At 42.5% G+C, this 72,089-nt stretch overlaps 1 protein-coding gene across 3 annotated transcripts; it reads left to right on the plus strand.

Moving 5' to 3' along the window:
* The first annotated feature begins 23,840 nt into the window (after window positions 1–23,840).
* Window positions 23,841–49,051, plus strand: C12H21orf91 (chromosome 12 C21orf91 homolog). Of its 3 annotated transcripts, none has more exons than XM_028882133.2 (5): window positions 23,841–23,934; window positions 25,022–25,155; window positions 44,863–45,378; window positions 46,409–46,471; window positions 47,856–49,051. In XM_028882133.2, exons 2-5 carry the CDS (start codon window positions 25,029–25,031, stop codon window positions 48,020–48,022), a joined length of 873 nt encoding a protein of 290 aa, XP_028737966.1. In that variant the 5' UTR covers window positions 23,841–23,934; window positions 25,022–25,028; the 3' UTR covers window positions 48,023–49,051. The 3 variants fall into 3 exon arrangements, with proteins under 3 accessions (XP_028737966.1, XP_028737964.1, XP_028737965.1); XM_028882131.2 differs by lacking the exon at window positions 23,841–23,934 and adding an exon at window positions 24,368–24,444; XM_028882132.2 differs by lacking the exon at window positions 23,841–23,934 and adding an exon at window positions 24,473–24,661.
* The last annotated feature ends 23,038 nt before the right edge of the window (window positions 49,052–72,089 follow it).

Here is a 72,089-nt window from a genome sequence, read left to right on the forward strand (position 1 = left end):
AAAGGGACCCTGAGAACACAGTGAGGAATCACCATCTATAATCACAAAGGAACCCTCACAAGACACTTCATCTGCCGAGATTTAACCTCGGACTTCCCAGCCTCTAACACTGGAAGAAGTCTCTGTTGGATAGGCCACCCAGATTCAGTACATTGTTACAACAGCCTGGTTCAAAAAGGTATATCATGTCAACAGCAGTGGTTTCGCCACTTAGGAGGCCCACCATTGATTCCATTTCCATCCTGAGGCAGACAATTTAATGTCTATGCACACTGGCAAAACTTCAAAGTTTTTCTGACTTCCAATGCATTCAAAAGATGTAATATCTCTCTTCTTTTGAGGGACAGTGCTGAGGCCTATTCTGTGTAGTCCCCTGAGGACACCAGTTGAAATTACACACCAATCATGCATAGAAATAACTGCTCAATAATGCATCCATAATCGGCTTCCTGGAACCATCTCTCACATAAATGACCTTCATTCAGATCTTTGTCCACGAGTGAAAAACAATCAAAGATGTTACATAAAATGTTTTTCCTAGTGCCCAGAACAAAAATCCATGATAGTTCCCTGCTCTGCATCTCTTTGGACAATGCTGTCCACTTTACTGATGAATCAGTGTCCAGTTCTTAACAATGACTCATACTGGGCAAAATGCCATCCTACATCGAGTAGGCACATGGGTCTACTGAAGACTTGAAACATATTATTCCAAATTAAAAGTGGATGGTAGTATAAGCTGCCAAACATATTTAGAAATCAGAATAAAAATTTTAAGGTAACTCATGAATAATTATTTGTGCCGATTAGATAAGATAACACATTGATATACTGGATAGTTGTCTTTGATGTTTGTGGTACTGGTACTAGAAGACAAGAACTCATGCCCACTTACCATACATGGTATATTAGTAAAATAAAATGTATTAACAGTAGCCCTACTGACTTCTTAATTTTTATAATGTGGCTCTCCCCCAAATATTAAATTAATTATTGTTTGTTTTATTCTTGTAGTGGACTACGCTAAACTAAATACTATGAGAAGGACTCAGTTTATGAACAAAATGGAGAGAATGAGAGAGAGAGAAAACAATATAAATGTGTGTGCACACACACAGAAAATAGAGAATATTAAATAAAGTGTTTAATACTGAATAATGTCGCATAAAATTTAGACTAAAGTACAGAAGAAAGATTTTGTGTGTGTTTGTATGTGTATATGTAGGTTCATGTGTGTACATGTGGAGGATATGTGTTCTGCATGCATGTGTAGGACACAGTTTGATATTGGATTCCTGCTTCAATTGCTCTATGCTTCATTTTTGAGACAGAGTTTCTCATTAGCCCTGAAGGTCATTGATTTCAGCTAGACAGGATAATCAACAAGCATCAGGAATCCTCCTGTTTCTGCTTCTCTGGTGATAGAATTGTAGGTGTGCCAGATTTTTATGTGGGTTCTGGGGATCCAAATTCAGGTCCCCATTCTTGTTCAGGAAGCACTTTATCAACTGAGTCATCTTCCCAACCCCCAAAGAAAATTGTATTAACAATTAAATGATGCTCCAAAACCTAGTCTGAAAAATCAAGCTTATAGGCTACACAGGTAAGTAAACGGTCTTTGCTAGTTTGAAAATGGTTCCCATCATTCCCTTGCTATCTCCACTTCCTTTGGAAACCTGGCCTTGAAGCGCCTCCCATCAAGTGTAAGGGCAAAAAGTCAGTTGCCTCCATTCTGAACAGAAGCTTCAGAAGCCTGATCTTAGAAACTTGCTGAGCTACCTACCATGTGAAGAAGCCGAGCTAGCATGCTGGTTAATACTAGTCCTACTGGTCCCACGAACTTCTTCCTTCTGATAATGCGGCTCCCCACCCCCTAAATATTACAGTATTTTAATTACCTGTGCTACTCTTGTGATAGACTGCACTGTCTTAGGCACCATGGGAAATCATCAATGTGACAGTTACTCGAACCACAGAAACACGGCTTCCTTACAGACCAGCAGCTAGAGCTCCTCAGATAAACCCAGTTACTACAGCTGTTTCCACAGAGTTATAACCAATCAAGCTACAAAGTTCTGCAGTTGCATGGGTCAAAGCTAAATCTGAAGGGTAGCCCTAAGGGCTGGGAAGACTACGGCTAAGTGGGGAAAGTGTTCACAGTCACAAGGACCTGCGTTTGAATCCCCAGAGACCCACAAGTCTGTAATTCCAGTCCTCTTGCAGTGAGGTGGAAAATGAGACAGGACTATCCCTGGGATCTCTTGATCAGCTCTCCTGACCCATGAAATGGCAAACCAAAAAGAGATCCCGTCTCAAACAAGGGGGAAGATGAGGACCGACACCACGGTGTATTCTCTGATCTCCATGTTATCACACACACACACACACACACACACACACACACACACACACACACACACACATCTAGTACACATCACACACATTTACATATCACATACAAGTGCACATACACACATCACACAGAGAGAGAAGAGAGAAAGACACACACAAAATGATTTCAAAAAAAAATTTTAAGCAGCAAAGAGGATTTGCAAATTTGACAGCAGCCTGGACTCCATAGTGAGATCTTTCTGTTCAAATAAATAGCTAAGTGGTAGGCTTTATTCAGTAATAACCGTTTCAAAAAGGGAAAGGTTCCAGCATGAATTAAACTCAATAATTTGTGTGAGATGACCAGGTCTTTTAAAAGGATAGCTGTGGGGGAGGAGAGAGCAGAAACCCGAGTCCCACTGAGCTTGCTAATTAAAGCTTCACTGGAGGGAGGAAGTGAGCTAGGAAGGAGAACTGGAGTTAGTTCCTTAAGACTTGTGCTTCAGAGATGGTTCTGGGGGCCTCGAGAAGACAGTTCCAGGTTAGGAGGTGTGGTGATATTTTTGTTTTACTCGTTAACAAATAAAATTTGCCTGAAGATCAGAGGACAAAGCCAGTCACTAGATTAAACATAGAGGCCAGGCAGTGGTGGCACACACCTTTAATCCTAACACTTGGGAGGCAGAGGCAAAAATCCCTCTGGATCTCTGTAAATTCAAGGCCACCCTAGACTACATGAGATTAATCCAGTCTAAAAGAAACACAGCCAGGCAGTGGAGGCACACATGTTTAATCCCAGCACTTGAGATCTCATGCCTTTGCTACCAGTCTTTGGGAAGCACACAGGCCATGAATCCCTTCCTAGGGAACGGAGACAGGAAGGTTGAGACAGGAAGTGATATGGCTAGGCAGAGAAAGGCATATAAGGCATGAGGAGAGAGGAACTCAAAAAACTTTTGACTGAGGACTCAGGGGCATTCGGTCAGAGGATTCGGGAAACAAGATCTTCTCTTTTCGGCTGAGGAGTTGGAGGGGTGAGAAGTGGCTGTAGCCTGTTTCCTCTGATCTTTCATCATTTACCCCAATATCTGGCTCCGGGTTTTTATTATAAGACCATTTAGGATTCGTGCAACAAGTGAGAAAGAAAACAAGAGCAAGTGTCCCAGTGTCCCAGCACCAAGAGGTACCTGCCTATTGCCAGTTTATAAGAGATTATTGCAAAACTTTGCTCATTCCCAGCCAGGCACTTTAAGGTATCTAGGTATTAATTGCACCAGGAGAGAATAAGACCACCACCACAATTTTTGAGCCAAATTTGAAGCAAGCTTTCTTAAACATTGGCCATGATGATAGGCATTGGCCAGGTCCATGCCCAGAATTCCCTGAGAATGGCAGCAAATTATGACAGTCCAGTGCTTATAAAGGCACCACCCACAAGGCTACGTACTTCTCACCCTCATCCATTCTGAGACAAGCATACGTCCTGACATGTTTCCATCCTGCATACTTCTCACCTATGTATGATCAAACACATCCTATACAGTTGGGGCAACCAACCTTGTTTACAGAAGTGAAAACATGTGGCATGTCATCTCATATAAAGAACCGCCAATACTCCAGGTAGTTATCTGTCCTGGGGCAAGGGGGGCTTATGGGGTAGAGGTATTTTTGTTTTATAGATCTCTTAAGTACAGTCGTTTAAACTTAGAACATAACTTTAACCCCCCATACAGTTATTCTCCTCCAAGGGTAGCCTTGACCTGCTAGAACCCATGATATTTTTATTCAAGTATTCAGCGTTGTAGTGGGATTGGAGTGTGGACAAAATCATTTGCCTGGATAATGTATAGTTTTTGTATCCCTGCTTTTAGGTATGGACGAAAGGGGGGATAGGTTAGCTCCAAGAAGCCTACCTAAAGTTTCATCAACTAGAAAAATCACTGTCACTTGGCACTTTATTTTGGGAGACTTAATATACAGCAAAACTTATATAATATACTTAAATCAAGCCATCAAACTGTCCCTGTGGAAATTACACCATGCTTCCTTCAAGACCCCAGAACTGGTGTGTGTGTGTGTGTGTGTGTGTGTGTGTGTGTGTGTGTGTGTGTGTGGCTATCCCACTGAGGGTGGACCTGACATTGCCAACTGTTATTGCTCCTGGGCGCTATGTAATTCACATCAGCACTGAGAGGCCCCTCCAGAAAAGACCCTTGGTGATCTCTGCTTTTGAACACTGCTATTCTCAGTTCAATGTCCGACTGATATAGCATGAGTGACATTCCCATGACCTGGCTTTTTGTTGCCAGCTCTAGATTCTGTAGTACCATACTTATTCTGCTTAACCAAACAGAGGTCTGCAACTGTGGCAAGGACAGTCTGACACTAAGGATGCCATCAAACCTGAAAAGAAAAGGCTATCTAGGCTCCAGAGGCAGAGCTCTACAAGTTCCAGACCAGCCAGAGAGACAATGAGACCCTGTCTCAAAATAACAGCAAAAGCTATCGAGGTGCCATAATGTTGCATCTCGGCATTTTTAGTGATGTAGAGAACTGCCCTTGGAACACAGTCCTACCCTCTCCTGTGAGGCTTCCTTTTCCTCTGCTTCCATAAACTGGTTCTGACTCTCCCCTTTCCCCTTCTTGGCCAAATTAATCCAATATACAGACATGGAACTTAGCAAGGTCATTAGCATTTCCACTGTCTCTTTAGTTCCTCAGTGGTCAGACTTCTTAACATCAACAGGCATTCAGTCAGAGGTGTTTAATATCTTTCATTTTTCTCGGGGTCTGGTATGGGGCCTCCCTCACACAAAAAAAGCCTTAGAAAAAGCAAGTCTGTGTTCATATGTCAGGTGATTAAAAGAAAAGGTGAAGTATGGATTTTTTTTAATGTGATAATGATCACTCTCTTATTAAACTAAAACCCTTTCATCATCCTGTTCTTTATGAGAGGTTTTCTCAGAAAAAGAAACATTAGGATAAAGGGATTTCATACTCTGCATATTTCTTGAAAAAAAAAAAGTCCTAAGACAATAAAGACTTCAGAAGAATACTTGCAGAAATAAGTTAAACTCTTTTTCTTCATGCAAACTCTGACACCAAGTGAGTAAGAGTGTTTTGAGGGTTTATTTGGAGCTTCTAGCCGTGGGTTTCTAGCTATACCTTTGAATGAAAATGTCCTCCCTTTCTTGGGTTATATTCTTCAACAGGGTGCACAGGGTTCAGAGTGGGATGATGTACACAAGCAGTGAGTGGGAAAGGGGAGTCTGATGGACAGAGCCTTGGGGGAGGGGGAATGCACAAGGAACAGTGAGGGAGAAAAGGAATACCAGCTCAGGCAGAGAGATGAGCTTAATCAACTCTGATGAGGGCCAAAGAGATGACAGATGTTCTAACCAGATCTGCCTCACACCCAAGGGTGTCTTGAGTAAGTCGTGTCGGAACAGCAGGAAGGGTAAAGGCACACACAAAGATGACCGGCCTCTGACCCTTTCCCCAGGAAGTACCTAGGGAGAGACAGCAGTGGAGAAGACACCCCTACTTGGTAGGCCGGCATTACAGCAGAAATGGTAGTGTGGGTTGGGTCTCCACAAACGCCTTTTGCCAATGGAAGTCAAGAAATAAATTCTCCTTGCATCTAAGCGGCTCTCAGAAGTTACTTGAAAAAGACCTCTGGAGACCAAAGAGGCTTGAATGTTTAACTCAAATTTAACTATGAGTCAGTCAAAAAGAGTTGTAGGGACTTATTTCAGAAGGTAGGTGGACTTGGGATGACTGACAAATCTCATAACAACCGAAGAAGAGAGATCCCCTTCCTGGGGCCACTCTGCAGATCCACCTGGTCAAAACCACACAAAAGAACAATGCAGTAGTACTTTATCGGTGGGATGGCCAGCCAGCAAATAATGATATGGAGACTTACTATTAATTATGAAAGTTTGTCCCTTAGCATAGGCTTGTCCCCAGCTAGCTCTTATAACTCAAATTACCTGCTTCTATTAATCTACATTTTGTTGCATGGCTCCATTACCTCTGCTCTGTACTGCATATGTCTGACTTCTTCAGAGTCTCATTGGCATCTCCCTCGAGCCCCTAGATTCATTCCAGAGTTCGCTCTCACCCTGGAAATCCCGCCTATTCTCTCCTGCATAGCTCTAGTGGCCATTCAGCTTTTTATTAAACCAATCACAGTGACACATCTTCACCAAGTGTAAACTAATTTTCCACAACAAACAACAATAGTATCATGAAAGGGAAAGAAAGATAGAATCCAGATCTTATAGATTTTAAACCTGAAGTGACTGAAAAGGCATTTGAAAGGCTACATTCACCTAGAAATAACTAGAGTTCATTTTATACCATCATAGGAAATAGGGCATGTTGTACAGAGCAAGCTTAATTAGAAATGTTACCTCTTGCCGGACGATGGTGGCGCACGCCTTTAATCCCAGCATTCAGGAAAGGCACAAAGCTACACAGAGAAACCCTGTCTAGAAAAATCAGAAGAAAAAAAAAAGAAAAAGTAAGAAAGAAATGTTACCTCTTTTATATGTATGAAACCTATCTTTACCATGGCTATAAAGGAATTTACTGTATTCTTAAAAGCACTATGTTTTCTCTCAGCCACAATATACACTCTTTTAAAAAGAGAAAACCATCATCATTGACTTGACTAAACCAAATGGTGAATTACTATTTTCCTTATGCCTATCTTTCCCTTGAAAGCAACCTCTGCTCATAACTAAATGCTGAGTTTGGACCATCGGGGTGATTCTAGCCAATACTCTTACTATGAGACAGTCCAAAGATTTCCCGTTGAGGCTTAGTTAACTGAAGTCTTGAGCAGTCAGAAAAGATAGATTAGTTCTTGAAGTTGGTCTGTCACTGGGATACAGTCACAGAGAGTAGAGTCATTCTCTGAGAGTGGGAGGATTGTTAACTTCCCATGGGACACTTAGCAAGGGCTAGGGAAATCTGAGGTGATGTACTGGGACTTTCTGGGTAGAAGCTAAAATAAAAATTTCTAAACATTCCCCCAAAACACAGGCAGCCCCTATAACAAAAAATGTACCTTGTCCCAAATGTAAACAATCCCAAGGTTAAGCAATCTCAGGAGGTAAGTTAGAAGCCTAGTCACTTTTAGAATCTCAAAGCTTCTGAAAGTTGATCTATTCCTTTGAATTGTTAATATGTGAAGTTTCATGAACATGAGATCCATCATTTTGTGAAGGACCTAGATAGACAAGCCTCTAGAATTGCTGGGATGAAGTGGCATCCCATTGGAGAGCTCTTGGTTACAGCATCATTGTTGAACTTCGTTTTTGTTTCAGTTAAGAACAAATAGCATACTGATAACAATCAGCTCCCCGTTTGAATTTGAATCCTATGCTATGAGAATTGAGAAAGCCAGAGGAAAATCAGCACAGAGGAAAGGAAGGAGTCTGACGAGAAACAGGTTCAACTTTTTAACTATGTCACATGAAGAAATAGATGACTAAGTGAAAAAATACAAGACTTAAATTATAAAATGGTCACCAAATTTGTCTTAAGAAATATTGTAATTTCTAAATGAAGGAAAGACACAAGTTATTTAAGAATTGCTTTATTTAAATGAAAGATTCAATTAATCAACCAGTAGTCACAGCCTTTTGTGTGTGTGTTGTGTGTGTGTGTGTGTGTGTGTGTGTGTGTGTGTGTGTGTGTTGGAGCTTTGTCCATGCTATGACAAGTACACTACTAAGAAGCTATATCCCAACACTTTTTGAACTTTTTATTCTGAGAGTCTCATTAAGTTCACAAAGCTGGCCTTGAATTCATTCTGTAACCCAGGCAGGTCCATGAATTTATAATCTTCCTGCCCAGCCTCTTGAGTAGTTGAGTAATAGCCTGTGGTCCATGTCCCTGGTCAGTCATCAACTCTCTTACTAACAAGGCACCTAATTGCTATAATTTATAGTGCAGTACATGTCAAGCCCAAACCCAGAGCCAATTTGCTCAAACATATCTGAAACTCAACAAGACACTTATAAATAATGAAGTATTATGTTGGGATGTGCAATGTGGAAACCAGTGCTTCCTAATATCCAACAAATTACTAGACTTGATAATCAGTAGTTTGGTGTATAACAAAATGCTGAACCCTCTTTCTGAAGGCTAATTGGCTTCCAACATACCAATATGGGACCAATGCTGTAGTAGAAATAATATTAAAAACTGTCCCATACATGCTTCATTGAAATACTTTCAGTTTTCATTTGACTGATAACTAATGATCCTGAACAATTCTATACGTGCTTTTTGAACACTTGTGCATAAGCCTTTGTTCAATGTCTACTGAAATATTTGACCAGTTGTTGTTTTTTTTTAATTCATATACTTTTAGTACTGAGAAAAAAGCAATTTACAGATTATGGGTACAAATGCTTTATCACTTTTTTGTCTTATAAAGTGCTAGAACTCCACATTTGTTTGTTTGCTTTTGTTTTGTTGTTTTTTTATGGTGCTAAGGATGGGATCAAATGCATTGTGCATGCTAGACAAGGGCTCTACCACCAAGAGACATCTGCAGATCGCTTCTCATTTGATTGACTATGCCTTGAAGCGAGTAGACACGTTTAACTGACTGATTCAGTTCTTTCCATGACTAGTGATTTTTATATTTTATTTAAGAGCTCTTTCCCTACGTTAATGTCTGAAAGATATTTTAATATTTCTGTCTTCTCAAAGTTTCACATACACTAGAAAGTTAAGGCTGACAGCACAGCACTGATGAGGATATAGAGGGAAAGGAACATGTATCTGCTAAATAAATTGTTAGGTGCAAAATGTACAAGCACTTCGGTAGGCTGTTATTATGTGCTGTCACACATACACCCAGTCTATGACCCAGCAATTCTACAACTGGTATTTACCAAAGAGAACTGAATAAATGCCCCTCCCCACAAAAGTATACAAAAATATTTATAGTGGTGGTTCTGTTGGTTAAAATCCTTACCTTGTGAGAATAGAGATCTTGATCCCCAGAACGCAAATTAAAAAAAAATCTGGGAAAGATGGTAAGTGCTGGATTGTGAAGGCTGAGATAGGGAGATGCCTTGGAGCTCACTGGGAAACTAAAGGCTACGAGAAGCCTCCATCTCAAAAAAAACAAAGTGGGGACAAGTAAGATGGCTTAGGGCAAAGAGGCATTTGTGCATCGTGGGCCTGATTACCTGAGTCCTATGTCCAGATCCCACAATGTGGCAGGAGAAGAATGAATCTCAGGAGTTGTCTCCCAAACTCCACACATGGCATAGCACATACATGCCTCCACTCAAACACACGTACATGCGTATACACACATACACACAAGTTAATTAATTAAAAAATAAGGTTGATGTTACCTGAAGAACGTTAGCCAAGGTTGTCCTCTGGCCTACACACACACACACACACACACACACACACACACACACACACACGATATTTATAGTAGTTATATTTACAACAGCTTAACCTAGAAACTATACCCCTGCCCCTAAACAGGTAGCACATAATCAAATGCTAGTTTAAGCACATAACCATATCGTGATATCTACAATAGCATTCGTGAACCACAAAAACGTTAAGCTGAGCCAAAGATAACAGATACAAAAGAGTTCGGCTACTGTAACAGGAAGCTGAGTCAATCAGCGTAAAAGGAGGAAAAGGTGTGTTTGGCTCCCAGGTTCAGCAGTTTTAATCTATAGCCAGTTGACCATGTGGCTTTGGGTCCGTGAGGAGGTGAAAACGTGAGTGGGTTTTCCACACAGCAGGGGAAGCTGCTCACTCTGTTCCAGGGAAGAAGTGAAAGTGAGGAAGAGGTCAAGGTCCCAGTGTCTGCTTCAAGAGCACACCTTCAGTGTTCGCTCTCCTAACGCATTCCATTTCCACTACCTTCCAAAAGAGCCATGGACTGAAAACCCTTAAACATGGGGGTCCTCGGGAGACACGTACCAATAAACAAGTACATAATATACAACTTCAGTTACGTGGCATTCAAAACAGATAAAACTGATTGATATTGGTAGAAATTTTAAAAGTCGTTGTCACTGAGTGTGGCCCTGTAGGAACAAAGGAGAGTTTACCAAGGTGAGGGGAATGCTTTACATCTTCACAACAGTGTGTCTCACCTTGTTATTGACAATGGTGTGACTCACACTTATTGCTAATAGTGTGTTAATTTGTTGTATTGTGTACTTAGAATCTGTATATTTCATCACACGTAAATATAGCTCAAATAGTAGGCAATCTACCCAGTTTTGGGTATATATATTTGCCCTAAATGTCACATCAGCTGAGAGACATGTACACTTTCTAAAGTTCAATTTTGTTTTGTTTTGTTTTTCGAGACAGGATTTCTCTGTGTAGCTTTGCACCCTTCCTGGAACTCACTCTGTAGCCCAGGCTGGCCTCAAAATCACAGAGATCCACCTGGCTCTGCCTCCCCAGTGCTGGGATTAAAGGTGTGCGCCACCACCGCCCGGCCCCTAGCGTTCAATTTTTAAGCCACATTGTAGCTCAATGGTTCTCAACCTTCCTAATTCTGTGACCCTTTAATACAGTTCCTCATGTTGTGGTCACCCCCAACCATAAAATTATTTTCATTGCTACTTAATAACTGTAATTTTGCTACTGTTATGAATTGAGATGTAAATATCTGATATGCGACACAGGTTGAAACCACTGTTGTAGCTGGACGTGGTGGCTCATGCCTGGAATCCCAGCACTGTGGAGGTTAAGGAAGGAGGTTTGCCACAAGGCCAAGGCAAGCCTGGGCTGCATAGTGAGCTCCAAACAGTGTGAGATCGAGCCTTGAAGACAAAACAAACCCCGAGAGTCACATCTCTTTCTAAGACTTGGAAGTGGCTAGGGGAGGGAGAGACATGATCTTCAGTGGTGGATCCGGTAATAAGGGGAACATGTACCTACTACAACAAATTTCTACCCACAATCCCTATAAAGAACCCTAATGAAATTCCTGGGACATACACACACACACACACGCAGACACACACACATAGCACACATACACACCACACTACACCCCCTGAAAACCAATAAACTACACACACACACACACACACACACACACACACACACACCATGTAAGCACAAATGGGGATCCTTAAATAGAGGAAGGGAACTAGGCGGGAATGAGATGGGCACACAAGGGTATAAATGGGGCAGTGGTGAACATGATGGAAATACGTTATGTAAATGTATGTAAATTTCCTATGAAACTCGTAGTTAAATATAAAACATATGTTAACAAAAACCAAAAGAAGGATGCAAGCTATGCGCAAGCCGTCATCTCTTCCTGCTTCCTGACTGCATATGCAATGTGGCCACACTCTTCTGCTACCACACCCGCTCCGGCCTCTCATGACAGACCATAGCCTTTAGAACTAGAAACCAAAAGAAGAAGAAAAAAAAAAAGGCTCAACTGAGTGACTTCTGTAAGGCTAAAAGGATCCGGCCTCACCTGCAGCCTTTCAGGTCTAAGTGCCTGCAGGATGTTGCTGGGGAAGCTCTCATTGTGCTGTGGACAATGCTTTAACTCAGTAGGAACCGTTTAAGTGATGCTGTATTTTCTGCTATGTTTGATCTATGCCAATGTGCAAGTGCTAAGAATTCATTCTTTCCCTACCTGTAGTTGTAAACATAAAATACAATGTAAGAGGATTTTGTTTATAAGATAAAGCGATTGGAAAATGTTCTTGTTAGCTATAAAATTAAATGTCAACCCACTCTATTTTTATCAAGGACCAGAGTTCTGCTAAGCCTCAGATGTAGCCTTAAATTTATAAAAGAAGCTAAATACCTGCAAGTCAAACATGGACAAACCAAACCTTTTGCTTTTATGAACAAACCTGGCCTTACTTTTTTTTCTAGCACTGCTTCCTAGGCTCAGAAGGTTTGGATGGGAGGGGTGTCACTGAGAGAATTCTTTTTTTTTTTTTTTCCGAGACAGGGTTTCTCTGTGTAGCTTTTGTGCCTTTCCTGGAGCTCACTTGAACCCAAGCTTGACTTCGAACTCACAAGATCCAGCCTTACTTCTAGACTGCTCCGGAAGCTAGAAGGTTTGGATGGAAGGGGTGTCACTGAATTTTTAATGATTAAAAAAAAAAAACAAAAGCAACAACAACAAATTGCATCTGGCAGGAGAAAAGCTATAAATTAATAGAACCTAGTGGAAAAACCATAATTTGGGGGTGTCTGAGCATGATTCTCAGAGATAGGCTCAGAGCAGAGACTCTGAAAACAATGCCTCAAACATTGTAATAAGAGATGGATGTTCCCATTGGAGACAGGAGCCTTTAAGCCACAATGGACCACTTGAATATGTCTCATCTCTGTGGTGATACTTTATTTGTGCTGAAATGTGATTATTTTATTTGTATGTTAATAAAGTTGCGTGGAGATCAGAGGTCAAATAGCCATAAACAGAAGTCAGGCCATGGTAGCCCATGCCCTTAATCTGATCACATGGCAGGCAGAATCTCTGTGTGTTCAAGGACACAGCCAAGTGTGGTGACACAAGCCTTTAATCCCAGTACCAACCATGGAGACCTGGAGGTCTGTATAGACAGGCAGAGATGACAAAGTCATGTGGCTGGGCTTAGAGCCAATGAGAAGGCAGAACAGGAAAGCCGTAAAAGCACAGGTCAGTCAGGAAGAAACTCTTCTGTGAAAGCCACTGCTAGTTGGTAAGCTAAGGCTAGTCGTGGCTATTGCTCTGATCTCTTGGGCTATTACTTCTGGATTTGGCTCTGTGTTTCTTATTTTATTTAGAAATTCATCTACACGTCTCCATGTGCCTGAACTGTACACCTGGCAACCTCAAAAGTTTGCCTCCTGGTTAGTGCAAAGATAGCTGCAAAAAAATATAAGTGGAGAGGCATGCCCGATGCAGCCCTCTAAAAAGGGGCATTTCCTGCCTTACATTCTTCTGTTTTGTTCTCTTGTATTGTGTGTGTGTGTGTGTGTGTGTGTGTGTGTGTGTTGCACATTTTTGTGTGCATTTGGATATCAGAGACCGACCTTAGGAACCATCCACCTTATTATTTTTTTAAACATTTATCTTATCTGTGTGTGTGTGTGTGTGTGTGTGTGTGTGAGAGAGAGAGAGAGAGAGAGAGAGAGAGAGAGAGAGAGAGAGAGAGAGAGAGAGAGAGAGTGTTCTGGGCATGGAACTTGGGTCCTCATACTTGACAGCATGTAATGTACCCCCTGAGCCATCTCCTCATCCCCTCCATCCATCTAATGGTCCCTGTGGAGGTCTAGTGAACCTGTATTTCTAGAAACTCTCCTGATGGGCACTGCAATGACTCAGTACCCGACAGAGAACATCTGACAGAGTGGTACCAAATAAATATGCCTTTCATGATTGATGGCACAGTCACCGCTCTTGAGATCATGTTCATAGCTGTCATTCTAAGTCATTCTTCAGTGTCACAAACATGAACTGTAGATGGCATATGACCCTGGGTAACAGTGGGACTACCAAGAGCATAAGGAAATGCTTGTGACCACTTTAGAAGAAATGTCCTAGAAAATCCAAAATATCATTTGGTCTAGGCAGAGAGGCTGGCTTTATTAATATCTCCTCTTTTTAAAAACTAATCTTTGATTTTTGTTTTCCTCATAAATACACACAAAATGGTTACTAAAACAGTAAGTTTGTATGTGTTTAAATGAAAATTCTCTTGTCTCTTCTATATTTAGTCAACCACACCTACTGATCATACACTACAAATTCAAAGCAGCTGTCACATGCTGTGAGAGAACTTGGTGATCATAAGTAGATTTCATCATTCTTAAACAACAGTTGGGGGAAAAAAGTGGGGGAGATACTTGGGCATAAATGTGCTTGAGATGATCAGCCCATCTACTAATCTGTCAGAGGTCAGCATACCGCTCAGTATTACTGGTTTTATATTTGCAGGCTGGCCTTGAACTACCTATAAGGATGACCCTAAACTCTTGGTCCTCCTATCTCTATTCCCAAGTGCTAGACTATAGATGAGCGTCACCATGCTCATTTTAAGTTGATCCTGGGGATTAAACCCAGGGATTCAAGGGCTCTCAGTCACTACTCCACTAACAGAGATAAATCCCTAAAACTTGTCACTGCTTTGTCTTGAGTTTTCTAGACAAACTTTTAATTAAGTCTAATACAGTAAATACAATAAGTAAGCCTCATGGCAAATGCATGCTTTTCCAAGTGTAAGACTCATCCCGAGTGTGTATGTACTTATCATTTAAACTCAAGCTATCATGAGAGTTGACCATATTCAACTTCTCTCCCAGTTCTAGGCATAAGCTGACATGCTTATCTGACACACATGTGTGACGACCTGGATTAAATACCCAGATCCCATGGTGGAAGGAGAGAACCAACTCCTGAAGGTTCCCTTTCCTCTGACCTCCACATGCCACCATGATACAAGTGTACTTGCACAAAGAGGGTGGGGAGGAATGGAAGGAGGAAGGGAGAAAGATTTATAATAAAATAAAACTGTAGTATTCTTTCTCACGTGTCCTCAAAGCTATCGTCTCTCAGCCACAAACTTTTCTGAATCACAATGAAATCTTAAATTTTATATCTAATACAATGCATGTATCAGCAGTGGAGTCTAATATACTGGATTTCAATTTCTGGCTTGAGTATTCCACACTCAGATGTTTGATATTTATATCATGGGCTATAAAAGTAAGCCTCTGATAAAGTGTAATAAAACAGAACCTCCTCTAACTTCAGACATCAAACATAAACTTTCCTTTTATCACTTTGATTTTAATGGTGAGAATTGTGTACATTACTAATGACTGTATTTGGTCTACTGTGGGGAAAAAAAATCAATATCTTGGTAGTTAACGCCCAGTCTTCTTCCAGAAATGTCCACACAGAGTTTATCCACAGGCTAGAAAGGTGCTTGATGTGTTCTTAACAGGACAGTGGGTCAGCACCCAGCTTACCCATAACGTCAGCATTAGTCAGCAAATTCCTCTAATGCTAATATTTCTAACCCAAACTTTTGAAGGGATGCTTGCCTGTTACAAAAAGCCATAATTTTAAGAGTGATATTTTCTTTAGCATTAGGAGTTCCAACTGAGCAGCACTTGAAAAGGAGTAGGCACTTAGAAAATGGATGAACAAAACTGAAATAAAACCATCATAAGTCAATCTGACTGGAAATGAAAAAGAATCTTAAAACTAATAGTTATCAATTTCCTGTTTATTAGAAAAGGAAAGAAGTTTAAATACATACTTCAATCTCAAACACATTCTTTCAGCTGGTCCTGGGTCTAAGATTGGAGATGTGGTCTTTAGTCTTTATTAGACAATTTTAATGTGTAATGTGCAATGCATTCATACCTACCTCCAGTCAAAAACTTTTTGAGCACTGGATAAGCCTGTTCATCCTCTTCTAGGAGCTGTGACTTTTCAGCTGGACACATGACATCTGGAAGAAGGACATGGTTCTCAAGTCTCCTTTTGGCACAGCTTTAGGGTAGCAAGAAAATCTACACAGCAGCTTCCAGGTTATACACTAAATATATACATATATATATATAATTCTTATGTAAATATAAGAATATATAGCTGCTATATATTCTTTACATTGTCTTCCAACCCTCCTACTCATTGTTATTTGCAATGCCCACAAAATGAGCCCTGAATCTGAGAGAGAAAATTAAAGACAGCATTCACCTGCGGACTTTATGGGCCAGGCCCCCTACATCTAGACAATGTAGGAAAAAAATTAAAATCCCATCTTTCTGAGCCAAATGTTATTTGGCATTTTATATTAAATGTGGTGAAGCCTAATCCCAATGGTACAAGAGCAACTAAGGGATTAAATAAGTACTAAAGTAAATACAAATTAGAAAAGTAATTCTTAGAGACAATCTGTTTGAAACCGAGAAACGTAAAGAATTCCAACATAGTTTTCTTTACCACTTAGTTTTTTTGGTTTTGTTTTGTTTTGTTGTTTGGTGTGTGTGTGTGTGTGTGTGTGTGTGTGTGTGTGTGTGTGTGTGTGTGTAAAACAGTTTGTGTGGTATATGCATTTGTTAATGTGGATGCATGTGCATGAGGTTACACATGTTTGCATATGCTGTCTTCCTTAGCTGATCTCCATCTTTATTTGGGGGATAGGGTCTCTCACTGAACCTGAAGTTCATTGATTCACCTAGGCTAGCTGGCCATTGAGCTTCAGGGATCCACCTATCTCTGCCTATCACAGCCCTGGGGTAGCAAGTGTGAACCTCCATCCCAGCTTTTTACATTAGGTCTGGAGGTCTGAACTCAGGTAGTCATGCTTGTCCAGCACACACTGTCATCAACTGAGTCATCTCCCTAGCCCACAACATATCCCTTCCTCTGTTAACAGCCACCACTTTCCTCTGGGAAAATTCTTCTCCTATGTCAAGAGATCAAATTTTACCCCATTTCTGAGCCTAGACAATTAAGTAGTAACCCTTAGAACTGATCCAGGGGCCAGCTCATAAATTCAGGATCGGTTGTAATCAGTGTCACTCCAACACGTTGCATAATAAAACACAGTTCAGTGCTTCTGCAGCAAACATCTGCCATGCTTCTGTCATTCAGCTGGTCCCACCTAGCTTTACAATGAGGCTGGACATCTGACTGCTCTGAATCTCTTATCTACTTTGCACCAGAGAATAACCAAGTATCTCTCGAGATGTTTCAGCACAGAAGAACTCCAGCTAACCCACAGAATGACATTCACAATGTGTCCATTAGAATCTCACTGGGGTAAAATGATACATTCAAACCACTGTAATGGAGTGTAAGGTTGAAGGGACTAGAGGGGATGAAGAGGTACAAATAAGATGCAATTTATGTTCAGACATTGTGAGTTTCCTCGGTTTTTAGAGGCAGGTTACCAGAAGACTCTAAGTCTGGGGCTGCAGGTGTCAGGCCTCCTATAAGAGAGAATGCAATGGTCTATGAGACAAGTGTCTTGTCAGGGTTACTACTGCCGTGATGAAACACCATGACCAAAGGCAAGTTGTCCAAGAAAGGGTTTGTTTGGTTTACACTTTCACATCACTGTTCACCATCGAAGGAAGTCAGGACAGGAAGTCAAAGGGGACAAGAGCCCGGAAGCAGGAGCTGTTGCAGAGGTCATGGAGGGGCGCTGCTTACTGGCTTGTTCGGCCTGCTTTCTTATAGAACCCAAGACCATCAGCCTAGGGGTGGTACCACCCATCAATCCCTAATTAAGAAAGTGCTCTTATTAACAGGCTTGCTAATAACCTGATCTTAATTAAGGTTCCCTCCTCTTAGGAGACTATAGTTTGTGTTGACATAAAACTAGCCATTTATGGATAAACATGTTGAATATATTAAGTTCTTTACTTTAAAAGTGAGACCCTGAGCCGGGTGGTGGTGGTGCACATCTTTAATCTCAGCACTCGGGAGGCAGAGGCAGGTGGATCTCTGTGAGTTTAAGGCCAGCCTGGGCTACAGAGTGAGTTCCAGGAAAAGTGCAAAGCCACACAGAGAAACCATGTCTCTAAAAACCAAAAAAAAAAAAAAAAAAAAAAAAAAAAAAAAAAAAAAAAAAAGTGAGACCTTGTTAGAAAAAAATATCACAAACAATTATGCATTAGTGAAGCTGTGGGGATTATGAAAGCAAGAACATGAAGGAAAATATCAGCATGTTAGTAGCAGGAATTCATGTGGGTTGAACTTCACTAATGGGTGGGAATGATTTTTTTACTAGCACACATATATAAGAAATTTTCAGGAAAGAAAGTTAAGTTCTCTCCAATCGCATTGTTGGCTGATTTACATATCTCTTTCTCTTGCTTTTTGTCATGGAAGCCAGAAAAAAATTAGAACAAAAAAGACCTATTTTTCTCAAACCTGTTTTTCAGTAGATTATATGTAACAAAGATCTGCTATGGTCTCTTAGGAAATCTCTTGCTTCCTGACCAAATGGCTTACCCTCAGACCTGTCCCACATCTTTCGTTCCTATTTTCTTTCCTGGAGGAAAATACAGTGCCTAACTAGAGATGAAAGCAAAGCCCAGAGTCTTGACAAGGACAGCTGTGAGGTGGTTGGCTCTGTTGATCTTGTTCAGACACACCCATAAGCCCCTGCTTGATTCAGATACTGTTAATCTGGGTTTTTGTTCCTTTTTATCAAATGATCCGTAGCTACTCTAAACCCAAATTCAGGGTAATGTCTATTTTAGATCAAGCCTAATTATAGAGATAATCTTTGTTTATAATATAGTTTCACACACTTTAGAGTCAGTAATTTGAGGGGCTTATTATCTGTGTGTGTGTGTGTGTGTGTGTGTGTGTGTGTGTGTGTGTATATGTGTATGTGTGTGCACGCACGCGCGCGCTCATGCAAGAGTGTGTGCCACAGCGTACCTTGGGGGTCAAATGACAGCTTTGGCCCTTGCTGTCCACCCTGTTTGAGGAAGTCTCCTGTTCACTCTCACAGCATCCAGCAGAAGGGCTGATTCAGGAGCTTCCAGGAATTCTCCGGTGTCTTCCTCCCATCTTGCCACGGAATGATAGCAGACATGTGTTACCTAGCCTGGCTCTTATGCCGGTTTCAAGAATTCAAACCCACTTGGGCAGCAGGATCTTCACCCACGGAGCCGTCTTCCCAGCCCAGATTACTAGTTTTAAAAGGAATACATGTAAAGATAACCACTCAAGTCTCTCTGTGCCTGCCTCTTGGATTAAGGAGAACTGAAGAGCAACCCTTTTGGAAGGATGGCTTTCCTCATCTCTGTATTAGCAGGGCTGGACTGGGAATGTGGTTTCTCAATGGTTTCCTCCAGTGTCACCCCATCCCCAGAATGGGAGCAGATAAACCACCATCCTGGCTATTCTTAACACATTTTTATTACTTAAAAGAGAAGATACCTATTTATATAAATAAATGAGATTTTCTCAATAGCATAGCAATAAACTGGAAATCCACTTGTAACTGTCTCCATGCTAAATAGATGAAAATACTCCTTCCTCTTAGGAGAAAGGCACAAAGCCATCCTGAGTGTCTAGAGGACGATGCCATCTGCATTTGTCTCAGTAAACTCTCTGAAGAATACACTGAGAAACCAGATGAAAGGTCTGCAGGCAGAATAGCCAAGGATTCCAGCCAGGATGAAATAAGGGATACCAGAATAGCTCGTAAAAGAAAGCTGGCCACAGTATACAAAACACCTATTTTTAAATGCCGGAGCATGGATTATACAGCATGAAGCTTTTAATAGAAAGGAAGACAAGTGGGATGCGACCCACAATGCCCACAGTTCTATGCCTAGAGGTATTTTCAGACTGTGTGAGGAAGGGCCAAGCCACAGTGAGGAGAAAGAGATCACATTTGGAGACGATGATGTGACTGGAATTTGTAATAGACAGTGTTAGCAAGGGTTTCAAATTTATTTTTCTGTAAGTCTTTGGCTGAAGATGAGGCTGAGCATGTGTTGGGTGAGACCCCAAGAAGCTGGGGGTGGGGGAACATCCAACAGAGAAAGGACAACCACTGGGAACTACAAGTCGAGCATCCACTGGAACTCACAGGAATGAGAGTCATCTGAATTTTACTCAAGTAAGATACAGAATCTTTCTTGAACATCTGTGACGCACAACAGAGAGCCCAGAAGGCCATTTTTCAAGGGTGGGACAACTAAAGGCATTTACAAACTGAGCTCAAAAACAAGTTTGGAGCGAATTGAGCTGAATACCACTAAAGAAACCTCTCAAAACAAAGTCCAAACTCCTCTAAAACTGTATACATTCAGTGTATCAATTTCATAATACTGCCATAACAAACTAAGGCACATTTGTGGCTTAAGACCATATCCACTGTTATTTCATGGATGGATAGGTGTGGTGGTTTGAATATGAGTGGCCTCCATAGGCTCAGAGATTTGAATACTTGGTTACCGAGGAGTGGCACTATTTGAAAGGATTAGGAGGTGTGGCCAGGTTGGAGGAACTGTCACTGGAGGTGGGCTTTGAGGTTTTCAAAAGCCCAAGCCAGGTCCAGTGGCTCTCTCTTCCTGCTGCCTGAGGATGGAGATGTAGAACTTTCACCTCCTGCTCCTGGGCCTGCCTGCATACCACCACACTACACTCCCTGCACTGTCGATAATGGACTGAACCTCGGAAACTGTAACAAGCCCCAGTAAGATGCTTTCTTTTATAAGAGTAGTTGAGGCCATTGTGTCTCTTCACAGCGATAGAACATTGACACAAACAGTAGAGTAGGTAAGAGATCTAGTAAAGTGTGGTTCAGTTGAATGCTCTGTTTAGAGACTCCTAAGGCTGAAATTAGGAAGTCAGTGGGATGCTGGAATGAGTTTCCCAAGTTTCTCAGGATGTTGGCTGAACGTAGTTGCTCACAGATTAGAGCTGAGATCCCTTCCTTGCTGCTTCCTGGTGATGGCGATGGATTCTCCCAGTTGTTTTGCCTAATCTTCTGATGCATCTCTGGCATTAGTTAAAGATTTCTGCTTTTAAGGGTTCATATGATTAGATTCACTGACTATCATGCTTTACTGTACCTAAGACTCCAAATACAGTATTTTTTCATTAGTACCTTTCAAATAAACTTAAAAGTCAAATGAAACTTCTGTACATGTCCTTACACATTACTAATTCTTGTTTTCTGTTTTGTTTTGTTTGCTTTTAAGGAAATAAAGATGGTTTATTATGAGTGGCCACAGCCTGGAGTCACAAACTTAAATTGCCCCAAATTCCATGGAAGCTGTTTCATGAAATTCTTACAGTAACTGAATAAAGCAAGTTAGAAATCAAGCCATTTTAAAAAACACATTGGTGGAATTATCAGAGAAGCAGGTTACAGCCAGATGGTGAAATCTCAGCTATGGGCTTCAGAGGCTATCTGAAAGCATTCTAAGTTAGCACTTAATGGTCCAGAAGAGAGTTTTATTAGGTTAATACAATCTAAAATTTTTTATCCATTTATCAGAATGCTCCCAGAGGCAAGCAAGAAATAGCTCTTTAGGGGTTAAAGATAGCCCAAAATATATAATAACTTGGCTCCAGACTTAACATTCCAACCTCTCTCCACAGCCATGGAAATTTTAATCAGTCAATTAGCTTCTTTCCAGGAATTCTTGTTCACAATATAATTCAATCTGCATAAATGCTATTGGCTATATCATTTTTTTTTTAAAACTACACTTTCTCTCTTCTGAACTATAATTGCAGAATATTTGACTTGGTTTTGACTCTCTATGTTAAAACATTAATAATTCTTCTGATCTTCACTCCTTTGAAAATATTTAGATTGACCGGACATCATTTCCCTTAGCCCGAGGAACTTCCTTTGCCATTTCTTGTGGTGTTGGGAGCAATTTATTTTGGCTTCTCTTTGTCTGAAGACGTCTTTATTTCACTGTGTAAATATAGAATTTTAGGAGTCCCGCACTGTCTCCACCTCTGAAAGCCTTTATTACATGTGGTTTTTCGTTTGTTTTGTTTTTTTTTTTTGTGTGTGTGGGGGGGTTCTAATGAGAAACCAGTAGCAGTTCTCACCTCCTCCTCCTTAATATGGCTCTTCTCATTCTGCTTGATGACTTTGTATCTTTTCTTGTGCATTTGAGTATCCATTGTTTGGCGTTCTTTTGTCTAGTTCCAGGTTTGCTGAGCTTCTTGGATATGATTGACACTTTTCCCCAATTTTAATAGTTCCTTTGCCTCCAGGACTGCAGTCACACATATTAGGTAGTTCGGATGCTGCCATGCTTGAAATCACTAAGACTCTGGTTTGTTCCCCCATGTTTTCTCTCTGCACTTCTTCCCTTTCTGGGCACAGATCTTTTCTTCTGCAGTATCTAATCTCCTCTTAAACCTGCCCAGTGACGATTTCCTTTCAGAGATATTCTTTGCAACGACAGGAAACACTCCCCCACTTCATTTCCAAACAAAAAGGGTTGTATCTGTTATTTCTGTAGCACTGTAACAAAAGCACCTCACAGAAACAGCTTAGGGCAGCGAAGGTCTCGCTACTTCAGAAGTATTTCAGTTCATCCCACAGCAGGGAAGGCATGGTGAGGTGGCTGCAGTTCTTGGCAGCTGGTGTAAGCTAAGTGGCAGTGGGTGTTTACACACCAGTGGATCAGGAATCAGAGTGCAGCCAGCACGAGAGAGCAGGCTAAGAATTTTCAAAGGTATACTCCCAGTAATCCATTTCTACTAGCTGGGTTCAACCTACAGACGTTTTCACAGTCTCTAAAACAGCACACAGAGAAGGAATACATGAGCCTTCAGATCATGAACATAATGGGGAGCACATCTTAGACTTAAGCCATAACAGGTATCAATTCATTGAAGGTATATATACAATTCTCAGTGTATAAAGTGGCGTAAGCCCTTAAGAAAGCTGCTTGGTGATTTCTTTTTAAAAATGAAATACAAAGGATGATGCAGCTTACTGGCATAGTGCTTATGTAACTCACCTGGATTTGATTCCCATATCCACACATACCCTGACACAAAATAAGCATACGTTTACCATTTCATCCATCAATTCCATCCTAGTTATTTACCCAAGTGAATGGATGAGATAGATCTACTGTTCTTGAGAACTATTGAGCCAAGGTGACACTCGATGTAACACATCAATGCCACAAAAAGGTAACCGGTGTCCATGTTATTGAAGTGAAGTAGAGGAATCTTTTATTGAATAGATGAGTAGAATCCAGATGTGAGATATTTTAGCAATTAGCACACCTCAAATTTTAATGTGCATAGAGATCTGGGACTTTTAAAAAAATTACTACTACTACTGTTATTATTATTATTATTATTATTATTATTATTATTATTGGACCTGTGTCACGGTGAGCGAATGTGGGCTCACAGGACAGCTCTGTGGAGACAGTTCTCTCCTTCCACCAGGAATGGAACTCAGGTTGCCCGGCTTGCCATAACAAACACTGTAACAACAGCTGAGGCCCCTCAAGTCCACGGAGCTGGGGGGGTCTTGTTCAGCGGAAGGTACTGATTTAGGGGATTTAGGGTAGGACCAGAGATTCTGTATTAGTAACAATGTCACATGAAGTCCGTGTCCCTGGTTGATCTACTACACTTCAGTAGCATAGTCAAGGGTGAGCTTTCTGAGATGTGGATTAGTGGCTTTACCCCAGCAGCCTTGAGTTAAAGCTCCAGTTTTTGTTTCTAAGTAACTGCGATAAGGGGTTAGTCACCACTAAGCTGCAAAGAAGAGAGCTGAGTTTCCGGTTTCTCTTCTGTGGGCTGGTGAGAAAGACTACTATAGAAAACGTAACTGAAAGTGTTACGCAGACTTTTGGCCCAGGAACGGCTTATGATGAAAGTAAATTTACATGCTAATGAGAGAAGAAAAAAGTTTAAGAAGGGTGGGCAATAAAAACAAAAGGCGGGGCCTCGGGAATGTCCTCCGTGGATGCGCATGGGATGTACCATATTGTGGGGAGGGGCGCCTCATCAAGACAATCTGAAGGAAAAGCGGCTCTGTTTCCAGGATTATCCCTAAACCGAGATACCTGAATTATCAACTTTTATCTCATTCTGTAAGTCAACCAACATAGGACTGGAGTTCAGGGAGAGGACGCGGTTCAGGCTCCTGATTTCGAGGCAGTCCACTCCCCACGCGTGTGTGCCTCTGCTCCCCCACCCCAAACCCTCCTCGCTCCCCGTGGGTCGGCTCCCGCAAGCCGCCGGCTGCTGGAGTTTGCAGGGGCTGGAGGGAGGCGGGCCGGACGGATCCATGTGCGCCACGCGGAGGGGCGCGAGATGCGCGCTGCGGAGCCGGGGACGGGGTGCGCGCGGGGTCGGGGGTGCCGTGCGGGCGCGGGCGGCAGGGGACGGCTGCAACTCCTCGCGGCGGGGCGGCCACGTGGGGCCCCGGGACCGTGCGCCGGCCCGCCGCTCTCCCCGTGGGCGGCTCGGGGTTGGCGCAGGCGGCCGGGGCGGGGCGGAGCTGAGCGCGGTGGCCGTCTGCGCTGCGGCGGCGGCGGCGGCGGCGGCGGAAACAATAGTGCGGATCGGGGCGCGCGGACGGCGGCCCGCGGAGCCGGACGGTAAAGCTCCTTCTCCCAGCCGCTTGGGCGCGCAGGGCCGGTGCCGGGACGGACGGACGGGCGGACAGACCGAGAGGATCGTGTGCGGCGGGGACCCGGGTCCCACCCCGCGCCGGCTACCCACGACCCTCGAGTGGCGCCCCCGGGACCCTCCGGACCGTGGTGGCTGCCGGGTCTCCGACGTGTGCCGTCCCTTCCCGGGTGTCCGCGTCCCCACGTGCGTCTTCCCGCGGCGGAGCCGGGGAGCGGGGTAACCGAGTTAGCGGGACGCCTCCAGGCGCCCGCCGAGAAGTTGTCTGGCCGCCCAGACCGAGCTGAAGTTGGTTGACAAGACCTAGTTTCTGTGCGGCAGCGACTCGGGCGGGCGGCGGGGGTCACCCAGGGGCAGGAGCCCCTTTTCTGCCCCTGGGCTTTTCACAGTAGAGCCGGGATCCTGAGCTGGTCCGAGCATGGCGATGCTCGCCCGGGGAGGCTGTTGCAAAAACGCCGCCTTTTTCGTTTTTCTGTGGGTGCTTACCGCAGGCCTTTTCAGCAAGTTCTTGCCGTTGTGTAACTTGGCTTTTCTCTTTCTTCACAGGGGCACTATGAACGAAGAGGAGCAGTTTGTCAACATTGACTTGAACGATGACAACATCTGCAGTGTTTGTAAACTGGGAACAGACCAAGAGACGCTCTCCTTCTGCCACATCTGCTTTGAGCTGAATCTCGAGGGTAAGGACGCGCTGTGGTTTTTTAACTGCACGCCATGAACTTTGTACAACTTAGGCTGAAATGTTTGAAGGTAAAACTGAAAGGGCTGAAATGCCCTAGAGATGGTGCTAAGATGTCCTGCTAACGTTTTTCTGGAAATGAAGCCGGAGTTAACACAGTTGTGAACTGAGGGCAGTGTTTGCCTCTAGAACACTTAACATGGTTCACCTCGTTTTTCACTAAGGTGAAATGAAGTGCCGGTATTGTCTGGTAAACATGAGATTTTTTTTTTTTTTTTTTTTTTAAACACACGTGTCTCTCAGAGTCAACATGACCGTTTACACGGGTAGATGTGATTTTATTCCTTTTGGCCCAATAGCTCTTTTAGTCACTATTTTCCCATCGTGTGAAAAGCTTTTAAAATTTTAAATAACATCCTTTACTTTTAGTCATTTTTAAAAACCATAAGGACTTTTTATATTTTCTTGATGGTAGTATTACTGTGAGAATCTGAAAAAGAAACTCTTGAGGAACTAAAATAAACGTTTTGCTGAAGGTTGGTACACAGTTAACTGGACCCTCGACACCAGTAGCTTGTTTCCAGGAAACATGGGATGTAACCTTACTCCTCACATGGTCATAGTGAAACCCTGAATCTTTTTAGGTATATATGAATCACGCTGAAAGGAAATCCGAAAATTCCCGAAAAAATAAAATTGGCTTTTTGAATTTTGAGGTTGTACTAGGTCAATGGAGAAAACCTTGCTAGATACTAGATATTTTAGGTTTTAGTTTGAAAGCATTATTTTATTTTGTCTTGGCCTATGTATTTAAAGATTTTCATGATTATTTATTTATTTTCTGTTAAGAGGTGCAAAATGTCTTTATTGCTACACACCACACACACACACACACACACACACACACATACACACACACACACGATGTGATCATAGACTTTGATGTTCCTGTTAGGACTTGTTACTCAGACATGTTGTAGCTTCTGAATAGTGTGTCATGGAGCATCATGGAATTTCTGTGGATTAAGTAGAATGCCTGTTACTTTGGCTTTAGTAAATGTGGTGATTACAGCTAGTTTTAAAAGGATGACTTAAGAAGGATGATCCCGGAGTGGAGTTTATTTGACCACGCTCTCCTTGCCACAGTGAAAGGGGTGCACGTATGCTCCTTGGAAACTCGGTTTCCCCTGTGTATTCTGACACCTTGCAGAAGTTTACATTTTGGAAGGGCAGAGACGTCAGGGATGATCAAGAGCAGCCTCTTGTGTTTTCGGTGGGAGGAACTGAGGTCTGGCTGGTGGGCTGTGCCAGGCTGCTGGAAGGCTGTGGCAAGCTGTTGTTGTACGCCAGGCCAGTGTTTGCTGGGGACACATCTGTGCCAAGCATTGTACTGAGCTTCTTACTGGATTATCTTCATTCAAAATAGCTCTGGGAGGCCGGCTATTATTACTCATTTTGCATGTGATGGAATGGAACCTTGGAGACCTAAGCAATGCACTTTGAAGTCTCATAGCTAGTGATTGATAGTCCTGGGCTCTGAAGCTTGGCCATCTGGTTCTCGAGTGTGTGACCTTAATTCCATTGATCTACTGTCAATAGGTAGATAATTGTAGGATGGATGCTAGACATCTCTCCTCCTGAATCCTAATTGGTTTTGGTTCAGCCAGCTTTCCCTAACCAGTGCTTCCTGATAAGTCAATCACTGTGCCATAATAAAATTTTATTGCAGAGATTCAGTTTTCATAATTGCTTTTCTAGCCCTAATGAATATACCTTTTAAGTAACTGTTTAGCTCTTGATATGTAAGCATGGCACTACCTTTTTTGAAATAATCATTGTCTTATCAGTCCAAAAGACAAAAACAGTTTTCAGTTGGATTAGAACTATTTCATCTTCTCTGAATGTTAGAGTTAAAATTCTTCTCAGTTTATCTATAGTGTTAGTTCCTTGTTCACAAATGCATTTGCATTTTTGCTGAGGTGTTATTTGTTATAAACATGTGTTTAGTGTCTAGTATTGTTATTGTTGTAGGAAAATGGGGAAAGATTCGCACAAACATCAATTTTTATGTCAGTACCCAGGTTTTAAAAAAAATTAATAGATGGCTTAATGCAATAAAAGCACTTGCTGCCAAGCCTGAGGACCTGAGTTCAAATCCTGGATCCCACATGATGGAAGGAAAGAACCATTTCCCTCAAATTGTCCTCTGGCTTCCGTGTGAGTTGTGGCATGCACAACACACACACACACACACACACACACACACACACACACACACAAAATGTTTTTAAAAATAAGTGGAAAAAGTGATATAATTGCGTATCACAAAAGGTGGAGGGTAGAGTCTTCATCTTGTTAGTGTCTCGAATTATCATTACAGTGTTTTAGTCCACAATGGGAATGTAAGAGGAGCACTTCATAAGACATTTACCTCTACTCATTCAGTATAGGTTTCTCTGTAGTGTGCTAATGTTGCTGTTGCTTAGTTTCTTAACAACAACAACACAAATCTTGAAATTTCCTCTCGAGCATTTCACTTTTTTTCTTTTTTCCCCTGCAAAGAGCCCTAGTGAAATGAAAGTGTCTTGAGGATCATGGCAGTTGGGCTAGTTCTTAGTTCACACATTCATAAGTAAAAACAGCATCTTCTATACTTTGGATTGTTGTTGACATCCAGTGAACACTGGTCGGATAATGGGCCTCTTGTTTCAAAGCTGTGTGCATGCATGTGTTTCCACAACAGAGACAAAGGAAGAGAGAGAATTGACAACAGACAGTCTGATCTTGTTGCAGGGACTTCGTATTCTAGGCATGGCTCCGAGTTGTCTTTTTCCTGTGGTTTCACAGTAGTTAAAAGAAGAGAATGCCAAGTAACTTTTGTGTTTCCAAGGCATGGTCCTAGTCTTCACAAACCTAAAAATGTATTCCAGGGGCTTCAGTCATTAACTATTCATACCCAGAACTCACCGGTAGGGTGGTTTGTGCATTGTAAGATAAGGAGTCAGATACACAAACAGACAAACAGAAGGCTATGGCCCAACTTTGGCCTCAGGCGCTCTAAGATTTTGCATGGACATCTAGTTTACGGTGGTAAATTCTCTAAACCTACTTAATATCCAGATCACCACCGTGCCCTAAACTGGTGAAGCCAGGATGTAAGGAGCCTGGAATGGGAACAACTGTAATGTATCAAAGGCAGTAACGGTCCTGGGAGAGGATCCAGGGAGGCAGGAGTCACTCTGCACTCTAGGCTCCCCAGTTAGGTAACAGAAGCTTTCTTTCCTGTGGGGAACCACTTTTAGATAAAACTAAACCAGTTCCTGGTACACCGACAGTTTGAGTGATGTGAAAAGCCACCAGGTCCTCCAGAACTGGGGTTTGCTAACTGATGAGTGAGCAAGTGTATGGCCTCTCTGTAGTCTCTCGTCTGGCTTCCCGAATTTCTTGTTCTTTCATGGGAACGGGGGTAAATCGAGCTCCTGAACCTTTTCAGCAAGGAAAAAAAAAAATCAGTATTTTGCCTTAGTAAAGCATAGGTAAGCCCAGTGCCTACTTGTAGTGTTCCTCCATCCTGTATTTTTGACCATAACTTTTTTGTTCCTCACTAGTTGGTGTTAAATCCTTGCTTCCGGTCGAGAGCCGGAAGTGGTTATTTGTTGTTTAAGGTCTTCTATTCTTCCTCCATGCTCTAAACGCTAGCACCTTTCCACTCACGCAACTGACCACTGCTTGAGGCCAGGAAGCAGAGAACTCGGGCTATCTAACATCAGCCCATTTCTCTCGTTTCCCATCCCGTGGTGGTAACACCACATATTAAGGATAACTAAAAACGGTCGGGAGAGATGGGTTAAGAGTACTTGCTGCTTTTATAGAGGGCCCAGTTTTGATTCCCAACACCCACCAGGTGGCTCACAATCATCTGTTAACTCCACTTCTGCAGGACCGATGCCATCTTCTGTGGGCACCAGACATACCCACAGTACACAGACATACTTGCAGGCAAAAATCCACACACATCAAATAAATAAATCTTTAAAAGATGAAGCGATACAAATGCTATTTTTAGTTACCCTAAATGCGAAGCCTAATGTGGTTTCTGTACTTGTGTAGCGATCTCGCCTCTTAACTGCTCTTGTTATCACTGAAAATGACTGGGTGCTTGGTAAATGGTTTTGTTGTAGCCCCTCAGACATAAGAGATAGGATGTGGAAAGTAGATTTTACTACTCAGGTGATGAGCTGAAATTATAGAATGTTTCCAAAGAAAAGTAGCTGAAACTAGACTGGCACCTGGTAAAGGCTTGTCTTAACTCCATGTAGGAGGAGCTAGGTTCAAAGTCTTACCCCTGACCTAGTTACAGTAGCCTATTTTCATTACTTAAACTTTTCTCCTTGACCTACTAGTCTCAGTAACTTAAAAGTCTGGGTTGAGTTTCAACATTTGGGCCACCCACAAATGTTGGTCATGAAGGCTTATTTGTTGGGATTTGGTTTGGTTATATACAACAGGAAGTTGAAATATAATGGAGTGGGTTGGATAATTACATTTGTCATATTAAAAGCAGTGGAGGCCAGGGATGGCTCAGTCAGTAAAATGCTTGTGGTATAAGCATGAGAAATGCATGAACCCTATCGTTCAAGTGAAAGCTAGGCTTGGCAGCATCCTCCTTGGTCCTGGTGCTGGAGAAGCAGAGCCATGAGAACCCCGGGTTTCACTGACCAGCCAGCCCAGCTAGTCGATGAGTTCCACATTCAGTGAAAGACCCCATCTCTAAAAATAAGGTGGAGAGTGACTGAGCAAAGCCCCTGGCCTTGACCCCTAGCTTGCACCTGTACACGTGTGTACCCTATCATGGACATACACATACCCCAAAAGAAGTTGAGTTAAGAACTCCAGAGTTGGTATCTCCACTCCATGAGCAGAAAGACCCAAGCTTGGTTTATGGTCTGTTTCACTTTCCGTCAAACATAGTTTCTATCTTCAGGCTGTGTCACAAGCCAGGGGAGGCTGAGGTTACTCCTGCCATTATTGACTTATTCCCGGATAGAAAGGACTGTGTCAACATTGCCTCCTGTGTGGAAACGGAGCTTTCCCTTAGTTCCACCAACCAATTTCCTGCCCTTATGTTCCTTCATTATGTTCAAGAGTTGCTGCTCCAGATAAAATTGATGTTTTACAAAGAAAGGTATAATGTGTACTGAGTAGTCAACTAATAAAATGGGCCGGCCATACAAATACTTTTTTTTACCCCAGTACTAAAGATTTCACTATATTGAAGGCAAACTATTTCCATTGGTTGAGACCAGTTAGTGCTCAGATCAATCTTCTAGCCTTGGGACTGAACTGGATGAGTGCTCACTGGATGATGGGTTGCACTGTGAAGACCACGGATACGCAGCCATACTTAAAGTGGTCTTGTCAGAAGCTGTAAGAATTTTCCTTTTTTTTTTTTTTTTTTAACCTATCTCAGTCCATAAAATGTCATAACTAATCCAACTGCCCAGAGAGAGTGCCCCAGGTATTTATTATTAGATTAAAAGGAATGAAATGAAACCTCAGTCATTTCGTGTATTTTAAGCTGGGACTCCTCCCAGGCTTCTCTCAGCCTCTGTTCAGAAGAGACTGATAATGGAGTAGCTCCCCTTTCCCTGGGGATCTGTGGGCAGCTGAGACCAACCGCCATCACTCCACCGCTGCTCTGGAAAGGAGCGCCTGGGCCCGCTCTTCCATTTTAGCCTTGCCACTTTCTAGTTGGGTTTCCTTCCCAAGATACCAAAACCACCAACCACTGCTGTCTTGATTGCTTCCTTGTTTTCCTTCTTAGTCTTGACATGTTATGCCAGGGTATATGTTGAAAAGCTCAGCTGTCATTACTGTCCCTTGTCCAGAAGTGCCTGGCCTTGGAGCCCAGATCTCTTTCTTTGACTTGATGTCTAGAACGGAGCTCCACAGTGACGGTACTGAGCTGGGTGACAAGGAGCACGGGTTCCTACTTTGTACCTTTAGGTCTTCAAACTCCACACAGTGATACGGACTCCAGAACCAGACCAGCAGATGGGAATCCCCGCTACTACTGTGAGACCTAGCAGGTTCCTCATCTGCAATGTTGAGTTTGTCTAGAAGTTCACGCTCATCTACATATGCAACAGGAAGTGACTAATACTTCCTCTCATCTAGTGATAATCCGTAGCTAAAAAACATCATAGACATGAGTGGGGAAAAAAAACCTTATGGGATAAGACATGCACATACCTGTGGGCCAGAGAAACCCGGAATTGAACTCCTTAATATGAGCATCTCTTTTTTTAAGTATTGTCTAGCAGTTGTTGTAGCAGACATATAGATTTCTCCCATCTTGAAGGCCGACTACAAATAACTTTATCCTCATTGGTGTGTGACATAATAAAAGCACTCAAGTAATGTTACCCTCAGTCACGTAGGTTGTCAAAGGCACAAAAGGACTCTGTCCAGGTCTCTGATGCCAGAGATGTTATACCTACAGCCCTTGGGTAAAGAATGCTTCTTGGACTTTCTTACGTTTACATTGGTTTAACTGTAGATCAGACAGTCTGATCTGATCTTTCTGATAGCGAAACCTTCTCTATGGTAGAGACAGCATCTCAGTAGTAGTAGCACCTTCCCTATGATGGAGATGCAGGATACATCATCGAGAGCTATGATAGTGGCACCATCTATGCGATAGTGGTACCCTGCCTGTGATGGAGATGCAGGATACATCATCGAGAGCTATGATAGTGGTACCCTGCCTATGATGGTTCCGCTCCCTCTGACGGTGTTGCTCCGTTTGGGGTTTTCCCATTCTCTCTGACTGCTCCTACAGGCTGTTTTGCAGTGTGTTGTACTTGTTCTATTCCATGAAACAATATTGGTGTTTTGCCCAAGCCCTTCTAGTCTCACCCCTGGTCTTTGTGACCTTGAACATGAAGGTACCTAGCAGATCGCCTTCTGTTTCTCTCCCTCCCCTCAAAATGTCTATATCTGCAGCTAATTTTAGACAGCTCCACTTATATAACCCACCAACACCTGAGACTGCCTGTCTAAAGGTAAATTATTCTACCCCATATGTCATATTTGAATGAATGGATAAAGTAACTGAAATCCTCCTCCTTGTGTCTGCCACCCAAAGTATTGCTTGGAGATGAAGTATGGAGGTGGTGGAGACTTACACACCTTGCTGAATTATGCAGGAGGGCATCTCCCCATACTGACTGTGCCTGTGAAAATCCCTTAAGAAGTTAAATTCCTCAGCCGGCACAGAGGCTCACGTGAGTCATTTCAGAAGGCAGGAGTCTGAGGCAGGGAGATTGGTGCATTGGAGGGGTCAGCTTAAGATACAGATTCAGAGCCTGCCTCACACAAACACGAAAATTCCTTCCAATGAGCAGCCTGCTCGCCCTGCCCGCCCACCACTACCTCCCTTTAGTTATTCTTTCCTCTTGTATTGGGGCAGGATTTTGCTGTGGAGCATCGTCAGACTGGAACTCACTAGGCAGACCAGTCTTGTCTCCAATACAGAGATCCGACTGCCTTTGCTCCCCACCGTGGGCGACTAAAGATGCCCCCATCTCCTCCCTTGCCCCGTATTGTTCTCTTGATTGCACCCTCCTCTCGGTGGTCTTGTGTCCACTTTACTGCTGTAGGAACTTGCGTTTATCTCCCACACCCTTTTCATTTCCCTGTGCGATTCCATAAAGACCACTCTGGAGTCTCTTTGACTGGCCAGCAAGTGTCCAGCCATTACAGAAGGACGAGCAGAACAGTGGATTTCATATGAGAATTTACCTGGAAGAACGTCAGAGAATTAATTGCCTTTAAGATTCTTTTCCAGCCAGGTAGTGGTGGCGCACACCTTTAATCCCAGCACTCGGCAGGCAGAGGCAGGAGGATCTCTGTGAGTTCGAGGCCAGCCTGGTCTACAGAGTGAGTTTCAAGATAGGTTCTAAAGCTTCACAGAGAAACCCTGTCTTGAGAAACAAACATACAAACAAAAAAAAAGATTCTTCTTGTAAACTGACCCAAGAGGAAACTTTGGTCTGTGTACCAAATTACATGAGACCCTTCTGGGATCTACTCACAAACTGCAAGTCTTACTAATATAACAGAAGAGCCTTATCTTCCCTTCAGAATAACCGTACAGTACAGCTAGTTATCCTAGTAAACTGGACATATAAAAACAGTGCCTTGCCCCAAACACAGAGCAGGCTGTCTTGGACTGCTTCTCTGGGTTCCTCTGACACAGGCAAACGCCACCTCTGGATGCAGCGGCAGCGGCGTGGGCACTCACCGTGCGGTGTCCTGCACGCTTTTAGATCCGTGCTGAGAACAAGCATGTGGACGATGCAACCCAGAGTACTCTGTTAGTAATAATATCCTACTCATCAATAACGTAAATGCATACAAATGACTTTCTAGCTCAAAACCATGGACGAGTCATCTCACTAGCCGGACGTGAGATGAGACATGTGAAAACAAGAAACGTCATTGAACATCTTCAGTGCTTAGGACAGAATCCTTTCCAGCAGCAGATATAATATAGGTGTCGTGGTGGAAATCATGGAGACCTTCTCCCAGAGAGTTGATAGAAGTCAAGCACCCAGGCTTCCAAGGTGATTTCTGTATTACATTCACATAGTCATGGCCTGTGAAAAAAACAAAGTCAGGCCTCGTCTCCGTTGGAAATGGTGCGTTGGGGCTGAGACATGGAGCGGGGCACTGTTTTCTCTGCGGGGCTTCCCTGCAGAGGGCGGCGCTCTCAATTGCAAAGGCAAGTCAGCTGTGGGCCAGAAGCAGTCTGGTCACACCCACGTCCCCTGCCCTTGCTGCTCCTCTGGCCAGAGCATTAGTCCCTCACTGGCTTTGTCGCAGAAACCACTTACTTCCTCCCTCTCCCTCGCCGCCACACCCGCTCTGAGGCCTCTCCCTCAATACCACTGAGAAGGGTCTTTAAAATACAGGTCTGATCATGCATTTGTTTCTTTACAGCTCATCCATGAGTCCTCCATTTCCTTCAGGTTGAGCTCTTAGCTCCCAGATGTAGCACGCCAGACATAACATGATTAGCTACTTTTGAAAATATATATTGTTATTCCAAGAACTTCATAGAGTGTATTTTGACCATACCCCATGCCTCCTCCTGTTGTTTTAAGTGTTGGAACTAAATCCAGGACCTGAGGTGTGCCAGGCAAGAGCTCCACCACGGACCTATATCCCACTCCTTGTTTTTTAGTTTTTTTTATTTTCAGGCGAGGTCTCACTAGTGTTCCAGGCAGGCCTTGAACTTGCCGCAACCCAAGCTGACTTTGAACTTGCTGTCCTCCTGAGGGAACCTCCTAAATAGCTGAGGTTACAGCCTGTAAAGCCAGGCTCAGCATGCTAAGAGCCCCTTTCTTCTTCTTCTTCTTCTTCTTCTTCTTCTTCTTCTTCTTCTTCTTCTTCTTCTTCTTCTTCTTCTTCTTCTTCTTCTTCTTTTGTATTTTATAATTTAATTTAATTTTACATATCAGCCATGGATTCCTTGTTCTCCCCCCACCTTCCCCCCAGCCCATCCCCCATTCCCATCTCCTCCAGGGCAAAGATTTCCCTGAAGATTGAGTTCAACCTGGTAGATTCAGTCCAGGCAGGTCCAGTCCCTTCCTCCCAGGCTGAGCCAAGCGGCCCTGCATAAGCCCCAGGTTTCAAACAGCCAACTCATGCAATGAGCACAGAACCTGGTACCACTGCCTGCATGCCTCCCAAACAGTTCAAGCTCATCAACTGCCTCACTTATTCAGAGGGCCTGATCCAGTTGGGGACCCCTCAGCCTCTGGTTCATAGTTCATGTGTTTCCATTCATTTGGTTATTTATCCCTGTGCTTTATCCAACCTTGGTCTCAACAATTCTCGCTCATCTAAACCCTCCTCTTTCTCACCAATTGGACTCCCGGAGCTCCACCTGGGGCCTAGCCATGGATCTTTGCATCCAGATCCCTCAGTCATTGGATGGGGCTTCTAGCACGACAATGAGGGTGTTTGGCCATCCCATCACCAGAGTAGGTCAGTTCGGGCTTTCTCTCGACCATTGCCAGTAGTCTGTTGTGGAGGCATCTTTGTGGATTTCTGTGGGCCTCTCTAGCACTTTGCTTCTTCCTATTAAAGGCGTGCGCCACCACCACTGCCCGGCTAAGATCCCTTTTCAACTGCTCACCTTGGCTCTCATTCCCCCTCCAAAGTAACTCTGGACACCATTCCCTTCTTCCTGTCTGAGTTTTACGCCTTTGTTTACCTCAGACCTTGGGTCCTAGACGCCGTTTATTTCTCCTTCTCGGGTGTAATCACTGAGCCCTTGGAATATATGCTAAATGAGGAAGAACGATGAATAAGATCCTTAGGTGAGAGGGCCGCTATGGGGCCGAGAAGAAAGGATGGCTGTAGAGACGTCAGTAAATACAGGACCGTGTAGTGTGCGATGCAGATGCTGGTGTTAGGGGTTGGGTTGAAGGAGCCCGCCTTCTCCTCGGCTGGCTGCCTGTGACTGGGTGTTCTGGAGCCTCTCCTCCATGGACATGGTGGCTTCGCGTTCTGTGGACGATGAGGTCTGGGCCTTCCTATGGGCTTCCCACCTCTGTGCCCATGCCCCTCCTCGGCGGCAGCAAGTGCTCCTGCTGGGGTGCGGGATGGTTGGCCCCGAATGCAGACGGTGTGCACTCTGCTCACTCACCCGCCTCCCCTGGTGCCCCTTTCCTTCTCCACCAAATGTTGACAGGTAAATAAAGCTCCGCTGAGGTTCTGGTTTGACTGCCTGAGGGGATGGCGTGGCCTCCATTCATGTGCGGGTTACATATTCTGGTCGAGGCATTTAGCAGAGAAAGGATCGTCTCGAAAGTTTCAACATTCATGTTCGAAGAATGTGTCTATCACCGCCAGTGTCCTAGTCTTTTTTGTTTGCTTGGTTGACTGGAACATGGCACAGTACTTAAGCCTCGTTTGTCTTGAACTGAGGGACACTAGTGTTCATTTTCAGACTCAACTCTGCTTCTTCTCAAGACTATCTGGGACATTTTTTAATGTTCCCTACTTACGTAAATGACGTTGTTCTTCCCAAACAAAACAGTCCCAGTACAGGAAGCAAAAAGAGTAGGGGCTTCCTGATCCCACGTGTTTACTGTCCTCAGTGATTCTCTGACCACACGTTCTGGGGTGAGGGCACGTGGGGAGGGCACAGGTCGTGCATACATCATTACTGTCCTTCACATCCACCTAGTACACGAGGAGCATCCCTTTCTGTCCGTAGGTAGCTCTTCACACATCAGCTCTGCACAGTCCCAGCATCCCATGGAGGACTCTTTGGCTGGTGTCCAGTTTTCCAGTGCTGAAACACTGTGACACAGCTCTTTCCCTTGCCTGGTTAAATTCCCGCTGTGATGTAACTTCAGTTCCCAGGAGAAGATTTAGTCATTGAAGGTAGACTTACCATTAGTTTTAATGTCTTCCCACACTATTAAATCGATACCGGGTACTCTGTCATTTAAAAATCATTTTTGTTTCATTATGCAAAAAATTGGTTTCCCGTAGTCTTCTAACCTGTTTGGTTAGCTCAAAGTTATTTTGACCCTAGAATTATGCAAATGTAGTTATGACAAATAGCCCCACTACTTAAAGATATTCATCTCTCCTAAGATAAAACGGATGTCACTATTTGCTGCTCCAACATTATATTAGTAGGTTCCTGCCTTCATCTCCATTGAGAAATGTTATTAAAAAAAATATTTACAGCACTGTGGTCAAAGTAAGGAGAAACTAAATTGTCTGCTGCTAAAATGTCACATTTACGTGGCTCGTATTGGTCTGAAATACAAGTTAAAATTTGAGCTTTTGACAGCATAATTAAAGGGTGTTATAAAACACATAAAAAGTACTTCCCTGGAGCTTGAGGGTCACTGGTCCAATCATAGGCTGTTCTGTCCGTAGTCTTCATCTCTCTTACCTGTAAGAAAATCAGCTTCTCGATCCAAACCTTAACTGGGGAGATGGCGATTGAGGAGACAGAAGCCGGTTGCTGCGGCTCTGGTTCCAGACCTGCTACCGCGTCTGGCTGGCTTGGCCCCGTTCACGTGGTTGCTGCCGTGAAAGCATTTTTTCAGGCTGTCTTCAAATAACACTCATCTTTTTAACTTTACCATTGAGACACTGTCGCTCTTCCTGGAAGTCAGTGTCCCTGTAGGCCACATGTAAGTGGATGTTTAAACTGGTGAGTCTGTTGTATCATAGTTATGCTGTATTGTGTCATCACTTAACTTAGTTTTATATGATAACATCACATTCAAAAAAATAGAATAAATGTTAGGACAGCGAATTAAACTTATTTAGTGGAACACTTGAACATGTAGGATTATTTGAGAAAACTGGATTGTTGGCTTAAAACCTTGTATGGTACCTGGGCGGTGGTGGCGCACACCTTTAAACCCAGCACTTGGGAGGCAGAGGCAGGCGGATCTCTGTGAGTTTGAGGCCAGCCTGGGCTACAGAGCAAGTTCCAGGAAAGGCACAAAGCTACACAGAGAAACCCTGTCTCGAAACCACCCCCCTCCAAAAAAAAAGGAAAAGAAAAAAAAAAAACCTTGTGTGGTGTAATTTTATTTAATTGTGCCACTTTCAATAACCTGATTTGGGGTGTTTTAATGTACTTGGGAAACAGACCTAGTCTTTTTTTCATTCTGTGTGGTTACAAACTTAAGTGTCCTCCATTACGGTGAGGCTTCCGAAAAGACGGTAGGGCTTCCAGCCTTGTCGTCCTTCATTCTAATCCCCTTAATCAGTTGTCTGTAGACAGCCACCCCGTCCTAGTCAGTGGTCTGACCGGTGTGGTTAAATTTCAGTGGCTAAAATGAAACCAAATTCCCAGTTGAGTTCCTGGGTCACACTAACCTCTTTTCTGATATTAAGTATCTATGTGGCAGGGGTTTGCAGTATTTAATAGCTTAGATAGAGCACACACATCATCACAGACAGCTCCCTGGTTAAAAAAGCAGGTATACAAATTAGAGAGGAGAGTCGAGTGTGGGTTTTTGTACTCTCTTAGTAATAAACAGTTGTTATGTAGGTGTGTTTTCCCAACTTTCCAACTGTTAGAAATGGGAAAGTAGAACCCACCAGGAGAGGGGTGTTCTTGTTTGCTTTGTTTTTGAAATCATTTGTAATTTATACACACTATCAGCCCATAAACTCACTTCTACCCTGGCTTCTCTGTAATTTGATGCTGAGGTTTATATTTTAACTTTTCTGAACTCTTGGCTTACAGAAGTTTTCCCTTATAATTCCCTTATTGAAGTAAGCTGATTTGATTACCTGCTTAATCTTCTTAAGACACAAAACCTTTGGCCTTGCATAACCAGCCCTGAGCTGAAATCTGCTGCCTTGTAAGACCACCTGTTGTGTGTCTTTCTTAAGTTGACAGTTCTCAAATATGGGAACGTCGGGGAGCCCATCTGTGCGCTGGCTTAATGTGATCGCCAATAGTTCCATCTGCTACCCGATGGAGAAATACCCAGTTGCCTTGCTTTCAAACGCTGTGTCAGAACCTTGAACATGGCAGACTTCGTTGTCTAAGTGGCACTTGAGTTAGCTAACATGTGCAAGGTAAAAGAATAGGATTCTCTTTTTATCACAGCATTCCTGCAGGCACAGGAAGCAACTAGGAAAGCTTTCTAAGGAGGAACCTATCCTGTGGAATTGAGGAAGGACCTATTCAGATCCAGGCCTGCCTTCCCACTTTTGCTTCCATGACAGGATAGACAACCTGAACTTCCACTTACGGCAGAGCTTGGCAACAAAGAAATGGTTGTGTCCTTCTGAACCATAGCTGGCCTTCTGCTTGCTAAACAAATGCATAGCAATATAGTTAGAGTGGGTGTGCCCAAGCCTTGTTCTAACCAGTCAATCCAGACAAATACCACTGCGGTCGTAACACACATTGAGATGGCCCGACCTGGCTTCAGAGCCTTTGAGGTCACAAATAGGCATGAATCCATTCAGGTTTGGGTTCTAAGAACACATTCTCTGTTCTCATGGTAGTTCTCATGGTAGTAGCCAGTGGCTGAGAGACTTGATTTAATAGCATCCAAGAACTCAAGAATTGTATATGAACGTAATGTTCTGTTTTCTCGCACTAAGACACAGGAGACAAACAAAAGTTGTGTGATGGACCCACTTGGTGTGCCACGCCTACTACTGAAGGGGCTGCTTTTCTGTTCTGTTTATCAAAAATGGTCATCTGCCCCTCAAGTGGACTTCCATTCATTTTAATTTTCTCTAATGGAACTGGGTGTGTGTCCAGTCATCGTTATAATTAACAATTGCTTAGACAAACATGACATTACTTAACATGTGCAAGTATTTCTACTCTCTTAGCAACCAAGGTAAAAATCATCAAAAGGAGACACTTTAAATCATGGAAAATTTTCTAAGCTGGGCACAATGTGAGTCTCCATTAAAAAAATTTTTTTTGGAAGCAACACTACTTATTACATGAATTACTGCACAAATAATTGTCTTATTTCAAGATGATGTGCTTAAATTTTTTTTAAGGTCTATTTATTTATTATGTATACTGTATTCTGTCCGCATGTGCCCTTGCAGGCCAGAAGAGGGCACCAGATCTCATTACAGATGGTTGTGAGCCACCATGTGGTTGCTGGGAATTGAACTCAGGACCTCTGGAAGAGTAGTCAGTGCTCTTAACTGCTGAGCCATCTCTCCAGCCCCATATATGCTTAAATTCTTAAATTATTTTACTGAATGTTAAGTTAACTTAAGGTCATAACTAAACTCTCTTGCTTGATTAAGGAAAAAAAAAAAATCCCATAGTCCTGCTGGTAGGAAAACCCTCAAAATCAGAACAGGGTCGTCTAGTTGATAACTAAATGTCCACCTGGTAGTCAGGTAATGTGATCGAAGAACTCATGAAGTAAAGCTGTGTGGTGTCAGCAGGGACAATGTGCAAGACCATGTTTCTTGACAGGACCAACTAGTAAACTGCTTTGTTGATTCACTACTAGTTAATCACACATATGATTACAAGAAGTTAGGATGGATGGGATGAGAAATATAACTTTTTTTTTTAAGATTTATTTATTTATTACACCATGTTCTGCCTGTATGTATGCCTGCAGGCCAGAAGAGGGCACCAGACCTCATTACAGATGGTTGTGAGCCACAATGTGGTTGCTGGGAATTGAACTCAGGTCCTCTGTAAGGATAGGCTCTTAACCTCTGAGCCATCTCTCCAGCCCCGAGAAGTATAACTTTTTAAAGAGTTTTGGCAGTTGTGGCTTTTAAAAAATGACTTTCAGAGTTTCATCTCTTCTCGGAAGAAGCATTTTAGTCCCACAGTAAGCAGGTGAAATAAAAGCCCAGGAATAGCCTCAATTTTAAGAATTAGAGTGGCAGTTATACGTAAATATTTATGTTTGATTAGTTGTTGCCCCTCTGGGGGCTTTGATAGGCGACTTTATTTTAAAGAGAGAATTAAAGAATGTAATTGTGAGGACAACCTGCCAGGTGGGTGATCAGGAGAGTTTTCAGAACATGGAAGAAAGGTTTAAGTAAAAATTCTGTGTTCTGGCTAGTTTTCTGTTGCTGGGGTAAACACTTTGTCAACTGTGTCAGGTTTACAGCCGAAACTATGACAACCCATCCCTTGTTAACTCTGACACAACACTCTAAACCATAACCTTTCCTTTCGTATTTGTCCCTAAGTTCCTACTGCTAATATTAGATATAAAATACAGTACAGCCTAAAAGTCTCACAGTCTTTAAAAAATTCTATCATTTAAAAGTTCAGTTTCTCTTTACAATTAAAAAAAAAAATCTCTTGTTTGTGCTCCTGGAAAATACAGAGTAAGTTAAATATTTTACTACTCTAAGAGGAAAGAACCAGGGCATAAAAATAATCACACTTAAGTAAAACCAAGGTTCAGCAATGTAATTCTGAAATCTGGTAGCTCTGTGCCGGACATCTGGGACTCACTTGTGAGCTTGGCTCCAAAGGGCTTTGGCATCTCCACTTCCCTGACTTTGCTAGCCATAGCATGCATGCTTATCTCGTAGGCTCAGGACAGCTCCCTTCCACACCTGCTGCTTGTCTTTAGTGGATGTCCAACAGTCCTGGCATCTCCAATGTCCTGGGTCTCCAACTGCAACCAAGGCTGTACTTTCAGCAGTGGCCTCCTCTGGCCTCTCATGGTGTCATGCCTCCGCTTCTGTCCCTGATCCCTTCAATCCTGAGATCTCTGATAATAGAAATGATTATTTCTCCAGTGTTAATGTGAAATGATAAACTAGAAAAAACATAATCACTGAAGAGTTTACATAAGATGACAGGCATATTGCTATTATAAATTGAGATACATTTTTTTCTATATTAAAAATTATATGAAGTAGTCCTGGTATTATGGTTTTACTTTTTTGTTTGCTGTTGCATGGGATAGTTAATGTGTGTTCACAAATATTTTCAAATTGAATTTTAAAATTTAGTAAGGTTAAAACTTTGTTACAATTTAACCAAAAACTAAATTGCTATTTAAAATATATAATGAAGTAAACTCTGTGATCTTCTTGGCAGACTGATATCACAGGAACCTATTTGTATTAGTGCCATGCACACTACTTCCTTAGATGGTCAGCCCTCTAGACTTAACGTGTAGGAATGACTTCACAGACAGATGCCCTTAAGTGTCCTCTGAGTAAGCTGCCCAAACTGCCTCCTACCCTTTAAGTAAGATGGGTTAAACTGCAGTGATTTGTCTGTACATGACAGGTGGTAAAATAAGGCTTTTATTGTTATTGTTGCTGCTGCTGCTTTTCAAATATTCTTGTAACTTTCCCTGATGTCTTTAACTACTTCTTATTACGTGACAGACACTAAGACTGGGGATGCCTATGAGTAAGCTAGATAATGGCCCCTTTCTACACAGAACTCACCTGGCAAGAAATAAAAGCCAGTGAAGAGGCAGTTGTAAAACATCTTGTGAATTAAACCAACCTAGGTGTGTTGGTTAGAGAAGACTTCTTAGAGGAAGTGAGGACCAGATAGAAGATGTGGCTAATGGCCCAGGTTCGCAATGGATGAGGGGTAGCAGAAGGTCTGAGCATGGGGCAGGAGGGGCTCAGGAGCAGTGTTTCGCATTCTTGACTGGTCAGTGGCTCCACACTCACAGTGTGCTCTGAGTGTTAAGAGTGGAAGCAGGGGAGATTCATTTCGACATGATGAACTCTAGGAACCTATAGGACCATCTGAGAGCAAGAGTTGTAGGTTCTCGAAAGCATGTATGCGGCATACGGAGCTGTTAGGCTACCCAGCATGAGACCTGGACAAAGTGTTAGCTAGCATGGCACTTTGATGTCTTACTTGCTGCTGCTGAAATACAAATGTTACATTCTCTTACCAGAGTTTCAGTTAATAAAATTACAGTTTGAGCTTTTCAAGTTAGGAGGGCATAAGGAATGTAACTTTTCCCTTGAAATGTGGTTTTTGGTTTTGGTGTTGTTTTTTTTTTTTTTTTTTTTTTTTCTTATAACCTAGCACCTCAGTGGCTTTCCTTACTCCATTTTCACACATATTTAGACTGAATCTTTCTGGCAGGCATTCATTTAAAACTGCACATGCCTGAGTTACCTTCAGCATGGAAGGAGAACGGTTTGACTTCAGTAACATGTCTTGAATGATAAAAATGCATGACAATTTTGGAAAAAAAATGTTTTGAATTTGAAAATGTATCCTATATTTTAAAAAGCTTCACTAAGAAAACTAGGAGCTATAAAAGGGTAGTCAGAATATTTCCATTATTTCTAGTATGTCATGAATACTTGTGAGTTGAATTTAGACTGAGTAATGGGCTTAGTGTTGTATGAGTAATAATTGTGTATAATTCGTTCCTTCTAGAAGATAAAAATTACCTTGATAAGTTAAGTATAAAATTAAACTGATAAGTGTAGACATTTTGATTTTGTTACAAAATAAATTGAAACAGTTGATTGCATTTGTAAGACTTTTATGTTGGTATATTTATAAATTATATATATATATATTTACATACTCTAATTCTGGTGTATATCTTCCAAGTCAAACCATAACTCATTGGTGAAGTCCCATAGACCCTCAGACATTACAGGATTATTGTCATTGCTCTTAGTTACCCTCCAAAACTTGATGGTCAGACCCTGCTGCTAAAGAGGACACATACTTGTGTCACAGAATATGGTGACATCAGTCTGGTCCCGACCTGTATGTTCCTTCCCCGCTGGCTGTCATCGCGGCACCAGAGGGTACTGTGCACCAGAAGGAGGAGAGAAATGGTCTTGTCCAGCTGTGAAGAATGACTGGCCTAGCAAGATACGCCCACTGGTCAACAGTGGCCACAGTGTTAAGTAGTAACCAGTCATTTTCTGATATACTTTAAGGCCAGTTCTATAAAATAAAACTCATGCCTAGTACCAAAACTTCAGATACTGGGCCAAGAACTGGTGGCTGGGTGTAGGAACAGTGCCGAGGAACAGGGGAGGAATTGGAGAAGAGGGGATAGGGCATGAGTATGGGTTTGATAATAGACTTTTTCAAAACAATTTTCTTAATATGATTAACATATGTTGTTGTTGGGGAAAAAAGCTTTCTGGGGTACACGTGTTTGTAGTGTATGTAATTGTGTTCTTTTGTGAGGGTACACATGTATGCATGTATGCAGATTCATATATGCATCAAGTGGAATCCTGAGGTTGATGCTGGGTATCTTCAGGGATCACCCTCTACTTTATTTACCGAGGCCAGAGCTCAGCGTGTGCTTTATGTATGTACTTTATGAAGAACTAGTGATTGCTGGGAACAACAGTGTCTGTTTTTAGATTGTATCCACTAATATGCCACTGGACCGAGACTCAAAACCAAATCATTAAAGTTTTCAAAAGTCTTTGCTAGTCATAAAAATACTACTGTTGAACCAGGCGATGATGGTGTATACCTTTAATCCCTACACTCGGGAGGCAGAGCCAGGTGAATCTCTGTGAGTTCAAGGCTAGCCTGGTCTACAGAGCGAGATCGAGGACAGGCACCAAAAACTACACAGAGAAACCCTATCTTAAAAAACCGGGGGGGGGGGGGAGATATAATATATAAATATATATATGTAATATATATTATAATATATATAAAACATATATATTACTGTTGAGCTGGAGCTATCACTCAGTAAAGTAAAGCCCCTGCTGTTTTAGCATGGGCCCTGACTCTGATCCCTAGAATGCTGGCCACGATAGGCAGAGCGGTGACTAGGGGGGCTCACTGACTAGACCACCTTGCCAAGTCACTGCGTTTCAAGTTCAGCAAGGACTCAGTCTCAAGAAATAAAGGTGGAGAGCAGGCCAGGAGAGACACACTTGGTTGACCTTGGGCCTCCACACATATACCAGCCTGTGTGAACACACATACACATCTAAGTCCACACATACTGTAAGTGAATAAAAACATTTTGAATAGAAAGCTAAATGGAAACACAGATTAGGCTACATTTTGTATTATCAGTGTCAGTATTTAACATTCTTCTCTAATTTGCAGATGAGTTCTATCAAGAATTCACTAAGATTCATTTGTACTTAAAGTAATGTTTTGTTAAGAAAATGTATTTTTTTGAGTTTTCATTCTGTCTTCTTTTCATTTTAGGAGTACGAAAATCTAGTCTTTTACATACCAAATCACTGAGAGGCCATAAAGACTGCTTTGAAAAATATCATTTAATTGCAAACCAGGATTGTTCTCGATCCAAGCTTTCCAAAAGTACTTATGAAGGAGTTAAAACCGTTCTGAGTAAGAAGATAAACTGGATTGTACAGTATGCACAAAATAAGGATATGGACTTGGATCCCGAGTGTTCCAAAAATACCCAACATCACCTGTTTAATTTCAGGCATAAGCCGGATAAGAAATTGCTCCCACAGTTTGACTCTCAGGTGCCAAAGTACTCTGCCAAAGGGGTCGCTGGGAACACGGGTGCCATCTCGAGCTACACACAAAGGATTTTGGAGCAGGGGGAAAACACAGACTTTGGGCTTGCTATATTGCAAGGCTCAGATGCACTGTGGCCTCACACACACAACCAGGCGCAGAAGAAAGAGGAGATGAGCTCTGGTCCAGAGGCAACTGTCCCGCCCCAGAATCCGCATTACAGCAGAGAACAGCGTAAGTTGTGTGGGAGGAAGAAGAAAGGCGGAGACTGTGTGGTTTGTTCGTGTTGGGGGGTTGGGGGGTAGTTGGTTTTGGTTGATTTGGTTTCTCTCTCTCTCTCTCTCTCTCTCTCTCTCTCTCTCTCTCTCTGTGTGTGTGTGTGTGTGTATGTGTGTGTGTGTGTAGAATTATAGATTTGGTGAACATAATATTTAAGTGACAGATGCACCTCAGTGAATGTGAGATGTCTTAAAAACTTCTCTGGAATGCTCCTGAGTATGTGTTCTATACTGACTTTCATTGGCTCCATCATTTCTTTGGCCATTTTTAGTGACCAAATGGAATGGAATCAGCAGACTGAATTGGAAATTCAGAGTTCCCACTGTTTCTGTAACTGGAGCGATTGGCCAGTATACATTGCCATGTTGCTAACCCTTAATAGACTAGTTGGCCAGGAGCCCAACTTAAACATCTGACAGTGTACTAAAGGGTAGAAGTTAATGTGGTATTTATTTTAAAATTTTAAATGACTTCTTTTGCTGCACCTTTTCTACAGAATCTCACTGGGGTGATTTTAATTGGCTTGAATTATTTTCACTCCAAAGGGACCTTAACTGTGTCTTTAGACAAGTTCTTAATTCTTCATGTAAAGGTTGTTTTACTAGATAGACATTTCACAGTACTTTAGTGTTTTAAAACCCCAGGTCGTCACTTATCCAGAGCTTAATCAGAGTCAGTGTGAACAGGCAGAGACTAGTACTTCTGAAAACTGAAAGAGAAGATAGCAGAATCCAATAGTCTGATGACGTTCCGTCCCTTTTCAAACTCTTGTTTCCTGTGGATGGTGGAGGCAGTGATATAGAAAACGTGTTCCTGAAGGGTTTTGTGGTCAGAATGTGCTACACTTTAAGAACCGATGATGGAGACCTGGAGTTCTGTTGGATGTTGTATTGGGAATGAACTGCACATTCTTTGCCGAAGACACTGACAGAAACTCACTTTCCGAGGTTGTCTGTGGTAACGATGTATGTATTTCATGTTTCAGTGAACTCAATGACTCTTGAGGAAGTAGAAGAACTGAACTCAAGACTCCAACAGCAAATCCAGGGTAAAGAATCGCCCTCAGTGCTTTTTGTTGTGTGTGAAAATGTTGCTATAAAAATATCCCCCAGGATTGGACATTTGTTAGCGTCCACATTATTTAAATTTGGAAATTAAGATAGACCTGTTGAGGATTCTGAGGCAAACAGTAAGGGAAAATTTCATTGGGGCCGTCAGGAAAAATACTCTAAGTAGAAGGGAGACTGCAGCTAACCTCTGCCTCTTGCCATCCTTGACTTCACTGTGGGCCACTCACTGTGCCAGGCACCCTGGGCTCTGCGTCCTGGTAGTTCCTGAAGGCAGTTGTAATATCCCTGGTTATCTCTATAAACTATGAACCATTTGAAGCAACACATAAAAATAGTGGGGTAAGCGTAGTGACCACTGCCTGTCGTTATCAGCGTCAACTGTTACTAAAACATGGCTGTGTGTTTTCCTTACCACCTGTTTCCATTCCTCTCGTCCCACATCAGCCACCAGCATGGATTACTTTGAGAACCCTGACAATGTATTGTTTTGTCCATAAATATGTCAGGGTTTTGTTTAAAAAAATAAAAATAAAAATCAGTCATACCCTCACTATCAGGTCTTCAAAAGAAACCACAGAATTGATTCTGTAGCATCCTCAGAGACATCAGCACCTACAGTATTCCCATCCCCACTGCCTCTTGCTCCAGCTCTTCCAATTTCGGTGAGGCAGTTAGCTGCACGTTGGAGACCTCTAAGTTGCTTACAGAGACGATGGATTCAGTCAGTAGCAGACTTAACTGCAAAACCACCTGAAAACAGTAAACCAACACGGGTAATCCCAGTTGACATTGGTTAAGTACTTACTCTGCGTTCTTTACACATAGGACGTCATCTCTCACAGTGTCCCTGTGAGCTGCTGGCCATTACTATTGAATTTATCCATAAAAGGCTATTCAAGGAGAAGGTTTAGATGACTCCCCTGGAGCACATACATACACAATCATAGGAGCCAGGATTTTGAAAATCCAGGGAATCTGTTCAAGCCTCTCGGAGGAGTTTCTGGACCTGGATATTAATGAGCATTTCTCTGACAAGTCATTATATATTGATTGAGCCTACTTGTAGGTTAAAAGGGATAAGAGGCTCAAATGGTGGCCACCGTTTCTGCGGTGTATACTGTAGTCTTTCTTAAGTTGCACTTGATGGAGAGGAGACAGCATCTCTGTTGTCTACAGGAAATACAATAGAATGATCCCCACTGATAGGCTGCGGAGAAAACAACTGTTTTCCTTGGTATCAAATGAGTTTCCTGTCAATCCTGAGATTTACCCAGTGCATGGTGTCTCTGTTTACTTCAGACAGAAGTCTCAGGGTTAGCTTCCTGTGCGCTAACACTGAAACTGCCTTTGAAATCCTCACAGGAGTTTTTGAAGAGTTAACCCACCAAGTGCAAGAAAAGGACTCTCTGGCGTCAGAGCTCCATGTCCGTCATGTTGCCATCGAGCAGCTTCTCAAGAACTACTCCAAGTTACCATGCCTGCAAGTTGGCCGGGCAGGAGCGAGGTCACACCTGCCCATAAACAACTGAACTGAACGTAGTTCCTGTGCTTCACCCTGCTGGGCTGCCAAGCATGTGTACCTAGAAAATGTTTGAAGAAAGTTATGGTCCATTTTTATGGTTGCTGTACTTGCAAAACATAAGATAATATTTATTATCTTTACCTAATAAAGCGGATCACTCTAGTCTAGGGTTAATCATTTGGCTTCATTTGGGGACGTTTTCTTATAATTACTCAATGCCCCTCCCTATAACTTTCACCATGTGTGACTCCTTAAATATACTGTTACAGTGTGTTTTTATTGGACATTTTCTATTGTAACTCAGCTGTCAAAACAATAGAAGCCTAATAAGGTCTTACACTAGTCTAAACTACTAGAGATAATTTTTAAGACGGAAGTAGAATTCCTAATATCACCTTATTTATGAGCAATATTTTAATATAAAATTTTATATATAAAATTGCTATTTTGGGTATTTTTCATTGTCTTTATAAATGTGTATTTGAATGGCCATATGTATTTGCACTTCCATGTGTGAATATGTTCACCCATATGAAGATCACTGCATTTTGGGGATACAGTGTTTTTATAACTGTTATCTTTCTTTCCAAAGATAAATGTGTTTTGGATAGTATTTGGAGAAGCAGTCTGCCTAGTTGAGCTATCTTAAATACTAACAGCATTGGAAAGTGAAATTAATCACTCTTTAAAGCAAATATCCAAGGAAATAAAGCACATTATTGTTTTCTAATGAAAGCAAATGTGAGTTAGCTTAGGAAGAAAATACTATTCTGGTTCTTGTGTGTCAGTCTCCGTAAAAGTAGACATCCCACTCGACTTCTTAACTTGCCTGACTTTCTTTGCTATGTTAGGTTTTGGGTAAAGTAAACCAGCTCTCAGCCCTGAGTCCAGTGTACTGAAATTAGTCCTCAAAAAAAAGAAAAAAAAGACAAGAAAAAAAGAAAAGAAAAGAAAGAAAGCATTTAAGGTACTTTTCTAAGTTTTAAAATCTAAAGGGATAGAAGGTTGCCAGGACAAAAAAAAATCAACAATTCAATAAAATAAGCCCATTTTTAAAAAGATATTATAAGCTACTTAAGTTCTAGATTCTTAACTAATAAATTACCTCAAGATAAGATTTAATGACATAATAAAAGTTATTACCAATCCAAAATTAAGATGGGCTCTAGATTGGTTTTAACTGGTGCTTAGAGTGTATTTGTGTGGTAGATCTAAGGAAAGACAGCCCATCGGCTTGGCAGCTACATGCCTGGAGATGATTTCTGCCTTGATCTTGGCACTGTATCTGGGCAAGGGTCAGACTTTAATGTTGAACACAGATAGTGTTTGACTAAGCAAAGAAATGCTTCCCTGTGGGAAAAGCCCCTTTCCCTGATGCTGAGATGTGTTCAGCTGGCCTGGGTTTGTGCATGGGTTGTGATAGCCCATTGTTTTTGCTCTTTCCTGACTAAACTGAACCTTGAGGCTTTTTGGAGGGAAGTTTTGAAGACAATACTTTTTAGCTTCAGTTTTTTTGAGTCATCCAAAATGAAATTCAAACCTGGAGAGTGGAGATGAATGCATTGCCTTAGTTTTGATAAGCTTTAAATTGTATGTGTGCAATATGGAAGGATCCACATTTACAAGCTGGGTAGAGACGTGTCTGTCCTGATTATGCCAGTAAGTATTTCAGTGCTTCGTTGTTATGGTTACATTTTCAAGTTTGACGGTACTCCTGTGTGGCGTAACTCATTAAGAATGTTAGCAGCCAGGGTATTGCACACATTTGGGCTTCTTTCTTGATGATGTAAAGGCAGTCTGGGCAGCCATAGGAGTCCAGGGTACTTCGGATTTGGTATGTGCAGTACTTAGTGTATTTCTATAACAGAAGACTTATGGTGCAGTCCTAAATACCAGTGTTATCCAAAGAAAAATGTTTGCTGATCTCTTTAAAGAATTTCCTAACAAACATTCAGTTTACGAATGAGTTTGGACTGACTGGGATTTTCCTGAATTCTAAGGTCTTAACTGGGACCTCCCATTCATTTCATTTAGATATTTCACCTGAAACGTCAAAGGAATGGTGCTCCTACATCTCTGTCTGGTGCTCATTCACATGAATTTTGTTGGAGTACAGTATTTCATAGAGTTGACCCACCAGTTATTTGTTGTAGTTGGTTTTGTTGTTGGTGGTGGTTTTTTGTTTTTGTTTGTCTGTTTTGAGGCGGGGTCTTGCTATATAGCTCTGGCTGGCCTAGAATTCTCTAGGCCAGGCTGGCCTGAAATTTGTGACAGTTCTGCCTCAGGCGGAGATACAGTGCTGTGATTGAGGTGTGTATCCTACGCGCTTAGCTTCACCTGCTCTCTTGATTGAATATGCAGTTATTGTATGTGTATAAATTAAGATGGGGACGGAGTTGAATTACAGTTTAGGGAAATAGGAACGATCACAAACACTGGTTCCCGTATTTGCTCCTTTCTAAATCATTGTCAGTATGTTTTGAGAAAGTTCAGAAGAAACACTCCCTCATGATTTCACTTTTTAAAAATAACAGAAGACAGACTGTTAGTGAGCCCTTCCATTTCAGAGTTTCTGTGAGTGTGAGGCGTGAAGGAAAATGTTGTCATACTAGATTGCATAGCTAAACAAGATGAAGAGTTTTAAAATCAGAAGTCAGATGTGATTTTAGCATGATTTTTGTCTTTAAAGATCGGTGTTTTTATGTGCCTGGCATATATCAGGCCCTGGTAAATATACAGAGGGTTTGGTTTGGGTTTTATTATGTTGCTCAGGCTGGCCTCAAACTTAGCATTGATCTTACTGAATGCTGGGGTTCAACACACACTGCCATGCCTGGCTTCAATTTTTGTATTGTCCCACCTTGTAATGTTTCTCTTGAGATTACTGTCTTATCCTTTGATTCTAGTATTAGTTTCTAAATTAGCTATTTGGAAAAGGCGTTCACTTGCAACACAATGCCCGTGGGCCCAACAGTTGATTCATTTTATTGTGTGATTCTTGTATGCAGTATTGGAGTAAAGAGAAGTCCTTAGGTTTCTAAGCTACATGTTCATTTCACCATAAAGTGCCCATTTTTAGAAACATGTAAGGATTATTTTTCAAAATGTGTTCATGTTGGCAAGTGATTTCAGAAACACAGTTGAAGTATATTCTGTTACCATTTGGTAGGTAGTTTATGATTCCTTGGTTTTGTGTTGTATCTGATCTGCTGTTGAAAATGGCTTTTACCTTTTTAGTTTGTTTATATAATACATTTATCTTGGTGTTTATACTGCTGAGGCCTGTTAGGATTTTTTTTGGTTCATTTTTAAAGTAATTAATTTGATTCATTTGTATTAATGTTTACCAGTTTGGGTTTTATTTTGTTTCTTTTCAGGAGAAATCCGTGTTCCTTGTTAACATTGTATGTAACACATACAACGTGTGTGTTCCAAACTTAAGCAGGCATTTTAGAGATCTATGTAGCTTTTTAGAGGGTTTAGATTTGTGACCATGAAAATTAATTACATGTACATGAAATACTTTAATGGTAGACTACATTGATACTTTTTTTTTTACTTTCTTGCCAGTTCATTTACTGATAGATGTTACTATTCATGCTAAAGCAAGATGTGTGAATATTTTAAAACTTCATAAGTATAAAAATTTTATATACTGTCTATTAAGATACGACTTTAAAGCAGAGATTTGTTTTGATTTTGGTCTGATTCCATTTTTACCTTGAACAGAATTTTTTTTGAGGAAATTTGGTAAAAAAAATAAATAAACAAAAAACAAATAAATACCCTTGCCAAGTTCAGCTTTGTGGTGAGGGGTAAAAAGGGTTTATCGGCTGGAGTAGTAGGGCTCTGTGGGGAAGGGGGGGTCACACGGGGCTGAGAAGAATGCGCCTTGGCCTTGCATTTCTTCTCTTCTGCCCACATCAGCCCTCACCTGAACAACAGCTTCAGGCTACATCTGCCTTGATGATGTGAACCGGATCATGTGGGTCTGGGACATTAATATTTTTAACACCTAGCTCATAAATCATATCTTCACTATTCTTTTTAGTTGGAAGGAGTCTCTGTTACAATTGCTTAGTAATTTTGCCCTAATTTCAAGTGTACCAACATGAAGCAAAAATGTCGTGGAGATGCACTTATCCAACACTGCCCCAGCTGCGCTTGCTTTGGGAGGGGGGTGTTTAGTCTGGTGTTTCCTTGATTTCCTTTTCCCTGTCCTACTGCCTCCAGGAGAGGTGGTTTAACGTGTTCAGTAGTGGTGTGTGTGTGTGTGTGTGTGTGTGTGTGTGTGTGTGTGTGTGTGTGTGTGACAGAGAGATGCTTTAAACCTGACTAGCATACTGAACTGTAACCTCTGCTGTTAGAAGTTTCTTTTAAACAACTGTGCTGACATTTAGAAAGTGAAAATGAAACTGCTGTGGTTAAACACTTAAGTTTGTTTTCCCCAAAAAAGTTTATTTAGCCATTATCTGGGTTGTTACATGCAATAATTTATATATTTGTATTCTGCTTTGAAACTGTAAACTAGATAAGCTTGTCTACTATTTTTAACTTTACAATAATAAAACAAATATTTTGTTATCTCTCTGCTAGCTTCAGTTGATTTTTGTACATTGATTTATTTATTGTGTGTGTTGGGGGGGGCAGGGCACCAGGCTACCAGAACCTTCAAGAGTTAGTTCTGTCCTTCCACCCGTGTGGGTCCCCGGGATCGAGCTCAGTTCTTCTCTTCCTCCCTCCCCCTCTTCCCCTTCCTCCTCTTCCTTCCTACTCCTACTCCTCTTTTTTTTTTTTTTATCAAATAATTGAGCTACATTGAAAGTTTTGCCTAATCGAACTCTTTATCCAGTTATCTGTTCATGAACAACTTGAAGGAAGGATTTATTTCACCTTATAGTTTGAGAAGATAAAGTCCACTTTGGCAAGGAAGTCATGGTGGCCGGAGCCTGAGGAATCTGGTCACACTGATTCCACAAGAAGCAGAATGTGATGAACTCTGCACCCAGCTAGGTTTCTCCTTCTGTGGTCTAGTACCATCCTCCTTTAGGGTATGCCTTCCCACCTCTGTTAACCTGATTGAGGTAAACCCTCACAGGTGTGCACAGGCTGTCAGGCTGTCAATCAATGCTCGATATCACACCACCATATGGTGGTATTTTATTTGTACTGAAATGTGATTTTCATTGTATGTTAATAAATAAAGTTGCCCAGGGGTCAGAGCTATTAGAACCATAGCAAGAGCGTGGTGGTGGTGGCTGCGGCAGCGGCGGCGGCCGCCTTTAACCCCAGCACTTTGTAGAAAGAGCTGGGTAGATCTCTGTGTGTTCAGGGATACAGCCAGCATTGGAGACACACACCTTTAAGACCTGGAGGGCAGTACTTACAGGCAGTGATGAGGCAGTCATGTGTTTGGGTTTACAACCAATGAGAAGGCAGAACAGAAAGACTATTTAAAGACAGACACAAGAAGTAGCTCTCTCTTTCAGGGAAGCTAGGAGCACTGCAGGAGGTAAGATTTTAGCTCTAAGCTCTGACCTCTCAGCTTTCTCTTTTACATTGGTTCTGTGTTTCTTATTTTAATAAGACAGTTGGTTACATCCACACCACCATTCTTTCTACACGCCTTGTTCTCCACTCCAGCTCCCTGCCTGCCTTGAGCCTCTGATAGCTGGTACTCACTCTGCCTCCATTGCTCCTCCAAATTGGTGAGTCTCTAAATTTTGGGTTTTGTCCAACTGGGGTGTCATCCCCAGAATTTCTTAATTAGTTGGGGATTAAACTGGAGGGTTTTTTTCCCCTACCAAACCCCCTGGCGACATGGATGATACACAGTGCTTCATGTACTGATAGAAGCTTTCCGCGGTCCCAGAGTTCTCTTCCCAAAGATCTCTGCGAAAGGTTACCACCGCCTACACAATAAAAGCCAATGCCCCATGTAGATGTAACCAACTGTCTTATTAAATAAGAAACACAGAACCAATCCAAAAAGGAAAGCCAAGAGAGCTCAGAGCTAAAATCTCACCCTTCCTCCTGCGGTGCTCCTGCCTCTCTGAAAGAGACCTACTTCCTGTGTGTTTGTCTTTAATATAGTCTTTCTGTTCTGCCTTCTCATTGGTTGTAAACCCAAACACATGACTGCCTCATCACTGCCTGTAAGTACAGCCCCCTAGGTCTTAAAGGCGTGTGTCTCCAATGCTGGCTATATCCCTGAACACACAGAGATCTACCTAGCTCTTCTACCAAGTGCTGGAATTAAAGGCATGCGCTGCCACTGCCGCCGCCGCCGCCACCACCACCACCATCACCACCACGCTCTTGCTATGACTCTAATTGTTCTGACCCCCGGGCAACTTTATTTATTAACATACAATTAAAATCACATTTCAGTACAAATAGAATACCACCATACCCTACTGTCCCGTATCTAAAGCCTTCATCTGGCATCCACATGTTTCTCATTTCAATGATTTCATCCAAGAATTATGTCAAAATACGGGAGATGTAGTTCAGTAGCAGGGCAGAGTATTTGTTTAGTGTGCACAGGACCTTGGGTTCAATCCCCACTGCCAAAGGGGGCTGTGGGGTCAGGGGGGAGTGGGTAATTTGGCAGGCTCGATGCAGAGAGAGGGTGACTGGGAGTACAGAAAGCTATAAACTCCAGGCCGGCCCTCAGTGCTGCACTTCCTCCAGCTATGGTCCACCTCCTGAAGGTTGCACATCCTCCAAACAGTGCTCCGGAAGGACTCTAACAGGCGGGAGCATCGCAAACACGGCACTGACGGGGTTTGCCTTTTACCCTTCTCCCACTTGCTCAAACCCGTTAGATTACACCCTAAAGTGAGCCCCCAAGGTCCACTTCCTTATTCGCCCACTGACTCATTCCTGGGACAGAACACAGAAGTCTAACAATCAAAATTCATTATTTGGCTAACATGGCCAATCAGGATTTACCAACTCACCCTACCACAGACTCCCCTCTTTTCCTTAAAAACCCACTCCTGCAAAACAAACAAACAAACAACAAAGAACACCTGTTTGCTTGGTTACTGCTGCTACTTGCTGTCTGCCTTTGCAGCCCACACTTTGCCCCTCCGGGATAATAAATCTCCCCTGTGCTGAGAATTTGGTATCTGGGTGTGTCCTGTACCAACTTGGGGGAGGGGCTCCCTTACATCTTGGAGATCAAGTGTCCAAATATCTGAGTTTGTAGGGGAGATTTCTCATCCAAACCACCACACAAAGGTATTTTTATAATTTAAGTAAATTAAACCGATTAAACTGAGCTCTACTGGGACAAATCTGAAATTTTGATACATCTGTCTCTCAAGAAGAAAATTCACCAAACCCTTATGCAACAGATGAAATTTCAAGTGTGGGATAAAAACAACATTTGAAGCTACTGCAAATGCCATCTGGGGAAAACGAGAATTCTGTATTTTAATTTATTCTTTTTTTTTTTCAGGCTGATTTATTTTTACGCGTAACAGTGTTTGCTTGTGTGTACCACAGTGCACCTAGTGCCCACAAAGGCCAGAAGAGAACACTGGATCCCTGGGAACTTGGATAGTTGTGAGCCACCATGGGGGTGCGGGGAACTGAACTTGGGTCCTCTGCAAGAGCAGCGGCTGCCCTTAACCTCTGAGCCATCTCTCCAGACAATATTCTTTCTTCATGCATATTTTTTTTTTTTTTTTTTTTTTTTTTTTTTTTTTTTTTTTTTTTTTTTTTTTTTTTTTTTTTTTTTTTTTTTTTTTTGTCATATTTGTTTGTGTGTCTTTGCTCATGTGTGTGCACATACATGTGTGGATGTATGTGGAGGCCAGCGGTTGGCCTTGGGTACCTTTATCAGTTGAAGTCTACCTCCCACCTTGTTTTTTGAGACAGCGTCTCTCGCTGAGCCTGAATCCCACTGCTTGGCTACACGGGCCAGCTAGCCCTGGGATCTACCAGTCTCAACCTCCTGCAGCACTGAGATTTTAGGCTCATGCCACCAGACCCTAGTTTTTGTATGGGGGGCTGGGTATGAAAAATCAGCACAGCCAACACTTTACTATCTGAGCCATGTTCCCACTCAATTTCCACTTGTTGTTGGTTTGTTTGTTTGTTTGTTTGTTTGACAAGCAAGTTTTATCTTCTGAGTAATTGCTAGTACCAGGGACAGAGGTCTAAGGACCACCTTGAAGGCCCCATCATTATATGTTAGAGGGTATCATTCTTTATTGGGAAGAATTTGGGGGATCTCTGGCCTAGAATGAAGTACTTTTATAAGAAAAGTCAGCATGGAAAAGTCAGCATGGAGAATGTGAAGGAAAACCAAGACACAGGTAGCCACAGTCTCGTGTCTGTAACTTCAAAGCGAAGAACAGGCAGTGTGAAAGGAAAAGGCCCCTACAGGGGAGGAGGAACTGGGTTGACCAGTGGTGAAGGTGTAAGAGGAAGTTCCCATGGGCAAGAGGACTGAAGGGATTGCTACCCGATACTCAGAGGTTCGTGTCTAAGCCTCCTTTGCCACTCCTGGGCAGCCATCTGCCTCTCTTAGCCTTTGGCTCCTAACCTGTGAAAAGTGGAGGGGAACTTGATCCTCAAGGATCCGATGTCGGATGGCTGTGAGCAATGTTAAGAAGAGTACAGGTGGCAAACCATTCCCGCTCCTGCACGCACAGCAGGACGGAGCCGAGAGGCCACTGAGGAAGTGCGGTTTTATTCGAGAAGAAACTGGAGCCTTATGAGGAAGCTAGCAGAAAGAAGGTGGCCAGATTAACCCGGTTCAAAAGCCGAGACATAATTCTCGACATGCGGTGTGAAAGCATTTAAGCGGGAGCCGGGAAAGTGTCTATGAGCTTTCACACCTTGCTCCTCCCCCACATGTCTCTGTCAGACAAAGCGACTGAAGAAGAATACTTTGGCAGGACTGACGGTGGGATGGTCACACAACACAATCCGAGTGAGTCACCGAGAGCATGTTCCCCAAAGAATGAGCATGCCTCACATTCATCTCCGCAGTGCAAAGGCCCATGATAACTTCAGCAGAACCTCCTTGGTTCAATTCACAGGCCTGTCTTTTATTCTGAGATAACACCTTCTCTACTATCCGGACAGCCAACTGCTCTTTCTTGAAAGAATAATGGCAGCAAGGTGGTTGGATTTCACTTTTGTTTACTAGGTATTTTTGTTTTGAGTCTTCTTACTTTATGATGATTAATTTTGCCAACTTCATTGCATTAAGAGATAGCTGAGAAGTCTGTAAAGCACAACGCTGGGGGTATCTGGGAAGGTGTCCTCGAATTGATTGACATATGGCCCAGCAGGGAAGGTGAAGCCTAAATGTAGGCAGCACCACCCGGTAGGCTGGGGTCTGGATGAAACAAGATAGAAAGTTACACTCATGTTCAGTTTTTGTGGATCGGGTCATCGGAACTAATTTGCATAGCCTTGGATGTTACACAAGCACGGATGCTCCCCAACACTGACTGGGTAAGTAACTATGTCTCTGGCTCTCTCACTGTGGGCTGTATTTTTGTTCCTTTCAGCCCTGATTAGATGGCTCTGAAACCAGGAAAGGCAGTATCTGGGCCTCCTGCTAAGTTTCTGTCGGCTGTTACTGCCATGCTGCTTCAGACAGAAACAAAAAACTGGTGGAGGAGGTGTGTGTGCCTACCAGAGACTGAAAAGCTGCCTGTGCTTGGGGGAAAAAAAAAGTGCAGGGAGGGAGCAGCTGAGCCCGGGATACTCGAAGCCTGGGCTTCTCTTTCTTTCTCCTGTCCATACTTGTGTGAACAAAAGCGAGGCTGTAGACCCACAACCTTCAGGACAACATTGCATTTCCTCCAAGCATGGGAGGAATCCCTGTCCCAGACTGATCTCTTCTACACACTGATTTCTTCACAGACAAGATAAGTCAACACGTAGGGTGTAACGATCATAGCCAACAACTGGATATGTAGAAGGGCTTTCTGGAGTCTCAACAGCTCAGCATTGATTTGATCTTGTTTGAGTTTCTCACAGCAGAGATGTTTATGTAAAATAATCCTAAAACTGTCCAAGAATACTATAATATCTGTGAAAGCAGAGCTGTTGCTGTTTTAGCTGAAAGAGTGCACACTAGTTGGGGGGAAGTTTCCTTCAAATCTACTTCAGAGGCTCTCCTTGCCGGCCCTGGAACTACTACCAAGATCCCTGAGGCAGCTCCGAGAGACCTGAAGGGGGGATATTGCCAAAGCGCCATGTTTTTTAATCATCCTCGCTTGCTTAGGACACTCATGCATTCTACATTTTGGTAGTCACAGACGTGCACCAAACTCCCAATTGCCTTTCCATAGCTTCCATGGCATATGCCACCTTCACCTGGACATCTAGACATCTAGGTGGTGACTGCTGCTGCTGCTTCTCCTTCTCCGTCTTCTTCTCTCCCTCCTTCTCTCTCTCTTCTCTCTTTTCCTTCTTTCTTTCTTTTTTCTTCTTCCTTCTTCCTTCTCCTCTTCCTCTTCTTTTTTTCTTTTATCCCATGAGAGGCATTTCTGATGGACTTTCCCTGCACTCTGAGGGATCACAGAACCAGTCAGCCAAGAACAGCATCCTGGGGGAAAAAAAATAAGCAAAGCAAGCTTTTTTTTTTTTTTTTTTTTTTCATGAATCAAGAGGTACTTTAAATGTTTTTAATTTAGAAGACAACCAGATGAAGTGAGAAGAGGGCACAGGATTAGAGCATGAATATGTGCCCTTCTTACATCAAAAATCCAGTGCCAGAAAAATTCATCACTGTGAAGTTTCAATGTTTATAATCATATGTAGTTATTATCTGGGGATGGGGTGGGTAGCCTCTTGCTCCTGACTGGTTCTTCCAAGTAGAGGAGATACAGTTTCCATAGTCAGATGTTTGAAGACTTGGATATGACGTGTTTGAGATTTCCTATAACAGAAGGAATTGGAAGGATGTGAACAAAAGCCTTGTCCCTCACTGTACAAGCATTTTTCAGGCAAGAGGTCATACATTTCCATATTGCATAGAGGAACCAAGGAGAAGACTTAACTAGCTGAGCGAAAAAGAAGCTCCTGGAGAAGCTAAATTCCAGCTTCATATGTGAATGAGTCTGAAATGGGAGCACAGTTGGACAGTTAAACAGGACCTGGAACTCTTTAGGGCTCGCAGTCACTACTACTAACTTGATGCTGGTTAGAAGTAAATGGAGGCCCTATCCTATTACCCTCTGCTGGGTTTCCTGTCGTGCTGAAGAACAGGAAGAGAAAAACAAAATTCTGCTGAGTAAGAATTCTCATCTGTAGGTGGCCTGTGGTTTGGTGGCATGGCTGGATGTTCTGATCAGTCAACCTAGCACTGAAAATGCTAGAAATAGTATCAGAAAAATGCCCCGAGAAAACCCCAGGTGTTTGTGTGGCTCCTTTCTTTCTGGAACTATTCCATTCTAGAACTATTATTTATAATAAGTAAGGTAGGTGTCCACAGGACTTGGAGAGGTGGGGTGCTGGCAGAAAGAGGCAAACAGGAGGTCTCACCTGGGGGTCTCACCTGGGGGTGCCCTTCCATCAGCTGCCAGCTCTACAGTGGAATAAGGAGGGTACCCATGAGGACAGCAGAGAGAGCTGGGGGCCTGTCAGTGAGGAGTTGGAGCCTCGGGGAGCACAGACAGAAGAAAGAGACAGAGCAGCCAAAAGAAGATAGATTACACAGAAGAAGGCTGATCAATATGGAAATATGTTAAGAATAACAGAAGCCCGGCACCTCAACCCATAAGGAGAACTGGAATAAACCTATGAGTCTAAAATGAAAATAATGAGGTAAACTCTTAACTCTAAAGAGATAAAACATGATGAAAATAGCCACATTCATGAATCACCTATGTGTGCTTTTCCACAGAGAGAGCCAGGGGAGCAAATGACAAACAAAAGCAACCTAATACCTATTACCCAAATTCTGCCTTCTTGTTGACCTTGTAGTTTATTTTGTTTTTTGTTTTGATTGGTTGTGCTTGGGCTTATTTTGTATGTGCTCGTGTGTAGAGAGTGTATGTGGGCAGATCATTCACGGGCATGTGTGTTCATATATATGTGTAGGCCAGTGGTCAACACTGGGTACCTTTGCCAATCACTACTCCACCTTATATTTTTGAGACAGGGTCTCTCACTGAACTGGGAACTCACCAACTTGCTAGTCTGTCTTGGCCAGCATGCCCCAGGAGTCTTCCTGCCTCTGTCTCCTCAGTGCTGGGACTACTGCCATGGCACCCATTTTTAAATGGGTGCTGGGGACAGACAAACTCTAGTCTTCATAGCTGCATAGCAAGCACTGTCCAAATGAGCCATCTCCCCAGCCTGTTTCATTGTTTTGAGAGGGGGTTACCTGTAGACTGCAAACTTGCTGTGTAGCTGAGAATTACCTTGAACTCCTAAATCTCCTGCCACCATCTCTACTGGGGGATGTCTTTCTGTACGCTGTGAATATATGTTGTTCCCACTGGTTAATAAGTAAGCTGTTTGGCCTATGGCAAGGCAGCTTAGAGGCAGGCAGGAAATCCAGGAGAGAGACAGGAAGAAGAAAGGCAGAGGCGGAGGAGATGCCATCCTGCTGTCCAGGGAACAGCATGTAATGGCACACAAGTAAAGCCACGGAACATGTGGTGACATACAGATTAATAGAGAAGGGCTGAGTTTAGTTATAAGAGCGAGCTAGCAAGAAAATTGAGCTATAGTCCATGGCCATGCAATTCATAATTGATATAAGCCTCTGTATATTTACTTGGGTCTGAGCGGCTGCAGGACCGGGTGGGACACAGGAAAACTTCCAGCTACACATCTCAGTGCTGAGGTTACCAACTCTTGGTTTCTTAAAAACTATACACTTAGGGACTAATATACACAGGTAAGTCTGGGGCATCTTTTTCCTGGTTGTATTGGTGATATTTCTGATGTTTGTGACCACTATCACTACTAAAGAGTTGTTGGGTCTAAAATCTACCAGTGATTTGTAGAGTTTGTGATAAATTACCTTCTTTACATGTTTGGAGGTTTCAAATTCTGGCTATACCACTAATGACTTGAAAAAATCCACAACAAAGGGGTACTAACACTTCCATGAAAGGCCATTCTGGGAAGGAGTAGGAGAGTGGCAGCTAAGAGGTGTGACTACTTAGGAAGTATTTCTCGCATACAGGGATTCTGGATGGAATTGCCACCACCCTAATGACAATGACGAGACAAAGAGGATAGGGAATGAATATTCAGTTGCCAAGATACATTCCATATCAGAAGAGTATTCAAAGCTGTGTACCACAGGGTCCAGTTGTGACATTTTCCTTTGGAATACTTCCTCCGATGATTTCCCTGGAAGAATCTCTTAAATTCTTTTTTTTTTTTTTTTTTTTTTTTTTTTTTTTTTTGAACAGGTTTCTCTTGTACTTGCGCCTTTCTGAACTCACTTGGTAGCCAGCTGCTCGACTCACAGAGATCCGCCTGCCTCTGCCTCCGGAGTGCTGGGATTAAAGGCGTGCGCCACCACCGCCCGGCCTTAAATTCTTATTCTATGGCTATAACAAAATATGAATCCAGGATAACTTACAAAAAAATCTTAGTAAATCACAATTCTGGAGGCTGAGAAGTCTAAGAGCCTGGCACTGGCCTCTGCCCAGGCCCTCTTCCCATGCCTGCCATGCCCTGTCAGAGGGCATCACTTGGTCTCTTGGTTACACGTCCTTGTTGCTGTGATAAAATGTACTGACAAAACAACAAAGGGAGAAGGGCTTATTCTGGTTCACAGTTCTTTTGTTTTGTTTTGTTTGTTTGTTTGTTTTTTCCGAGACAGGGTTTCTCTGTGTAGCTTTGCGCCTCTCCTGGATCTCCACAGTTCTATACATAGTTTATCATTTCAAAGAAGGCGCGGAGGAAGTCAAGGGAGGCGCAGAGGAAGTCAAGGGAGGTGTGGAGGAAGTCGGGAGGCGTGGCAGCAATGGCATGGAGCAGCAGAGAAGGTGGTCCCACTGAATCCACTCAGGAGGTAAAGCAAGAATAGGAAATGGAGCCAGGAAATAAAAACCTCAAGCTCCGCCCCCAGTCATGTACTTCCTCGCACCAGGCTCCACCTCCTAAAAGTTCCGTAATTTTTTCAAGTAGTGCTACTAACTAGAGATCAAGGATTCAAACTCAGGAGCCTATGGGAGACATTACACACACAAACCACAACATCTGGTAAGACAGAGCAGGAATGCAAGCTTATGACTCTCTTCCCTTCTCATAAAGACACACATATCATCATAAGGACTTCCACTCATGACCTCATCCAATCCTAATGACCTCACAAAGACCCATCTTCAAAAACCGTTAATATATAAATTAGGGGATATTGTCTCTATTACATGAACTTTTAGGAGGCACATTCAAACCACACTAGCATCCTATGTAGCAATGTCTCTATATCCCTAAACAAACTCTATGGATGTTCCTGGAATACTCTTTTTTCCCTTGTAATCCCCATATTAACTGTCTAATTTGCTGGGGGAAAAAAAAAACTTTTCCCCAAATTTCTGTGATCCTACAATGCTTTAAAATATTTTGGAAAGCATTTGTTTAGGGCTAACCTCACCTAAAGACTGAAAAGTCCCTAAGGACAAGACAATCTCTGCCTTTATATCCTCACTCCTTGCATAGGATTTAATATTTAATTTAATTTAAATAATAATATTTAATTTAATAGATGCCATTAAATTAACATTGAAAGACTTCAGTTCATGAGTGCACTCTTTCCAATTTTTGATAACTATTCGTTTTGGCTATAGCGGTAACTCATTTAAAAATAGTTTTATTTTAGAAATAATCTTGCCTGTCCAGTTTCCTAACATTACAAAATGACTGCCATTCTACTTCCAGGTCACTGACCAAATATCAAACAGAACATAGCTTGTCACCACACCTCTAGTGAGTCACTCGCCTGAAGGAAAAGTGCTCGTCACACATTTACACTTTGGCCTTTAGGTAAAAGCCCTCTTTGGTTTTCAGAACAGGGTAAAACTGTTGCAATTAATAAACCCCATGCTAAATGTGGTCAAGGATTAAAACCTAGTTAATGACTTAGAAAAACACACAGCATCTGAACGTGTTGTTCTGATGTTTGGCTGATATTTATGACCATTATTGCCACTCAGGAGTTGTCAGATCTAAATGCTACCAGAGATTTGTACACAGAGTCTCCAATAAGCTATCTTCCTGATACACAGTTTTGAGAAGTCTTCCACTTCTGGCTGCATCACTTGGGAACTGAAAAAAATCCTTGAGAAGGGGCTCTGTGATGGTTAGTATTTTGTCAACTTGACATAAACTAAAATCATTTGGGAAGATGCAAACCTCAACTAAGGAAGTGCCTTCATCAGAGTGACCTAAAGGTAAGTCTGCAGGGTATCTTCTTGGTTGATGCCAGCTCTGGGCAGGTGGTCCTAGGAGGTGTAAAGAAGGCAACTGGATGAGATCCTGGGAGCACACCAGTGCGCAGCATTCCTCCTGGGTTCTGCTTCAGCTCCTGCCACTGGGATGCTGCCTTGAGTTCTTGCTTTGACTTTCATCAATGATGGACTGTGATCTGGAAGTGTAAGTCAAATAAACCCTCTTCGCCCCAAATGACATGACTTGATGGTCACGGTAGTTACCATAGCAGTAGAAGTCAGACTAGGAGAGACTCCAGCACTTGCATGAAAGAAGCAGGGGGTGAGAGAGTTAGACACTTAGGAAGCATCCCAGTAGTCTAGATGTCATGCCAAAATAGATGGGGACTGATTTCTCCAAGGTGTTCTTCTGTACCTCTACTTAATAGACTGCTATATTTAAAGATACTGAAATATACACAAAGTCATAACTGCAATAACATATTTGAATATATAAGATATTCTTTTACTTTTTCTGAGTTGTAGTATTAGTAAAGAAAGATCACTGAACTAAACTTCTAGAAGACTTTGGAATTAATGATCATAAAGATTGTGACATAATCCCAAAGTGTCATGGGCTGTTCTGCTTTGGGGATTTTTTGTTGTTGTTTTTCTTTTTGTTTTTTTGTAATTATTGAATTGAGTTAGTGTTATTAGAAAGCATAAGAGGTAGATGCTATGACAGATGGGAAACTGGAACACAATATTGAATTGACCAATTATGCAATGACAACCAATAGGGCTTGAAGAGGAGACAAGGCATTCTAGATAACACAGCTTCTATTAGTGGTACCGTGGTTATCTGACATTGCTTTATGTACACTAGAAGTGTTCTGTCACTGACATACATCCCTAGACCCATGATTTATCTTCCTAATCACTTGCTCCAATATTCAGGGATAGTATTGGCTTACATAACATACTATTCTCATAACATCTTATATGTTTAGGATTTTAAACATCAAGTTTGCCTCATAAATAACATTACTGCTAGACTGCCGCTTGTGAAATGAATTGAACATCACAGTCCATGGAAATAAATTAAATGGGCCAGATCATAAATGATTTTTTTTTATTTTAGAAAGTAGGAGCTAATCGAAAGTGCTATATTCTCAGCTATCAGTCGATGCCTATTCACAAATCTACACCTAGATCATTAAAACTCTTATTTGTTAACAAGCTCCTGAATCATACATCAATGATTCTGTAGTCCCCTTTTACAGCCAATAAAGTGAAAAATGTTTGTTTTGAAAACAGAAACAGAAACTGTTGAACTTACTGTGGATTTAACACTTCTGTTATTGAAAAGTGTTCTCTCTGGGAAAGTTCTGGGAATACTATTCCATTTGATCGTATGTCTTGTAATATTGTACGACTTGACACAAACAATCGACATAAATGGATGTTCCAATAGGAAACTGGGAGCAGCTGAGGAAGCCAGTGAGTCAGGCTCTCTCTCGAGGTATGCAGGTGCAGCCTCTGGCTCGTACCCTGACCTCAGCAAAAATGCCCAGCAAAACACAATTCGCTTTGTAATTTCACAGCTCCACTTCCATGACCCAGCCTCAAGATTTCATTTCTCCACCCAGAATGAGAATGTCTCGGAGTGAGCTGCTTCCCTGCCTGCAGGTTTTGTGAGGACAGTGAACTAGAGTATATGGTGCCATTAACCCATAACAGGCAGTAAATTACAGGCTGAAAACCGAAGCAAATGCTGCTGAGTGGGTGATTTTTTTTTTTTTTAAGTGAATGGCTACATCTTTTTCTGAATTAGCAAAGAGTGGAAGACCTCTTAGGGATTTGTCACTATAATTCATCTTTATTTTGCCTTTAGTTTGGCCACTGAAGCAATTTGAGAGAAAGAGTTTCCACTTGGGGAAGGAACCTGGAAAGAAGAGTGCTCTAGCAGCCATAACAGCTACCCTCAAACACACTTTCTCTGACTCTTAGGATATTGTTTTTTAATTGATGGGCAACCATGTCGGGAAAAGAATAAAACTCGAAGACTTCCATCCGCTCTGCATTCCTGGAACTGCTATGAATCAGCAACAGCACACAGTTGAGATTGTTCTGGGGAAGGAGGCGGAGAGGGAGGGAATCACAGTAGTGCCATAAAACAGACAGTCAAGACACACAGTGTGAAGACCGCCTGAAGGCTAGCGGGAGTTCCTCAGCCTATTATCATGTCTGTTCAGTTTCACCAGCACCCATTCGCCCCAAAAGCTGGAGAAGAATTTGACAGACAAGAGTTCAAGCACCTCTGTCCAAGAGAAAGGCTCAGGAGATGCTCTACTTTCCTTCAATGGCGACCAAAGGGGTCACTAACTGCTCCTGACTGTCAGCAGATGTGTTCATCAGAAGGTGAGGGAGCCTTACTAGACACACAAGGAAGGGGTAAAGGGGTGGCAGATTCAACAGTGGTTTTTCTTTTATTTTTCTGAGTAAATAAACTGCCTTCTATTTGAAAATTCTCTAGAGCACAGCTTTTCCAAACATTTAAAAAGATAAAGTGAGACTAAGTACTCCCCTCCCCATGTATTAAGGCTGGGTAAGGCAACCCAGTATTGAGGAGTAGGGTCCCCAAAGCCAGTGAAAGAGTCAGAGGCGGCCCCTGTTCCCACTATTAGGAGTTCCACAAGAGGACTAAGCTATACAGCTGTAACATATATGCAGAGTGCCTAGGTCAGTCCCAATATACGGGGAGGTGCTTAGTCTTACTGCAACTTGAAATGCCTGGTTTTGTTGATACTCATGGGAGACCTGCCCTTTCCTAAACAAAAATGGAGGAGGGGTGGATTGGGTGGGGACAGGAAGGGAATAAGGACTGGGAGGAGAGAAGGGAGGGGAGACTGTGACTGGGATATAAAATAAATTAATTAAAATAAAAATAAAAACTATTAAATACCAAATCAATAAAAAGGAAAAAAAGATAAAGTGTAGGGGACAACAACACAGAAATGTTCACATGTCTCAGTGTAACCCATGCTGCTATTCCTCATCTCCACCAGCCCACCTCCCTCGGAGTTTCTGTGGTACTGACTGAGAACATACCCATTCAAAACAAAGGTTACTCCTTGCATAAATTTTAGATCTTAGAGAATGTCAGGTTGTCACAAGTTCTCAGACCGATGTGCCTGAAGGATGAAAGCCTATAAATTGTCTCCCCAAATTAAAACTGTCATAGGCGTCTTCAGTATTACATAATTATTTTTATAAGAGTGTTTATGATGTATATAAGTGTTTATGTGGATGCACGAATGTGTGCACAGGTATGTGGAGACCATTGGTCGAGGTGAGGTGTTTCCCTTACTCTCATTTTTTTTTTTGAGACAGGGTCTCTCACTGAACCTGGAGCTCACTGATTCAACTAAGCTGCATTAGCAATGAGCTGCAGAGATCTGCTGCCTGCATCTCCCCAGGCCCAGGACTGCAGGAGCAGGCCACCACATCGGGCTTTTTCTTAGGGGTGAGCTGAAGTCCCAGTTCAGTCCTCATACTTCCACAGGAGGTACTTATCAGCTGGTCCGTTCCTGGGCTGCAGGTGCGGCACGACGACGACGTCTTTATAAACCCTAGAGAGAGGGAGAGGAAGGTCGTTCATAGTAAAGACTCAGCAGAGCTTTCCATCAGGAGATGAGGGAATCTTACCAGAAGAAGATTCAAAGAAGCAGGGGCGTGAATAACAGTGTGGCCATTTCAAAGATGGTTTGTCTTTTATTTTACCAAATAAATAAACTGCCTCCTGTTTGAGAATTCTATGGAGCAGGGATTTTTTTTCCCCCAAACATTTTAAAAGATAAAGTAGTAAAAGGAAACCAGGGTGTGAGGGTGCTGAGCACAGAAATTATGTTCATTAATTTAAATATTAAAGGCAGTGTGCTCCCCACAAATAGAGCCATCCATTGGTCCAGACAGACATGGCTTACAGAGGGAGAGAGGCCGCTGTCAGGAACAGAGAGAGAACAGCATTGCTTCTTGCTCAATCCCATCAGCCCTTCGTTCAGCCCCAACCTTCTCACTTGCTGGCTTGTTAGGACTTGCCGAGTCTTCCTGTTCACTGCCATACCCAGAACACATGTGAACCCATCTCCAAAAAGCCCTTCACGACAGCAGGAGACACTACTCAGATGTACCCCCTATCAGAGATTTTCTCACTCCCAGGCAGGGGACTCCTCCCTTATGTTCACAGAGCCCTTCTTCCAGCCACCATGCTGGACACAACCCCAGTATCGTGTGTTTGTTTACATATGCATGTCACCAGCTGACAAAAAAAAAAAAAAAGGGAGAAACCAAGTGATGACTCTATCGCAACAGACTGAATGTTTCTTCTCACGTCAGTTCATACACTGAAATCCTAAACCCCAACGCTGTGGTATTAAAAATCGGGACTTTTAGGAAGTAGCCAAGGGAAAAGGACAGAGCAAGCCTCATGAATGACAGCAGTGATCTTAACTTCTGAGAACTCCCCAGGAACTGTGAAAGGGACTCTCAGAACTCCACTGTAGTACTATTCTGATCTCACTGTCTCGACTCTAGAACTGGGAAAACTAAATTTTGCTACTTATAACAAAACATGTACAGTAGTAGTATGGTACTGGTTGTAACTGACTTAATAAACAGGTGTTGATTTGTTGATTGTTCAATTAAGTGATTAAAAAAATTACTGAGGAAATTAAAACTCAGACTTACTAACAATTATCCAGTTCACACTGCCTCTTCACAGAAAGTACATCTGCCCCCAAAGGCCTTCAGAAATATGTGGGCATGAGGACTAGAGAGATGGCTCAGTGATTAAGAGCTCCACCTGCTCTTCCAGCAGACCCAGGTTTGAGTCAACTACTCCATAACACCTCACAATTGTCAATAGCTCCAGTCGCAGGGGAACCACTTCTCTCTTCTGGACTTCACACACACAGACGTACACGGGGACAAAGCACCCATACACATATGTAAAAGGGAGGAGGACAGCTGGGCAGCAGTGGTGCACACTTTTAATCCCAGCACTCGGGAGGCAGAGACAGGCGGATCTCTGAATTCGAGGCCAGCCTGGTCTACAGAGTGAGTTCCAGGACAGCCAGGACTACACAGAAAAACCCTGTCTCGAAAAACTAAAATAAATAATCAATCAATCAATAATGGTGGGGGAGGATACATAATCCAGCCAAAGATTTTATTCTAAAGGGGGAAATTCTATAATAAAGCTAGACAAAACTTTTTCATAACCCAAATGTGCACTTGAAATTATTCTCTTTTTAGTATTTATACAGCAACATTGCTAGATATTACAAAGGGAATTTGAAGCCTTGGTACAAATGCCACCAACCCTTGGTATTTCACACACACATATTATACTTTGTCTATATCCACGGTGCTGTGCTTGAAGACAGACAAATGAAGCAGATCCTAGCTCTTAATGAGCTGGCCATCTTATGAGCCCTTCGTGGAGAACCCATATATGTGGTGAGATTTTATTCATCTACACATATATTCTTTCATTTTAGAAATAAATACAGGACTAGGGAGATGGCTCTGTCAGTAGAGTGGTTGGCACAGAAGCATGGGGACCTGAGTTTGGTCTCCCAGAACACACATTAAAAAGCAGGGTATGTGGCTGCTGGGGAGGCAGTCAGTTTTCCTCAAGAGTGTGCTTCTTGTAGGTCACCCACCCTCCATTGGATGATGTAGCTAGAGTTTTCCTGCCTGGTCCACAGTCAGGACAAATCTCTGTCACTCACCAGTCCCACAGCCGCAGAGAGCCAACCAAGTAAACACAGAGACTTATATTGCTTACAAACTAACTGTATGGCCGTGGCAGGCTTCTTGCTAACTGTTCTTATATCTTAAATTAATCCATTTCTACAAATCTATACCTTGCCACATGGCTCGTGGCTTACTGGCATCTTCACATGCTGCTTGTCATGGCAGCGGCTGGTAGTGTCTCCTTCTGCCTTCCTGTTTTCTCAATTCTCCTCTCTGTTAGTCCCACCTATACTTCCTGCCTGGCCACTGGCCAATCAGTGTTTTATTTATTGGCCAATCAGAGCAACAGATTTGACATACAGACCATCCCACTGCAGGATGACCCTTCGCCAATGTGCACAATGACAGTACTACTGAAATGCCAGGGGTAAACGGGGGAAAGAAGAGGATAATGAAGTTGGGAGGATGTAGGAGCATCTGCAAGAAGCTGGTGAATTTGATCAAAATACACTGCATATGTGTACAATTCTCACAGAATTCTCAAAGAATGGATAAGTAAAATAACTGGTTTTGTCTTGTTGTAAAGCTGGGCATTGCATCAAAGTCCTGTAATCAATCCAGAGTAGGCAAGGCTCAGTGGCCAGAGGACTTGGAGATCCAGGTTCACGAGAGACATTGTCTCAAAAATAAGGTGGAAGCAGTTGAGAAGACACCAGAAAGGCGTCAAACTCTGACCTCTATATGCATGTACTCACACATGAACATGCACATTCACATATGCCCATACCAATAAAGGCAAAAAATACAAACCAAGCACGGTGATACATACCTCTAATAACAGCACTCGGGTGATGAATGCAGAAGGATCAGTACAGAGTTCAAAGACTGTAGCACAAATCTTAAAAGGTCTTATGAATAAAAACAAACCCAGAGCCAGGTATTGGGGTGAACGCTGAAAGATCAGAGAAACAGAACCAGCCATAGCTAACCTCACTTCTCCAATTCCTTAGCTGATCTTGTTTCCTCAAACTGGAAGCCTCTGTGTCCTCATCCGAATGGATCTCAGCTGAACTGCTGCTCAGAAGCCTAAAAGCTTAACCAGGTTCTAGTTCCTGCTCCTCATGCCTTATATATCTTTATGCTTCCTGCCATCACTTCTTGGATTAAAGGCGTGTATCACCATGCCTGGCTGTTTCCAGTGTGGCTTTGAACTCACAGAGATCCAAATGCATCTCTGCCTCCAGAATGTAAGGATTAAAGGTGTGTGTGCCACCATTTTCTGGCCTCTATATCTATCTAGTGGCTGTTCTGTTTTCTGACTCCAGATGTTTATTAAGGTGCACAACATGTTGGGGGACACAATATTACCAAAAAAGATAGCCAGCCAATAGTGATTTTGAGGCCAGCCTGAACTACTTTAAACTCTGTCTCACAAAAACAAAATAAAATAAAAAGTAGGAGTTAGACTCTGGATTATTTAGTATTATGCTTGCCTCGAAAGTGCAAGACTTGATCTTCAGCACTGAAATAATATAAATAGCATTTTTTTAGGAAAATATTTTCCCCTGAGAAAAATAATTAATGTAGTTTTTAAAAGCTAAGGAAGCCCCTGAGGAAAGAAATGCCAGTGATCCAAAGTTAGGAGACCTTTTCCTGGGTGGTCTTTGTTATGCCCTAGTCATGAGCCACCCAGAGACCACCAGGAGTCTGAGTTCCTATGCAAATCAAAGAGCTTTATTGCAAGCTCAAGCTTGGGCTTCCCATCCCTTGCAATACAGCAGTTGAATCAGGAGAGCATTGAGCTCAGTTATAGCAGGGTTTTTAAGGAGTAAAGGATTCGGGGGTAGGGGAATTCTGAATTCAGATGGGGGCTGAACTCCTGAGTGGGCAGGAGTGCGGCAACAGAAGTCTTGCCATACAGGGATTGGTACTGGCATTGCTGCAAGGAAACTGGCAACCTAGATACAAGTGATGTCAGCTATCCTTAGTGTTCTGGAGCATCTAGTACTTGTTTATCTCAATTCTGATTGGTCCCCCACAGGGTACAGTTTATGGCTTTTCCTGGTTATTGTAATGGTGAGGCCTAGTCTCAGCATTGTTAGTCTGCAGCCTGTCCTGGCTGCCTTCGGTCTTTCTGCTCCTAGCTGGCCTAGGGCTTTTAAAGGTCTATGATACATTATAAAATGGGAGCTATTATATTAAAGTTGTTTTGATTTTTAACCTGTCACAACACACACATTCTGAAACTCAATACCTAGCCTGCACCAAATTGTCTCCAACTTTCATCAATTTCCTGCCTGTGCTCCTAGAATATCAGGATTATAGACATACACCACATACTTGGCTTAGGATTAATCTTTATAATCATCTTGATTACATGTAGAGCCACCTAGGAGATTAGTGGACACAGTTCTGGGAGTGTCTATGATGACAGCCCCAGAAATGATAGGTCATGAGGGCTCTGACCCTGACCTAGTGAGTTGATCCATCCCTTGGTGGGTTCATAATAGGATAGCACTAGTGGAAAGTGGTCTATGGTAGTTTGAATGAGAAATACCCCAGAGACATGTGTATCTGAGTACTTGTTCCCAAGCTTGTGTGCATCTGTGAAGACTGGTTACCTTTTAGGAGGTGGAGCCTTGCTGGATGAAGTACATCACTGGGCGGTAGGGGAAGGGGTTGAGGATTTATATAGCCTCACCATACTTGCCATTCACTCTTGGCTTCCTGAGTGATGAAATACTTTCAGCCAGCTCGGGCCACCTGTTGCCATGCCTCCCTTGCCGTCACAGACTTCCCCTCTGGAACTATAAGAAAATAAACTCTTCTTTTTATAAATTGCTTCTCTCATGGTATTTTAGCAAAGCATCTGAAAACTAACCAATACATGGCTACAGATAAGAGCCAGGGCTCAGATGCAGGAAAAGGTCACTCTGGGAGTGTCCC

The sequence above is a fragment of the Peromyscus leucopus genome, chromosome 12 (assembly GCF_004664715.2).
Source record: "Peromyscus leucopus breed LL Stock chromosome 12, UCI_PerLeu_2.1, whole genome shotgun sequence".
In the NCBI taxonomy this organism is placed as follows: domain Eukaryota; kingdom Metazoa; phylum Chordata; class Mammalia; order Rodentia; family Cricetidae; genus Peromyscus; species Peromyscus leucopus.

Excerpts from the sequence above, each read along its gene's own strand:
- C12H21orf91 (XM_028882133.2), top strand. The coding sequence starts at position 25,029 with ATGAACGAAGAGGAGCAGTTTGTCAACATTGACTTGAACGATGACAAC. Across the intron at positions 45,379-46,408 it reads GCATTACAGCAGAGAACAGC|TGAACTCAATGACTCTTGAG; the intron begins GTAAGTTGTGTG and ends TTCATGTTTCAG. Across the intron at positions 46,472-47,855 it reads ACTCCAACAGCAAATCCAGG|GAGTTTTTGAAGAGTTAACC; the intron begins GTAAAGAATCGC and ends AAATCCTCACAG.